Genomic DNA, 72,089 nt, shown 5'->3' with positions numbered 1-72,089 from the left:
TGGCCAAATTTGTGCTAAGAACTTCACTTATACTTCATGCTAATTGTAAGAGTTTATCAGAATTATTTTGACTATCAGTATTTTTAGTGCTTAGAGTGTGCACCTGCATTTTTCATTTAACTGTATGGTACTAGAAACCTCAGCATTGTAGCACATCTTATGTTTAAAATTTGGGTGTTCTGTCCAAGTCCCCTCCTTTTTTCCTTTATATTTAAGTAATTTATCTTACCATACAGTGCATATATTCATGGCCCTATAAGTGATACTTGTGATATATTATTATTCTGAGGTGCTGTTACTGAGTAAAGGGAATGGAGCAAGTAAGACTAATAATAATAACAACAATAATAACAATAATTTTATTTATAAATTACTTTTCTCCAGCATGTCTCAAGGTTGATTTACAGATATCAAAAACAAGGTACATTGTACAATGGATTTAGAATTACAGCAAATAGGAAACCCACAGAAATAATGAATACAGCAAAACCTAGAGAGCACAATAAGCATAATGCAGGGTTGGTGCAGAAATTATGGGTAATAAATTCCAGAGTTGTGTATTCTACACACAAAAGGTACCAGCTGAGGCAGCCCTGTGTGGAATAGGTTACACCTAGAAGAGATGACACAAAATGGTTGGTTACAGCATTGTAACGCTAGGAGTAGGGTCCCAACAAAACCACCAGGTTCATGTGTTTTTTCATCCCATCCATGAGCGTACCAGATGAGGCAGCCATGTTGGGAACTTTAAGCAATTCAGAGACTGAATATACTGCATATTATATAGTATATTAAAGCAAGAAATAAGAGTTATTTGTTGCTCAGAGAACAGAGGTGAATGATGTCTAATGGAGAGGCTGGATGGAGCACAAGCTAATTTGTTTACCACAGTACTTTGCCACAGAGTACATGCTAATCTGAAGGAGTTCTCTGTGGAGGAAGACAGAGGTTTCAATCAGAGCCGGATTAAAAGGGGGGACCTGGGGACCTGAGCACCGGCTCAGCTGTCCAATGGAGTGTAAACTAAAGGTGCAGCCTGCGGCTCAGTCATTGGCTGGGTGCGCAGGCTGCAGTGCAGGGAAGAAGTGTGGACTGTGTGGAGCCGCAAGCAGAGGGTGCGTGAGTGAAAGAAGGAGCTCTCACTTTCCTGTGTATATATAAATGTGTGTGTGTGTGTGTGTGTGTGTGTGTGTGTGTGTGTGTGTGTGTGTGTGTGTGTAGATGTAAACATAAACTGGATATGTATGCATAGGCGTGCGCAGCACATTTTATTAGGGGGTCAGTGACACTGACAGTCGCAGACTAGTACTGCTGCTGCTGGAAAAACGAGTGACGTGTCAATGCTGCTGCCGGACGTCTACCAGTATTGAATTTGTCTTCCTAAGAGGAACGCTGGCTGCATGCTGCTCCTCATCAGTGGCTGGTGTTAGCATAGCATAGAAGGAGAGAGTTGGGCATGTGGCGGGTGTGACGGGTGGGCGTGCGAGCATGTTTTTGTACATGGAGGTGGAGCTGGGAGTTTGAAAGCTGGTGGCAATGGCACCCTTGATTAACCCAGGCGTCCGGTCAGTAATGCTGTCCTGACAGGGTGCAGCACAGAAGGGACAGTAATCAGCCTGCTCGGCGATCATTGCATCAGGCATGTGAGATTGGGGTGCCAGACATTAGGGGGTGCCTGTGCGCACCAGGCACCCCCCCTGCGCACACCTATGTATGTATGTGTATAATATATATATATATATATATATATATACACATACTGGATTCGGGCAGCACATCCGTTAACTAGAAGTAAAGTCCCAGTGACCTCTGGAGGTACTCACACTGATGATCCCATATACAACACCCATGGATGGCAGCACTTGGGTAAAAAATCTACAAACTGCAGAATACTGCAACGTTTCGATGTCGTCAGGCAAATGTGCCTGACGATGATGTACTTAATACATCGAAATGTTGCAGTGTTCTGCAGTTTGTGGATTTATCATTAACGTGCCGCCGTCCATGGGTGTTTTATATATACGGCGCTTAGGTGCAACTTTGTGATATCTATACCATAAATATATAAATAAAACCCATGTGAAAATTAAAAACACTTCTCAGTATATTATATGAGCGGCAGCTTGTATTCACCAATTCTTATTTTATATATATATATATATATATATATATATATATACTGTAGTTAAAACATCAGACAAGCAGCAGCAGTCGGAAATGTAGTAAAAAAATCAACAGTGTGTTTAATACATCACTTCAATCTATCAATCAATCCAATGTTTTGTGACCCAGCGGACCCTTTGTCAAGGTGATGTATTAAACACACTGTTGATTTTTTGACTACATTTCGAAGTGCCGCTGCTTGTTTGATGTTTTGACTACAAATTCCACCTGATGGCACCGGAGCAGATATACCCGCAGTATGGGATATTAAAATGTAACTTGCAATGGTTGCAATATTTTTGATGTTCCTGTTGTTTCAATAGTGCTGTCCAATGTTCTGATGTTTGAAACATTTTTTTTAACCTATAGCCAAAATAAATATATATATATATATATATATATTTTTTTTTTTTAAATAAAATAATTTTGGATAAGATTAAATACATGTTCTTCACCAAATTTACTCATAAAAACAACCTTAAGTGGTATCCCAAAGCATACTGTGTTTCGTGCGCTGATTAGAATTTCCAACATATAATATAAACTGCTTTTCTCAGTGACCAAAGGTGTGCGGTGTTGAAAAACAGTAAGAGGTTGTTGTATTTGTTCATTGAGAAAGATCTTCCAAGTTTCTGTACCCTATAACAGAGAGGAGATTGCATAGCATGTATATTTCTGAATATCTCCATTCTATTGTAAACTAGCTGAGTACCCATGCTTCGCTACGGAATTTAAAGAATAATGCCAATCTTTGTCAGGCGCACCTCTGGGCTTCCCCAGATTGATGCTGTCAAAATGCTGGTGCTGAGGAGAAGAATCCACCTCCTTCTTTGCCCCATTCTACCTCTGATGCTGCCCTGCTCAGTGCTGTAAATGCTGGGACGACAGGCCAAGCTCTGCCCACTGTATGTTAAATATGTTTGGTTTACAGGCTGACTCTACGTCAAAGGGCCCTAGGTCTCCTTGCTTAGCTTCGATACTAAAGTATGCCTCTGCCCCCACCTGTGTGTGCCTCTGCTCCTACCTGCGTGTGCATCTGCCCTTACCCATAGGTGCCTCTGCTCCTACCTGTGTGTTGTTCTGTCTTTACCTTTGTGTCCCTCTGCCCCTACCCTCTGCCCCTCCCATGTGTTCCTCTGCCCCGATCCATGTGTGCTTCTGCTCCTACCCATGGGTGCCTCTCCTTACATGTTGGTGCCTCTCTCCTTACCTGTGGGTGCCTCTGCTCCTACCCGTGGGTGCATCTGCCCTTACACATGGGTGCCTCTGCCCCTACCCGTGGGTGCCTTGGCCCTTACACGTGGGTGCCTCTGCCCCTATCCATCTGTGCCTCTGAGTAAATTGCTCCAGGCATTCCAGAGTTATGCCGCAAACTATGGATTTTTACATGTCACCCCCTTCCCACCCCCACACCTAGGGGTGCTAGGGGTGTCTTACCACAATATTTTTTTCCACATTGTAAGTCATGTGTGTACCAAGTTTGGTGTATTTTGCTCCAGAGTTATGCTGGAACATACACACACACACACACACACACACACACACACCTATTTTTATATATATATATATATATATATATATATATAAAGAGAGAGAGAGAGAGAGAGAGAGAGAGAGGATGAAGTAACATGTCTTATAAATAATGTATATTAAATGATTAAAAATATTTTGTACACTAAGCATTGTGACTAGTTTCTCATACTAATCTTCTATCTTAGTTGTCTTACTGGATTCATGTGCTGCACAGCCTGGCTGTAATAAACACTTCATGCATAGTATGTGCTCGTTTTCAGTCCTGACTACATACTGTAGATCAGGCATGTCCAAACTGCGGCCCTCCAGCTGTTGTGAAACTACATATCTCAGCATGCCCTGACACAGTTTTGCTGTCAGGGAATGCTAAAGCTGTGTCAGGGCATGCTGGAATGTGTAGTTTCTCAACAGCTGGAGGGCCGCAGTTTGGACATGCCTGCTGTAGATGCTGGTTTGATGCCTCCTTCTGGCTGGTCCATCAAACTATTGGATATATAAACTGTACTAAAACTTGAATTTACTTTAAAACTTAAAAAAAAACTTCAGTGAAGCTTAGCTATGTTTGTCTGTACGTACAGTAATCTCTGAATCATGAGGTGACATTATTATATAAGCACCTATATTTATATTTTTATGTTTTCCTAATCTTAAGCAAATATCTATAAAACTGATCTACCTGGCATATTCAAATGAAAGCACAAACCTTGATGCTTTTTGTGTAGCTATTTTATTAAAATCTGTGACCACTAAAATTGCATACTGGGGATCCCCCAGCACAGGGCAAGGCCGTCCAGCATGCGTGGCACTGCTCTGTGATGCAATCACAATTTGATTGAGATTGCATTGCAAAAACCTCAAACAGAGCTTTACCCCTTCCTACGCAGCATGACTATGTGGGCAAGCACACCACTGCCATGTTTCCAATCTCAGGAACCACAGGTGATGTCATCAGCCAGCCCCGAAAATGACCATGACATGACTGTGCTTCCTGGTTCCGCCCCCAGACACCCTTCAGGGGATGCAATCACATAATGATTGATCGTGCACTGAGGTCTATGCGTGTGCGCTGAAGTCTGAAAAGTGTCGGTTTGTGCGATCACAGTCATAGCAATCAACTCTGAATAAGGCCCTTTGATCAAAAAAGTCAACATTTGGAAGTTTGGGAAGGGGGTAAGGAAAGCTACATGGATGAGGTACAGATGCTGGTTGTATTGTAATTAATGTCATTTTTTACTCATGTAAATTTGATGGTAACGTAGAGGGATGAAGCTGTAGGTATAAATAAAATACAAATGGTAAACATCTGTTATGCATATCATCTTTACTACTCTCTGGATGAGATATCATCTTTACTACTCTCAGGTAGGTCCTAAAATGTCCATCTTTGTGAGATACAGTATATTGTTATTTTTAATTAATAATGATATTAATTTATACAAAAATTAAGTTTTAAACACAGTATTGGAGAAGGATTTTCCACGCTTTTCACTTCTTGACTCCACCCCCATGTCCTCCAAGTTCTCCTTGACCACTGAGTCCACCTTGTCATTTGCCTTGTTGTTGACAGGGATCAACTTGAGCACACGGATCTAGAAAATATAACAATAAATGTAAATATGTTTTTTAGTAAATGGTTTAGAACAGTAGTTCCATGCGCAGTCTTCACCGCACCCAACAGACCATGTTTTAAGGCTATTCATGCTTAGGCAAAGGTGACTTAATTAGTAACTCAGCCAGTTTGATTATACCATCTGTGTAAACCTGGACTGTTGGGCTGCCTTGAGGACCATGGTGCTGATTCAGAGATGGACATAGCTGCGCCTCTGTATGCAGCGGCTGCGTCCATCCGGGCTGGCTATGGTGCATGTGCATGACCCTTCCCCTTGCAGCTGCATCCTGAAAGAATGCATCCGCAAGGTTATTGGCAGTCGCGGGCGTTTGGGGGGCAGCGTCCAGCACCTCAGCTCACTTTACTGATCAGATGATGAGGTCACAGCAGCAGTACAGGAACAGATGTCGGGAGAGCACCAATCCCCAGGGTACAGGTAAGTTATGCTTTTTTTTTACACAGTGATCAGTCTGTGTGTCCATCAGACACACATGGCTGGTCACATGGGCCAGATCTGATCACAGCCTTCACTGCTAGCAGGCAGATAAGGCAATGCATGAGTCAGAGAATGGGAAGCCCAAGAAATGCTATCCCAAAATAGTGTTATTATTGCAAGGCTAAAAAAAAATTGCAATATTAAGGGCTTGGAGGAGAATTTTGTGAATTCTCTTCCAGTTTTCCTTGAGTACATTTAGGTGATACTAGGAGACAACACCCTTTTTCACATTATTTCAGTAAAAATAATATTGATAAATATACCCAATAGTGTAATTCTGGATCTTATAAATCATTCTGATCCCAACCTAAATAAATATACATTGATTGCACTGAAACAATAGCTGAGTTATGAATACCAGAAAGATTTCCTCAGTGTATGCTAAAGAGATGAAGTAGAAAGACCGAATAGACATTCTCTTATATATCAAGAATCATGGTCCCAGCTTGAGTTTCATTTGGTAATGGAATTAGACAATGTCAGTCAGACTATTTAATCATTACAGATGTTTACTCTGTCATCCAAACAATAAATATATAGATTCATTAAAACCCTTGAGCCAATTGTTAAGTTATGGATATACTGTAGAGTAAGATAGATTTTTGCCTTTGCCACAAGCAGTGTATGTAAAAGAGAGTAGATAAAGTAATTCAACATTCACTTATATACTGAGAAACATGCTTGCTTGTATTACACTTTATATAGGAATTTTACAGTTTCATTCAAACAATTTAATCACTACAGATTTTTACTATGTCATCCTGATTTTAGGAGTAATAATGGCAGTTTTAGGAAGAGATAACTCACTCATAGACATAATCTAGCATATTTCAGTAGCTCAAATCCTGTTTCCACAAGGGTGTTCTCTATCATTAGTTTCTAGGATTCCATACACTACTCTAGCTACTTGCAAATCACTTCACTGCAATGTACTGTACAGTGGTGATTGTGTTTGTTCAAATAGATTTATGTGTAGACAAGAAATTTGGGGGACATTCACTATGCTTTATCGTCAACAGAATCTTCTACCAGGGGCAGATTGGGATCGAAAACCAGCACGGGAAATTTATAGAAGCAGCCCTAATGGGGGTGCGGTCTGATGAGTGGGTGGGGTCTGTTGAGGGGGGTAGGATCCCTCCTCACAGGGCCTGTTTGTACGCAATTGCGGCCTTCCTTGTGTCTTTTGCTGCAGACCAGGTGTGGATGCGAACTAAAAGTTGCCCTGTAAAATTTTCTAGAAGTGGCCCTACATGGGCAGCACAAGAGGTATAACATACCGTGTAGCCATAGCAGCATCACTGGATGGCAGAGTTGCTCTACTGCAGAGATTGAATAACAGAATGAATGGGGTCACTGCAGTGTACTTAGTGTGGTGAGCTGCCTGTCATGTGGGTGGTGGGGCCATATGACAACACACAAAACTGGCCCTGCAGACACATCGGCCTACTAGGAATCTTCCTGGTGAGCCCTATGGCCAAAGCACCCCTGTCTTCTACATACAAGCTCTAAATTATATATTTTCATTAAAGCTTATTTCCATACCTTGGCATACAGGTTGGGCACATGGGTCCTGGCATGCGGGAGCCTGATCCTGGCATACTGCCACTGGAGCACATGCTACAAGAAGTAGGTGTGATTATATCAGACAAGAGTGTCATTTTTCTGTAGTGTCCCATTAATCACATTGAACATAATATAAATTATATACATTTGTTGAAATAAAAATCAGTTGCATATTTATCTTTTATACAATCTTCAAATCTGTTCTTTAACTTAGCATAGTTTGTTGCCAATAGGAGATAAGACAAAACATAGTAATGTATAAAAGGCACTGTGCATTGTGCCAGCTAATTAGCTACAATATAAAGTATTACATTGATCACATACAGTAAATACCAAGCAATGCCTTATTCTCCCAGTGCTTGTAACAATGTTCCCCAGCAGTCTAGAACTTCTGTTACTCTGTAGCCTTTCTTATAAGAAGATACTTATGGTCTTTGACTTGTGCTGCACCCTTTGCTGACATGGTTGAGTCTATTGAAGGAGATTATGTAGTGAAATAAGGTTATAATAGATAGATAATCCAATGTAGTGATAAGAAGCTGTTTATATACAAAACATATTGCCATGCCCTAATAGTTGTGCAACACTTCACAAAAATAAACCAATGGGATAACTAATTGATTGCCTAAGTGTTTTTGTTTTAAATTTTTAGCGATTAATCCTCTTAAGAAAGGTGTAGTCAGAGGAATTTAATGTTAATTGTTTTGTATGATTTATGTCAATCATTTCCAAGAATTATTTTCTATGGGTATAAATATTTACAAATCATTAACAAAAAATGCATATTTTATATATTTATAATTCCTGTATAGTCATGTATAGACATACTGCAGTAACTTGAAATCATCTATGAAACTCAGAAAAAATATTATGGTGCATTAATTTTACTCTGGCATTTGCCTACTTACAAATACTGGTAGGGGGAAAAAAACCTAGCCATATAGTGCTCCAATTAAAAACAACCTAAACTCATCAATACACTAAAGCAAAACCATATTAATATATGGGGTGTCATGTACAGTGCCCACCCTCCCTCTGTGCAGCTCTTCCCTATACCTGCTGTTGGCCATCTGTTAGGGAAGTCCAGCACTATTGGGGTAATTCCAAGTTGATCGCAGCAGGATTTTTGTTAGCAATTGGGCAAAACCATATGCACTGCAGGGGAGGCAGATATAACATGTGCAGAGAGAGTTAGATTTGGGTGTGGTGTGTTCAATCTGCAATCTAAATTGCAGTGTAAAAATAAAGCAGCCAGTATTTACCCTGCACAGAAACAATATAACCCACCCAAATCTAACTCTCTCTGCACATGTTATATCTGCCTCCCCTGCAGTGCACATGGTTTTGCCCAATTGCTATCAAAAATCCTGCTGCAATCAACTTGGAATCACCCCCAATGTGTGTGAGACCCTTAGAGCAAGTGAGACGGTCTTCTGCCAAAATCAGCCCCCCGCTGTTCCCTTAGTGCACAACATGCACACCGGTACTTAAGTGGTCAACTGGGCTTACCTGGAGACTACAAGGTAATAAACCCAGAGTGCAGCAGCTGGCAAGGCAAGGGTTAGTTGCAGGCAGACTGGATACAAGATGACTTGGCAAGGCTGGGGTTAATAGAAAACAGACATTGTTAGTTTATACAGACTAAGCTGGTGTAACTGAAGACAACAGGACTTTATGAAAACTAGATATACAGCAAAGCAGGCCAGGTTAGCAGGATATGCTGGCTAAAGACTTCTGAACTAGGAGTGTGCACGATTCACAGAATGCCAATGGTAACTGAAGCAATGAGGTGTGAGTTGTAGGAAACTTAGCCAGTCAGTGGTTAACTGCTGGAACAATCAAGTGCTGAGTGTGCACTGATTAAAATCAGAGTGCTGATATTATGAACTAAGTTGCAGCGAGACTTGCTAAATGACATGTGTCCAAGATGCAGATTGCATTAACACACAGAGGCTAAGATTTAGCTTGAGTACTGGATATGCTGAAGGTTTGTGACTTACAGGCACAGCTGGAGTGAGTACACATTACTGCAGAAGGCATCCACAGACACACCTGCTGGATGTGCATGGAACTAGGATTGGAAGGATATATTCAGAAAGACTTGAGAGAAGCCTGGACATGAATCAGGAACCAACATGAGAGTAATTGGAGGGCCACAACAAGACAAGGACATGGAGCAGAAATGGACAAAGGATAGCAGGTACTGGATAGGATACAACAGGGTATGAGTGTAGAACTGACAGGGACAACATGCTGAGGGCTTGATGCAAGGTACAAAGCAAACAGACAAGGGCACAAGAACAGAGAACTGTACAACATACAGTGACTGTGTGACTGGCTTCACTAGGTAACAGGAACTAGGAAATATCACAGGCAACATGAACTGTCCAGAATCCCTAATGAAAGGGAGAGAGACCAATCACAAAAGTCAACAGGCTGGAGTCAGGTAAAAAGGCATTCCAAACAGGTGTGCTGCTCCATGTAGTAGCAAGCATGCTAGTTGCTAGGAAACAGCCAGAATACACTGGAATGAGCCACATCGGCAACTCATAACACCATCTTTCAAGTGATATTTAAATGTGAAAGATGGCAAATGAGTGGAAAATCACAAATGCTCTGGCACAGTATACTGGCATTATATTTTAGAATATATCACCTGAAAGATGACTCCAGCAACACAACAGGTATAGGAAGGTCCCACTGCTCAGCACACAATGGAATTTATGTTGGGTACAGGGTTCCATGTGTACTGCAAATCCTGCAGCAATTATAGATTTGCATCTGCCCCAGAAGGTCTTGAAGAACTATTAATAGACATGGTACTACACTATCGTATGTTTTCTCAATACTACAAGCAGGGCCAGTGCAACTCACTCAGCAAAGGTATGCAAAGCAGGGAGGCATCAGGCTGGAAAGGCACTCTCCCAACTCTGCTATCCTGCTGCTCTCTACTGTTTCTGCCGGCTGCTGCTTAGACTGTAAAACTGTATGACAGGCAGCAGTGCCAGCAGCATGAAACACGCCTCTTCCATCTCCAGTTCACCCGCTGGCCAGGGGCATTTAGGGCTGTGGCAATAATTTGCTTATAACCAGCATAGCCTTCTTCCTCCTCCATAGGCAGCTAGAGCACCCCCTCCTCCTTCACATGCTTGCCCTGCAGCTAGTCTGACAACCCCGTAATGCCGTAGGCAGAGGTGTGGCCGCACTGCCTCCAGCCCACCAAACTCAGCTGTCTGCCAATACCCAAATTGCTGGGTGTATGCTATGATATGTGACAGGTTGGCATGGAATCCAGCCACGGCTGCCCCCACTCCTTTTCATATGCCTGATCCTGGCTGGCTCTTCCTGCTGCCCTAGTTCTGCTTTTGTGCTGACTGGCTGGCATTCGAAAGGAGGTGGAAAGGGGCTTACATAACTACCAGTACTTTCAGGCTGCCAGCCAAAGTGTTTTGAGGTTGAAAGGAACTTGATTTGGGCTGTGTATGAGGTGACATTTTAAGGCTGACTGGAGAGCTGGATGCTGCTGGTACAGATGAAGAGCACAGCTTGGAGGTACTGAGAAATACCTGGGTCAGAATATCACTGAAATCCCAAGGAAAATTCCAAGTTTGTCATCAGTATACTGGGTGAATACTTCCACTTATACCCTTTCCACTGCACCCCATTCACTGTAGCCCCACACCTTCTACTGTACCACCACTGTACCCCTTCCCTCGTACTCCTTCTACTGTACCACCACTGTACCCATTCCCTTGTACACCTTCTACTGTACCACTACTGTACCCCTTCCCTTGTACACCTTCTACTGTTCCACTACTGTACCCCTTCCATTGTACCCCTTCTATTTTACCACCACTGTACCTCTTCTACTGCACCACCACTGAACCCCTTCCCTTGCACAACTACTACTGTACAACCACTGTACCCCTTATACTGTATCCTTTCTACTGCACCACCACTGTACCCCTTCTACTGTACCACCACTGTACCCTTACCCTTGTATCCCTTCTACTTTACTACCACTGTACCCATTCTACTGCACCACCATTATACCCCTTCCCTTGTACCCCTTATACAGTACCACCACTGTACCCATTTCCATTTTACCCCTTATGCTATACAATTGTACCTCTTCAACTGTGTCCTTTCCACTGTACCCCTTCCCCTGCACCCCTTCTACTGTACCCCTTCCACTGTATCCCTTCTACTGCACCACCACTGTACCCCTTCCCCTGCACCCCTTCTACTATACCCCTTCCACTGTATCCCTTCTACTGTACCACCACTGTACCCCTTCAACTGTGTTCCTTCTACTATACCACCACTTTACCTCTTCAACTATGTACCTTTCACTATACCCCTTCCACTGTGTCACCACTGTTCTCCTTCCACTTCACAGAGTGCACATTGATATGGGGTCAAAGGGGAGAGAGAGATGTTACAGTGGGGACAGAGCTTGGGTATATGTTGGAGTCTCTGGTGCTAGATTGTGTTATTGTTGTTGCCATGGTAGTCCTTATCATTGTGGAGGATATGAGGGTTGTTATCATTCGTGATGATCTGAATAATCAAACCAGGGAAAAGGGTAGCATTCAGCCTGGTTTTTGTTGTCTTGCACTTTGTTTTGGGTTATTATTTTATGGAATAGCTGCTTTCAATTTCAAACTTTTCCTATATGATTTAACAATAAATATAATATGATATATAGGTGCATATTATATATTATAATTTGCAGTCTGTCACCAATAATAAGGAATCGTTATTCACAAGATGTAATATTTATTAGTTGCAGAAGATGTAACATTTATGAGTTGCAGTGACATAGTAGTCCATCCCAGTGATCAGTGAAGAGTAATGTGATTGTTCTACCGGTAATTCCATGCTACTACTTTGGACATTATGCATCCAAGGGGCACTACTGCTGTGGTCATTAGTGTATGCATATAAGGGAAACTACTGTGTGCATTATGTGAAAGAGGCACTACTAATGTATATGGGGCACATGTACTGTGGGCATTATGTGTATTAACAGCACCACTACTGTGGGCTTTGTGTATAAGCGGCACTACTACTGTGGGAATTATGTGTATAAGCAGCACTATTACAGTAGCCATTATGTGTAAGGGGAACTACTATTGTGGGCATTATGTGTATAAGGTGCACTATTGTGGGCAATGTGTATATAGGGGACTACTATGGGCATTGTGTTTAAGGTTTACTACTGTGTATTGTAACATGAAAAAGGGGCTTTACTATGTGTCGTCATGTGAATAAGGGACACTATTATGTGGTGTAATATGAATTAGGGGCACTACGTGCAGTGTAATGTAAATAAGATTGTGCTTCTGTGTGGCATAATTTGATACTATTGTGTGGACATGCCCCTTCTTTGTCAGACCACACCCCTTTCCCTTCACTGCTGTTAACTATACATAGTAAGATCTTTTAGTCTTTCTGGGTATGTTTTGTGATGTAGGCCATGCACCATTTTAGTTGCCTCTCTTTATACAGTCTCTAATGTACTGAACACCATATTTTAGATGAGGCCATACGAATGACCTACACAGTGGCATTATTAGTTCTTTCTACCGATTAATCTCCCTATGCAGCCAAGCATCTGACTTGCCTTCCCCATTGCTTTGTTACGTTGCTTACCTGCCTTACTTAGAGCTAATAATGCTAAATACTATGGTTTAGTAAAATTTCCATTGTGCTTAAAACACTTGCCAAACATGGCTTACAAATATAATACCCCTTTCAGATCGCAATAGGCGGGTCACACCCGGAAGCCATACACGGGTGCTACCCACCTGAGCCCCTTTCACACCGCTGTCCACCGCCCGCCCTATTGCCGGGTTGGTGATGTCAGCGGTGATGTGTGTGGGGGCAATGCTTGGAGATCAGATGATCTCTATGCGCCGCTCGTCCATACAGTGTGATCGGGAAATGGGTTGCATCGACCGGGCTTTCCCGTTCACACCGCACAGCAACCCGGGATGAAGCCGTAGATATTTCCTCTGGGCCCTTTCAAACCACACAGCACTGTGCGCTCATGTGCAATAACCCGGGTTACAAGCTGGCAGTCTGAAAGGGGTATAAGTTAGACCAGTGATTCTCAACCTTTTTTAACTCACGGCACACCCAACAGTATTTTAAAATTGCCAAGGCACACCATCAGTTCCCCACAGAAAAAAAACAAAAAACACACATTGGCCATCAATGTAAAAAAAAATCCATCCATACATTGGCCTACACAGAAAAAAAAAATCACATTGCTCCCCACATGAATTATTCACATTGTTCCCCTCATAAATCCATAAATCCTTATTCTCCCCACATGAATCCTATTGTTCACCACAGGAGAAAAAAAATAACAACAAATATTAGCCCCTACCAGTCAGCTGTCCTCCTCCCTGTCCCTCAGTGGCGGGGGTTGTTCATAGTGGAGTGCTGCGAATACTGAGCAGCGGGTGGTCGGGCAGGTGTGGAAGTGGGTGGGCAAGGAAAGCTGTGTATGCAGGCAGGAACTGGAAGATGTGTATGCAGGTGGGTGAGCTGGCTGGGTGGTGAGACGCAGCGGCGTGACCTATGATATCACACCGCTGCGTCTTCAAGGCATACGTCACAGCCGGAGCACGACTGATCCTCTAAGAAGAGCCCGGGCCAACAGTTCACTCTGAAGCAGCAGGAAGCTGCTCTGACTCCGCGGCACACCTTGCAACTGATCGCGGCACACTGGTTGAAAAAGCCTGAGTTAGACTGTCCACACATGGTGTTGTGACAGGGAAGAAACACACAGATTCCACAATACTGTAGCTGTCTATACATACTCTGGGCTTGATTAATGTTTGTAAGTAAAGCAAATTATCAAGCAGCTGGGCAAAACCATGTGCACTGCAGGTGGGTCAGATGTAACACATGAAGAGAGATTTAGATTTGGGTGTGGTGTGTTCAATCTGAAATCTTAATTGCACTGTAAAAATAAAGCAGCCAGTATTTACCCTGCACAGAGTGATATAACCCCCCTAAATCTAAATCTCTCTGCACGTTACATCTGCCTCACCTGCAGTGCACCTTGAGTTTGCCCAGTTGCTTGATAATTTGCTTTGCTTACATACATGAATCAGGCCCTCAGTACAAACTGTCTAAATACACAAGCAAATCATCTTATTTTGGATTGCCTTATTTTGCTAATTAGAAGGATGTTTCTTAGGGTTTTAGGAAATCTAATTGCTTCCCTAGAAGGCAAAAGGTATCACAGAAAATAGTTATCACTTTATAATCACTTTTATAGTAGGGTATAATAGCGATGTCATAGTAAAGGTTTAAGGAAGAAAAAAAAATATTGAAGTATCTCAGTACTGACATAGACCAGAATTGGTTGTAATATTCCAGGTCCCTGCATGGAGTTGGTATCTATGTACCGGTGGTCAGAATCTCGACCACAGAATGCTGGGCGCTGGAATGCCAGCACTGGGGCAATGTGCTTGCCATGCTGCGGGCACGGTGTCGCGCTCAGTGCAAAACGCTATTTATTCTCCCTCCAGGGGTGTCGCGGACACCCCAAGAGGGGGAATAGGTGTCGGTATTCCGGTACAGGTATGCTGAGCGCTGGGATCCTGACAGCCGGGATATTAAATGCATCCCCCTGTATGTACTTAAGGAATAAATATTTGAATAGGCTCTCTAAGCTTTCCCAATCAAATCGGCCCTACCAGCTTCCACATCGGAAAGGGATGTAGTGTTAGCTGCAATTCAAACGCTGTGTACTGTATACAGCAAGTGATAATCAAGGTTCCCCTGCACCAGCAGGGAAGAGGTTACTATTCAACCCTATTTGTGGTCCCGAAACCGGACAGTACGGTCAGACCGATTTTGAATCCGAAATCCCTAAACCTGTACATTTGACGAGTAGCTGATCCTGGTTGGATTATTGCAATATTTCCTCTCCATGGTCAATAACCTTTCAGGTTACAGTATTTCCTTGTCTAAGTAACAAATACTGTATAACTTTAATGTCTTTGTATCTTTTCGGCAGAACCTTGTCAAGCTTCAGAATTTAGGGTGTCTGCTAATAGCTGTCAGCTGTGGGTTACATTGTTGGATTTAGGGCTATATCCCTTTGGTAAAGTTGTCTAACAACATTCAGTCTCTTTCTTAATGAATAGCTCTTTGACTGGAAATGACTGGAAATTAATGTTATTGAGGTTAGTAATACTGCAGATACAACAACAGGCCCAAATTGCATGATTTTTGCTGTTTTTACATGTAAAACACATGATGGTGGTTTTCCCAAATATAGAAAACAAAAAAGAGGGTTTAGTATGAAATACCTACAATCAAAATTCCAACAGTCAAAACACAGACAACAATTGACCGACGGTCAAAATACCGACAAAGTCAAAATACCAACATTTAACATGTTGACAGGTCAAAAAGCCGACACAAGTTTTTCTTTTTTCTTTTTTTTGGTGTGTATGTCGACCAGGGGCGGATCCAGAAGAAAATGATAGGGGGGGCACCATGGAAGGGGCAAGTACATTTGCGTGCAGCTTCGGTGCATGTGAGGTGGCGCTTCTTATACAATGCCCACAGTTGTAGCGCTCATTATGCAATGTCCACTGTACTGGTAGTGCCCCTTATATAGACCCCATAGTGGTGGTGTCCCTTATGCAATGCCCGTATTGCCCCCAGTAGTAATGTTGCCTGTAGTAATGCCCCCAGTCATTATGTCCCCAGTGGTAATGCCCCTGCAGTTATGACCCCAGTAGTTTAGCCACCAGTAGTAATGCCCCCCTATAGTTTGCCCCATTGTAGTTTAGCCCCTGTAGTTATGCCCCCCTTATAGTTTAGCCACCAGTAGTAATGCCCCCCTGTAGTTTGCCCCATTGCAGTTTAGCCCCTATAGTTATGCCCCCCTTATAGTTTAGCCTCCAGTAGTAATGCCCCCAATAGTTTGGCCCCTGTAGTTATGCCCCCAGTAGTTTGGCTCCCCCTGTAGTTTAGCCCCCAAGTAGTAATGCCCCTGTAGTTTAGCCCCCAAGTAGTAATGCCCCCAATAGTTTGGCCCCTGTAGTTATGCCCCCAGTAGTTTGGCTCCCCCTGTAGTTTAGCCCCCAAGTAGTAATGCCCCTGTAGTTTAGCCCCCAAGTAGTAATGCCCCCTGTAGGTGCCCCCCAGTAATAATGCCCCCAGTACCTGCCCCCCCCAGTTATAATGCCCCCAGTAGCTGCCCCCCCAGTAGTGATGCCCCCAGTTATAATGACCCCAGTAGTAATGCCCCCCCTCAGTAGTAATGCCCCTTGTTGATGCCCCCCCAGTAGTAATGCCCCTTGTTGGTGCCCCCCCCCCCAGTAGTAATGTCCCCCCGTAGTTTCCCCCAGGAGATGCCCCCGCTGCATTAAGGAAGAAAAAAACATAATACTTACCGAGCCCCGTTCCCGCGCCGCTGCAGTCCTCCTTCTGGCTGGCGTCCTCTCCTCAGTACTATGAGAGAGACGTCATGACTGACGTCTCTCCCATAGCGCACGGCGCAGTGACAGCGCCGGAAGCCGGAGCTCAGTACTGAGCTCCTGCCTCCGGCTACCGCTGTGCAGGGAGACGGGCGCCCGCTGGTAACACAATCTCAGCGGGCGCCCGTCATCTCCCTGTGCGGCGCCGACGCCGCGGGGGGGGGGGGGGGGGAAGCCTCAAATGACAGGGGGGCACGGGCCCGAGTGCCCCCCCCCTGGATCCGCCACTGATGTCGACATAGGACAACATGGACACCATATAAGTGTATTGCATCCTCTCGCCATGCTTCAGGCACGGTGCCTCACTGCGCTTGGCACACTATTATTTCTCTGACGTCCTAGTGGATGCTGGGAACTCCGTAAGGACCATGGGGAATAGCGGCTCCGCAGGAGACTGGGCACAACTAAAAGAAAGCTTTTAGACTACCTGGTGTGCACTGGCTCCTCCCACTATGACCCTCCTCCAAGCCTCAGTTAGATTTCTGTGCCCGGCCGAGCTGGATGCACACTAGGGGCTCTCCTGAGCTCCTAGAAAGAAAGTTTATTTTAGGTTTTTTATTTTACAGTGAGACCTGCTGGCAACAGGCTCACTGCATCGAGGGACTAAGGGGAGAAGAAGCGAACCTACCTGCTTGCAGCTAGCTTGGGCTTCTTAGGCTACTGGACACCATTAGCTCCAGAGGGATCGACCGCATGGCTCTGGCCTTGGTGTTCGTTCCCGGAGCCGCGCCGCCGTCCCCCTTACAGAGCCAGAAGCAAGAAGAGGTCCGGAAAATCGGCGGCAGAAGACATCAGTCTTCACCAAGGTAGCGCACAGCACTGCAGCTGTGCGCCATTGCTCCTCATACACACTTCACACTCCGGTCACTGAGGGTGCAGGGCGCTGGGGGGGGGGCGCCCTGAGCAGCAATAAAAACACCTTGGCTGGCAAATATATCACAATATATAGCCCCAGAGGCTATATATGTGATAAATACCCCTGCCAGAATCCATAAAAAAGCGGGAGAATAGTCCGCGAAAAAGGGGCGGAGCTATCTCCCTCAGCACACTGGCGCCATTTTCTATTCACAGTGCAGCTGGAAGACAGCTCCCCAGGCTCTCCCCTGTAGTTTGCAGGCTCAAAGGGTTAAAAAGAGAGGGGGGGCACTAAATTTAGGCGCAATATTGTATATACAAGCAGCTATTGGGAAAAATTCACTCAATATAGTGTTAATCCCTAAATTATATAGCGCTCTGGTGTGTGCTGGCATACTCTCTCTCTGTCTCCCCAAAGGGCTGTGTGGGGTCCTGTCCTCAGTCAGAGCATTCCCTGTGTGTGTGCGGTGTGTCGGTACGGCTGTGTCGACACGTTTGATGAGGAGGCTTATGTGGTGGCAGAGCAGATGCCGATAAATGTGATGTCGCCCCCTGTGGGGCCGACACCAGAGTGGATGGATAGGTGGAAGGTATAAACCGACAGTGTCAACTCCTTACATAAAAGGCTGGATGACGTAACAGCTGTGGGACAGCCGGCTTCTCAGCCGCGCCTGCCCAGGCGTCTCAAAGGCCATCAGGGGCTCAAAAACGCCCGCTCCCTCAGATGGCAGACACAGATGTCGACACGGAGTCTGACTCCAGTGTCGATGAGGTTGAGACATATACACAATCCACTAGGAACATCCGTTACATGATCCCGGCAATAAAAAATGTGTTACACATTTCTGACATTAACCCAAGTACCACTAAAAAAGCGTTTTATGTGTGGGGAGAAAAAGCAGGCAATGTTTTGTTCCCCCATCAAATGAGTGAATGAAGTGTGAAAAAGCGTGGGTTCCCCTGATAATAAACTGGTAATTTCTAAAAAGTTACTGATGGCGTACCCTTTCCCGCCAGAGGATAAGTTACACTGGGAGATATCCCCTAGGGTGGATAAGGCGCTCACACGTTTGTCAAAAAAGGTGGCACTGCCGTCTTAGGATACGGCCACTTTGAAGGTACCTGCTGATAAAAAGCAGGAGGCTATCCTGAAGTCTGTATTTACACACTCAGGTACTAGACTGAGACCTGCAGATAGTGCTGCTGCAGCGTGGTCTGTGACCCTGTCAAACAGGGATACTATTTTGCGAACATAAGAGCATATTAAAGACGTCGTCTTATATATGAGGGATGCACAGAGGGATATTTTGCCGGCTGGCATCCAGAATTAATGCAATGTCCATTCTGTTAGGAGGGTATTAGAGACCCGACACTGGACAGGTGATGCTGACTTTAAAAGGCACATAGAGCCCTATAAGGGTGAGGAATTGTTTGGGGATGGTCTCTGGGACCTCGTATCCACAGCAACAGCTGGGAAGAAAAAATTTTACCTCAGGTTTCCTCACAGCCTAAGAAAGCACTGTATTATCAGGTACGGTCCTTTCGGCTTCAGAAAAGCAAGCGGGTCAAAGGCGCTTCCTTTCTGCACAGAGACGAGGGAAGAGGGAAAAAGCTGCACCAGTCAGCCAGTTCCCAGAATCAAAATTCTTCCCCTGCTTCCTCTGAGTCCACCGCATGACGCGGGGGCTCCACAGGCGTAGCCAGTTACGGTGGGGGGCCGCCTCAAAAATTTCAGCGATCAGTGGGCTCGCTCACAGGTGGATCCCTGGATCCTTCAAGTAGTATCTCAGGGGTACAAGCTGGAATTCGAGGCGTCTCCCCCCTGCCGTTTCCTCAAATCTGCCTTGCCGACAACTCCATCAGGCAGGGAGGCTGTGCTAGAGGCAATTCACAAGCTGTATTCCCAGCAGGTGATAGTCAAGGTGCCCCTACTTCAACAAGGACGGGGTTACTATTCCACACTGTTTGTGGTACCGAAACCGGACGGTTCGGTGAGACCCATGTTAAATTTTAAATCCTTGAACACATACATAAAAAAATTCAAGTTCAAGATGGAATCGCTCAGGGCGGTTATTGCAAGCCTGGAGGAGGGGGATTACATGGTATCCCTGGACATCAAGGATGCTTACCTACATGTCCCCATTTACCATCCTCACCAGGAGTACCTCAGATTTGTGGTACAGGATTGCCATTACCAATTCCAAACACTGCCGTTTGGACTGTCCACGGCACCGAGGGTCTTTACCAAGGTAATGGCAGAAATGATGATACTCCTTCGAAAAAAGGGAGTTTTAATTATCCCGTACTTGGACGATCTCCTTATAAAGGCGAGGTCCAAGGAGCAGTTGTTGGTCGGAGTAGCACTATCTCGGGAAGTGCTACAACAGCACGGATGGATTCTATACATTCCAAAGTCACAGCTGGTTCCTACCACACGCCTACTGTTCCTGGGGATGGTTCTGGACACAGAACAGAAAAAAGTATTTCTCCCGCAGGAGAAAGCCAAGGAGCTGTCATCTCTAGTCAGAGACCTCCTGAAACCAAAACAGGTATCGGTGCATCGCTGCACACGAGTCCTGGGAAAAATGATAGCTTCTTACGAAGCAGAATTCCATTCGGCAGGTTCCATGCAAGAACCTTTCAGTGGGACCTCTTGGACAAGTGGTCGGGATCGCATCTTCAGATGCATCGGCTGATAACCCTGTCTCCAAGGACCAGGGTATCTCTACTGTGGTGGCTGCAGAGTGCTCATCTTCAAGAGGGCCGCAGAGTCGGCATACAGGACTGGGTCCTGGTAACCACGGATGCCAGCCTTCGAGGCTGGGGGGCAGTCACACAGGGAAGAAATTTCCAAGGACTTTGGTCAAGTCAGGAGTCGTCCCTACACATAAATATTCTGGAACTGAGGGCCATTTACAATGCCCTAAGTCTGGCAAGGCCTCTGCTTCAAAACCAGCCGGTACTGATCCAATCAGACAACATCACGGCAGTCGCCCATGTAAACCGACAGGGCGGCACAAGAAGCAGGTTGGCGATGGCAGAAGCCACAAGGATTCTCCGATGGGCGGAAAATCACGTCTTAGCACTGTCAGCAGTGTTCATTCCGGGAGTGGTCAACTGGGAAGCAGACTTCCTCAGCAGACACGACCTACACCCGGGAGAGTGGGGACTTCATCCAGAAGTCTTCCAACTGTTGGTAAACTGTTGGGAAAGACCACAGGTGGACATGATGGCGTCCCGCCTAAACAAAAAACTAGATATTGCGCCAGGTCAAGGGACCCTCAGGCGATAGCTGTGGACGCTCTAGTGACACCGTGGGTGTACCAGTATTTATTCTGTAAAACAGAGGCAGTGCGCGCCTTAGGCGTGGGCAAAAAATATAATGGTGCACAGTAGTCTCCATTATTCAAATTACGCCGCACAGTAGCACCACTACACCAGGTAGAGCCCCTTTTACACCTTACGGCGGACAGATTCCCATTTTTACACATTACGGCAGACAGCATCCACCTTTTACACATTACGGCAGACAGCGTCCCCTTTCTACACATTACGGCAGACAGCGTACCCTTTTTACACATTACAGCAGACAGCGTCCTCTTTTTACACATTACAGCAGACAGCGTCCCCTTTATACACATTACGGCAGACAGCGTCCCCTTTATACACATTACGGCAGACAGCGTCCCTTTTTACACATTACGGCAGACAGCATCCCCTTTTTACACATTACGGCAGACAGCATCCCCCTTTTTACACATAATGGCAGACAGCGTCCCCCTTTTTACACATAATCGATGACAGGGTCCCCTTTTTACACATAACAGCAGACAGCGTCCCCTTTTTACACATTACGGCAGACAGCGTTCCCCTTTTTACACAATGGCAGACAGCATCCCCCTTTTTGCACATAACGGCAGACAGCGCCCCTTTTTTACACATAATGGCAGACATTACCCCGTGACCGCTGCGCTCCTCTCCTCGGCAGGCGGCCCACAGCACACAGCGGCATGTAATGAGTCAGTTTGACTCATTACATGCCACTGGCTTTGGGCCGCTTGGCCATGGCGGGCCCCAGTGCTAGGCACAGCTTGCACTGGCGGTAGTTCCGTCACTTACTGGAACCCTGCCAATTCACATTAGGCTCAGATCCGTATATATATATATATATATATATATATAGTGACAGGAATCACATAGACCAGATAAACTTCACCAGTTTCTTTATTTCTTTGTTAGGCAGAACAGCACAGCAATCAGATCTTTCCGCATAGCAGTGCAGGTTTTGCTGTTTTGCTGGACTATGCTGCACCTCAAATTTGAACAGCTCTAATGCAAGAAACCAGTGAGTCACACGAGCCTACTTGTTTGTGTGCATCCACTGTAAGGGTGCATGGTCAGTGATTAGCTGGAATTCTTACCCCAACAAATACTGTAGTATCTCAATGACTCTACTGCCCATTAAATCAGCAAGCACTCCCTCTCCGGAGTTGAGTACTTGCGTTCTCTGGGCAGCAATTTCCGGCAAAGGTAAAGGATGGGATTCTCTTCCCCTTCTACCTGTTGGGAAATGACCGCCCATAACCCTCTCCCAGAGGCATCTGTCTGTAACACAAACTGCTTTCTGAAATCAGGAGCTAGAAATACAGGTTCTGTGCACAAAGTTTGCCTTAAATCCTGCCAAGCAGTCTCTGCAGGACAAGACCAGGCTTTCTTCTCCGGGGACTGTTTCCTCAGTCATTTAGTTAAGGGTGCCGCCCTAGTGGCAAAATCGCATATGACCCTACGATAATAGTCCACCAGACCAAGGAATGCCCTGAGTTGCAACTTACATTTTGGTATAGGCCATGTGATGACTGTTTTTACCTTGCTGGGTTGGGGTTTAACTTGCTCTCAACCTACAATATACCCCAGATACTTTCCCTCCATCATTTCGATGGCAAACTTCTCTAGGATAGCTGTGGGCCTGTGGAGACTGTAACACTGACTCCACCTTTTGAAGGTGTGAATCCCAGTCAGAACTAAAAATGCTGCTGCGTATTCTTTGTGTGGCCGGAGCAATTTATTCATAGCTCTGGAAAATTGCAGAGGTGCCATGCAAACCAAAGGTCAACACGTTATACTGGAATAAACCCTCTGGGGTAAAGAAGGCTGTCTTTGCTTTGGCAGTTTCCTCAGAGTATTTTGCTAGTTCCCCTTTGTTAAATATAGCGTGGTGAGATACTGACTTGTTGCCAAATTATCTACCAGTTTGTCAACCCAGGGCATAGGATAGGAATCAAACTAAGAAACTTTATTTAACTTTCTGAAGTCTTTACAGAATCTCAAAGCTCCCAATGACTTGGGTACTATAAAATAATTGGATTATTCCATTCACTGTTTGACTCCTCTATGACCCCCATGTGCAGCATTTCTTTCACATCCAGTGTTACTGCTGATCATATGGCCTCAGGTTTACAATATGGCCTTTGTTTTATCACCACTCCGGGTGGAATAACAATGGAATGCTGTATGATTTGGGCTTTCTCAGGGAGGGCACATAGAACATCCAGGAACCATGCTAATAAGTTTACGACTTCTTGTTTCTTGCTAGGACTCAAGGTGACTTCAGTGGGCACCCGATATTCTCTGGTTTTCACAGCCACTAAAGATGGATGACTGGCACTTTCTTTCCAAGGTTTCAACAAATTCACATGGTAGACTAGGAAATTTTTCCTTCTACCCTCCTGCCGTACCTTATAGTTCACAGGTCCCACTGCCTCTAGGATCTCATCAAAGCCTTGCTATTGGACATACAGTTTACTTTCAGTAGTGGGCACGAGTACCTCTACCTTATTGACTGGATTAAAGCTCCGGTAGACAGTGGTAATGTCAATACAGTGTTTTTGACGCTGTTGAGCCCTTTCCATATATGTTTGTTCAGAAGTGGCACAATTTGCCTTCGATGACCATACAATTTGGACACAAACTGAATGATATTAGGCTCTTGGGATGATTGCTGCTCCCACCCTTCTAGTATCCCTCTGGGTTGTCTACCATAGAGGAGTCCGACGAAGCTAAACCACGTAGAGGCTTGGGGTACTTCTTGAACCACAAATAATAGATAAGGTAAGGGTAGGTCCCAATCTCGCTTCTCTTACGACACCGCCATTTTTATCATCTGCTTAATGGTCCTGATAAAGCGTTCAATTAAACCGCCTGTCTGCGGGTGGTAAACTTAAGTGGTATTTCTATCCACCTTTAACAGATGACACAGGTCTTTCATTAATTTAGACACAGAACGGGTACCTTGGTACATCAGGACCTCTTTTGGTGTTCCCAGATGGGTAGACAACATCAACAACTCCCAGGCAATGGTGCTAGATTTCATGTTATGTAATGGTATGGTCTTTGGGTGCCTGGTGGCATAGTCCACCACCACCAATATATACTTATGCCCACAAGCAGATTTTTCCATGGGCCCTATGAGATCTATACCAATTTGCTCAAAAGGCATGGAAATGATAGGCAGAGGAACCAAGGGCACCCTACATTTTGCCCAGGGTGCGATATTTTAGCAGACTGGGCATTCCTGACAATATTTTTTACTGCGTCATGAATGCCTTGCCAGGAAAACCATAGCTGGATATTCTGTAGAGTTTTCTTCTACTCTTAATGGCCACCCATAAATTCATGTGAGCCACCCTCAGTACCAGCGGCTCGTGTTTCCAGGGAACCAGCAACTGGTCTACTCTTTTATCTTGGAAATAAGTTACACAGCACAACAAATCTTTTTTCACTACAAAGTAAGGTTTACCTTACCATTTACTACTACCACATTTTCAAAAGCACTGGACAAGTTGCTATTGTTCTGTTGATTTCACCCAAAGTCCTGCAATGATACACTTTCAACAAAGGGGGACCAATGTGTCTCAATCTGACTTTCCCCCTGCTGCTCACTGGCAAGAGAGGGCTTTACAGTTATACAACCTTGGCCTCCTATAGATCTTGGCCCCTGGGACTGCTCAGACTCTGTCTGCCAATGTTGTGCCATTGGTCACAACTGAGGGCTGGTGCTGACTATGGGAAGCCTCAGTTGTAGGGGCTGAGGAGTACTTAAACCTGGGAGGTAAGATAAGACTCCTGGACATGCGTGTGGACCAGTAGTACCAGTGCCCGAAGGCATGACCACGACAACTGAAGATACGTTCAACGGGTTTTATTAAGAACACAGCACAACAGGTGTATTGGCAGTTTGCAGTATGGTATTCAAAGAAACAAGTCAAAGTTCCTAGAAGTGCGTTAGAAAGTCTCTAGGTGTGGTACAAACAGGAAACAGTCTTACAGGACCTGGAGATGGTATGTCCTTTACCAACACCTATGCGCTTAGAAGCGGATTGGAAACAGGGACTGGCCAGCTGAGCTAATGCAGAAGCTGGTGACTGTGTTGTAAACTGCCAAGTTTTACCAGATGGGACTGGTCCAACTGAATAGCTGTAGTGGAAGTGCTGGAGTGCACTAATGTAGCTAGGGAGTGAAGAAATATCACAGGTGAATGTAGCTAGGGAGCGAAGACATGTCATTGGTGATGCTTGGGATCGCAGATTACTGGAGAACGATGGCAGGGCAGGAGACGCCACACCTGTTTACCCACGCAGCAAGGCCACAGGGACAGTGACAGAGACCGCAGTGAGCATGAGACATCACACCCAGCTCTCTGCACACTGAAGGCACAGGCACGGCTGCGGCAGTCACGGCAGGATGAGAACGCCATTCTGGGACCTGACAAGTATACTGAAAAAGGCACTGTAACAGCGCTGAGGGCCAAATGCTAATTATATACATCAGCAACACCACTGGGACCCGACCCTGGAACGCAGAAACAGCTTCAGAAGACACTTGACTGGTAAGAAATGACGAGCAGTTACCCAAATCGTGACACCATTTCAACACCTCCTATAAAAGCGTGATGTCCCAGCCCAGGGTTAGCAGGTAAGGAGGCTTGGATGCTAATGCAGCTAAAAAAACAAATACCCAAAAAAGAGAATGGACAATAGAAGACTCTTATTTGAGAGCACTCTAATTCAGATGGACTGATATGTTTCAAATACCTTATACTGATAAAATCATATCTTTAATGGATTCCTATTAAAATATGGTTATAGGAGTTCAATTTATATCAACATGTGAATCAAAAGCTCGGCGAAAATATTATAACAATTAAAGTGTATGTATAGTAGCGTAAATGCTACAATATAAGATGAGCCGGAAAATCTTTTCTATGGCCAATAGAATGTCACATTGTGGTTATAACAATATTCATTGTGAAAAATATGACCATCATTAATTCTGTAAGAATCCCTTAAGGAAATTTTATCGCAGATAATTAAATCATGGGTCATACAAATCTGAGTGCCAATTGATATTCTTTATCAGTGATACATAGATAGGCAGCAATATTTATTGCAGTACCAGGGTATTCCAGGGTGGTCTCCCATCCAAGTACTAACCCGGCCCTCCATGGCTTAGCTTCCAAGATCGGAAGAGATTGGGCATCTCCAGTGGGATATGTCCACAAATATTATGCTTGCCTATCTTGTCACTCTAATTGTGAGTGCTAAAGATAGGGATTATTATATATTCACAAAGACAAAAATTAACACATATGTGACAGTTAGACCCATAGACAAAAAATGGATATAATGGTTATGTGGAAAAACAAAATGAGTACCACACTTTTCCAATACAATCCTTTCTTATATACCCAATTATTAATTGGATTGGGTCACCAGTCTGACCACCGTACAGCACAGAGTGCCACTATATGTTTGCAAAATAGTGATTGCTAGGCACATTAGTAGTTTGTGCAGTGATATACACAAAAAACAGCAATTTTTGCAGTACCAGGGTGTTCCAAGGTGGTCTCCCATCCAAGTACCGACCCAGCCCTCCACTATTTTGCATTCATGCTCAGATGCAATTAAGCACCTCTAGTGGGGTATATCCGCAAATATAATGCTTGTCTCTGCATCGCTAACTCAGATAATATAATCACTCACAGCAGTTATATTCTCAATATTTAAATATATGAGCTGAGCATAGTTTTAGCAGCATAGACCAAAACCTCAAATGCTGTATAAACTTGTTATCCTCTATGCAAAGAATTCCAGCAATAAATATCCTCAAATAAGAATAAATGCATAGGACAGATGGATTATACCAATACTACCAAATCTCCAACATTTCTGTATATATATACAACCACTAACAAGTATGGATGAGGCATATATATTAGCCTAAGCAGCAGCGTGTGGTATCTTGCATTCAGAAAAAAGCAGTTTACTGTGACACACACAAAGATTATAAACCCATGAGTTACTATTAATGTGCCAAATACCTTGCAGCAATATGAAAAATCATATGCATCTATAATAGGCTGGCAAATATTGTGACATGCAAAAGTAGTATAATCATTAAATAATGCCACCAAACTGTCAAATACAAAGATGCCGCAGAACTTCTTTTCTTTAGCATTAAGTCTAATTGATAGATAACTTGCAGTTGTCCTCCTTTAAATTAGAGGGGAGAAGCTTAAAACTGCATAATGTCTGCTGTGTATACGATACCAGTGACCGAATGATCTCATGCCGGTAATGTGGTGGCGCCTGTGTCCTCGTTTTCCGGAAGTAGAGGCCAGGTATTTTAGGTGGTATTGGTATAAGTGCCAAGTGTGGAGAAGTGCCGCTTGGTCCCGCTGCTCCTGCCCATGATCGGGCTCCAAATGTGCGGTAGCGTGTAGCCGTCTGGGGTTGCCTGGTGATGGACTACGATGATCCGGCTGTTCCGGTCAGGTGTGCGCACCACGTGACCAGGCAGAGTCCTGACGTACTTTTTGCTGGTAGGCTTGATCACAGGACTTGATGCCATCTATGTAAGTTTCAGTTTTTAAAGGGAAATGCTGGTCACTGATTTGAAGCTCGGTTTTGACAGACACTTCCTAAACCTATCGGGTTATCTTGATTTGTATTCCCTGTGATTGGTGAAACTGAGTTACAGTAATTGACAGCTCTTAGACAAATAGTATTATATCATGGCTCCATAATTGTTTAAATGGCTATTATTAAGCCATATTGCATGCTGTATAGTTGCATGATTGATTGTTTAAGGGGAAAACAAATACAGGATAAAAATTACAAGATAAAAAAACAGGACAAAATGGTTTGAATAATAGGTTATATAAATAAACTGTACCTAGGAGATCGCATTGGCCATTTGTATACAGACTAATAAAAATAATATTAATAATAATAGGTATTAAAGGTGAAGATATCAGGAATTACAAGAATAATTGTTGGGATATATGGAGAAATGTTAAACATGACTAATAAGGGAACATTATGTACCCTATATGAGTGAATTAACTACTCAAAGGTTAATATGATCGTGACTATATTATGTATAGTGAGTATGGTTAAATAAACAGAAAATAAGAGGGCAAGGTGCAGACTTAAAAATGTGTATACTAAAATATGAGCCCATGGTGAAAAACTATAAAGGTCATTAATATGTGAAGTGTGGTATAACTATAGTATAACTAATGTAGTTCTGTATTTGTGTATTAGGATTTCTAATTAAAGAGAGGTGAGTATGATGCAATTATTAAAGTGATTAAGATGTGTGACAATTAAAAGTGTATCCTTTCTAAATGCTGTGTTTGATAATGCAATAAAAGCTAAAAGGAGCTAAAGATTATTCTAAAACGAATATATGTACTACTGAATAATCGGTGGCCATTTATAATTTTGTATATTAGACAGTACTAGAACTGATCCTACTGTAGGTATTGAAAAATCATTCAATTCAAGAAGGCTTCATACTGTAGTTTACGTCTTCATTCATGCCAGCAGGGATAATGGTTCCTAATTTAAATATCCATTCACTCTCTTTTCTAAATAGATTGTCAGATAGGTTGCCTCCCCGTCACACGAGTCTGATCTTCTCCAGACCAAAGACTTTGAGTTCTTCCCACCTGCTGTTATGGTGAGTATAAAAGTGATGGGCAACTGATGTTAATTGTTTCATTTTTCTTTGTCTGAAACAGCGTTGCGTATGGACCCTATATGTTCCAGGATCTGCTGCTTGAATGGGCGAGTTGTCATGCCAATATATTTTTGATTGCAGCCAACTCCACCCCTTTTTTAGGGGATTCTCGGGGAGGAAGAGGCAGGCAACGAGGAGGAAGATGAGGCGGGGGTGCAAGAGGAAGAAGAGGATCACAGCAATGGGATTCTTCACCCCCAATGGCCCGCAACACATACAAAAGGCAACCCCAACAGGATCGATGGTAAATCCAACCAGCCTCAGTGATGACCCTAAATTGAAGATCATCAATTTGTCTGTACACGAACTCACAGAAGCACAAGAATCCATACATAGCAAGGGCTTGACTTTTTCCCCCACGGAACACTTCGATAGATTCAAATGGGAGAAAGATCTTAAGCTTTTTGGAAGAAAGTTACTTCTAACAAAACTATATGCTAATAAAGAAATCATTCCTTCTATTGCACAAAGGGATACGGAAATTATGGACACAACAACATCATCCACTTTAGAAACATCAACAAGAACACAAGAAACCGTATTCACAACTTCGGACACTCAAACCTAACACATCAAGAAAGATCGTCCATAAGAGAGATACAAACATGGCAAGATGTGGTTATACAGCCCTCAGACAAAGGAGGCAATGTTGTAATCTGGCCCAAAATAGATTACATTAAAGAAGCACAATGACAACTGCATACAACTGAATGTTACAAGAGACTGTTACTGAATCCATTGCAAAACTATAGAACATCTATTGCAATATCATAAATCAAGCATTAGCACAAGGGACAATCCCGAAACAGGAACATGATTATTTACAAATTCAGAATCCCAGAGTTCCCACCTATTATTTACTGCCAAAGGTTCATAAAAATATCCAGACTCTGCCTGGAAGACCTATAGTGTCCGGCATAGGGGGACTGACAGAAAAAGCAAGTATTTTTTCTTGACTTACATCTAAGACACTTCGTTCTGGGTCTCCCTTCCTATGTCCAGGATACAACTGACATATTGAGGAAATTGCATGAGATAAGATTAGAGGATAATCAATACCTAGTATCATTAGATGTTGAGGCATTGTACACCTCTATAGGTCACAAAGACAGGATAGCAGCAGTAGAATATTTTTTACACACTGAAGGAATGGAAGAATTCCATCTCTTTCTCATTAAATGACTTAATTTTGTATTACACTACAATTTCTTTACATTTAACGATAAGTTTTATCTCCAAACAAGAGATATCGCTATGGGGGCAGCCTGTGCACCCATCTACGCCGATATATTTCTTGGATGGGTTATGTTAATGACATGTATACATCACATGTCATCATGTGGATTAGATATATAGACAACATTTTCTTGATTTGGGAAGGTGACTTACAACTATTATTTCAGTTTATAGAACATCTAAATGACAATAATCTTAATATTCACCTTACCCACAGTATAAGTCAATTAGAACTACCATTCCTAGACCTAATGATTTACAAAGACTCAGAAGGGATGGTAGCAACAAGCTTGTATTGTAAGACTACAGCCACAAATACATTGTTACATCAAACCAGCTCCCATTCCCCCCCCCCACGATAGAGAACATACCCAAAGAGGAATTTCTCCATCTCTGCAGAAATTGCTCGCATAACAAGAAATTTGAGATATGAAGTGTGGAATTGGCTCAGAGACTATGGAACAGAGGATACAGTAACACTTCAGTGAAGAAAGCCATGATATTTGCTAAAACTACACATAGGGAGGACATAATCTTTAAAAAAGATCAAAACAAAACACGACCAAACAATACCACTCGATTTGTTGGTAACTTTTGTCAGGAGTAGAGAAAGATCAATGATGCGATACAAAAACACAGACATATTTTACATATAGACCCCACCCTATCTGAGAAACTCGGTCCTAGAGTCTAAAAGAGCTGGTGCAGGTCTAGAAATCTTAAAGACCAACTCATACAGAGATTGCCAACCAAAAAAAACAATAACAACTGGAACATACCCTTGTGGCAAGTGCAAAGCTTGTAGATATATTGACTCAACTAAAGAAATAGAAGATAAGTTTGGGGAAAAAATAAAATTTTTAGATAACATGAATTGCCAGTCTGAAGGCGTCAATTTTTGCATTAAATGTATCGGCAATCAAAAATATATTGGCATGACAACTCGCCCATTCAAGCAGCAGATCCTGGAACATATAGGGTCCATATGCAATGCTGTTTCAGACAAAGCAAAAATGAAACAATTAACATCAGTTGCCCATCACTTTTATACTCATCATAGCAGCAGGTGGGAAGAACTCAAAGTCTTTGGTCTGGAGAAGATCAGACTCGGGATACGGGGAGGCAACCTAACTGACAATCTATTGAGAAAAGAGAGTGAATGGATATTTAAATTAGGAACCATTATCCCTGCTGGCATGAATGAAAATAAACTATGGAGCCTTCTTGAATTGAATGATGTTTCAATACCTAGGATAAATTCTAGTACTGGCTTATATACAAACTTATAAATGGCCACCGATTATTCAGTAGTACATATATTCATTTTAGAATAATCTTTAGCTCCTTTTAGCTTTTATTGCTATAAAAAGTCTTTTTTTCTCAACTATTAATTTTTTTTAGTACAACCCTATTTTTAGCTTAATATAGTCACCAATAGACACAAATTGTTAATTTACTATCAAACACAGCATTTAGATAGAATACACTTTTAATTGTCACACATCTTAGTCACTTTAAAAATTGCATCATACTCACCTCTCTTTAATTAGAAATCCTTATACACAAATACAGAAGTACATTAGTTATTCTATAGTTATACCACAATTCACGTATAAATGACCTTTACAGTTTTTCACCATGGGCTTATATTTTAGTATACACATCTTAAGTCTGCACTTTGCCCTCTTATTTTCTGTTTATTTCACCATACTCACTATACATAATATAGGGGGTAATTCCATGTTGATCGCAGCAGGAATATAGTTAGCAATTGGGCAAAACCATGTGCACTGCAGGGGAGGCAGATGTAACATGTGCAGAGAGAGTTAGATTTGGGTGGGTTATTTTATTTATGTGCAGGGTAAATACTGTCTGCTTTATTTTTACACTGCAAATTAGATTGCAGATTGAACACACCCCACCCAAATCTAACTCTCTCTGCACATGTTAAATCTGCCTCCCCTGCAGTGTCTTTACTGCTGGATCCTGTATAGGGAAAAGTGACAGACGCGTTTCCCCGCCTTTAATTACGTCGGCGGCTTCATCAGTGTCTAATACTCCCACCTTCATTCATCTGTATTTAAACCAGATGAATGAAGGTGGGAGTATTCGACACTGAGGAAGCCACCGACGTGATTAAAGGCGGGGAAATGCATCTGTCACTATTCCCTATACAGGATCCAGCAGTAAAGACATCTGCGGGCCAGACAGCCACAGGTGTGAGAAACCCCATTGACATTTGGGGAGGAGAGTGCGCTTTGAAAGTACCCGGAGGCTCCAGATAAGGCTAAAACCATGCCGGGAGGGGTTTGCCCCAGGACACTGCACAGGCATAGTATTATACCTTTGATCATTTGAACGCTATGAACTGCTATATAAAAGGTTATAATCACGCATGATCTGCTTAGCTAAACGGCAGGAGCCTTTTGTGGAAAAAGCGATTCTAAGTGATTAATAGGTGTGGTTGCCTTTAACCTGAGGAGAGAGGAAAGTTTCATCTGGTACTAAGGATTTGCATTAATGCATGCTCTGATGAAATACTAACATCTGGAATGTAAAACCTTTGCATGTTTGCATACCACTAACCAAAAGTGCTGGACATTTCATTCTTGCCTAAATTGATTATAGCGCTATTACTAATATTGCATGTTATATTCACATGAGAGAAATATGAATGGTTCATTTAAAATACAGGAGCTAAGGGTATGAATTATATTAGCTACCCGAATTGAAGTTGAAGGATATCTAATATTATTAAGTTTCATTAAATATTAATTGGTTTTATGTAAGAACATTTTATGTGATGCTGGCCGGTATCAAGTATTTTGTGCATATGTGTAGAAAGTAATTTTTATGTGAAAATAAATATCCACATCAGATTGGTTTGCGCAGTCCCTGCTTTATGTTTTCTGTAGTTACTATATTAAGGGTTAAAACCAAAAACCCTTGGGGATTGCAGCATCCATCTGTAATCAATCACAGCGCCGGTAGATTGTGGCTGTGTACTGTATAAGGTATTTGAAACATTTCAGTCCATCTGAATTAGAGTGCTCTCAAATAAGAGTCTTCTATTGTCCATTCTCATTATTTGGTATTCATTTTGATACTTCTTGACTCAAGAGACCACCACTGAATGGTAACCTATATATACAGTTTAAAAAGATACAAAATCTTTCATGTGTATGGTTACCTCAAACAGAAGCAATTTCTGAAATACAAATGCAGTTTTTTTCGAGGACGTTATCCACATTTATTCATGTATAAAATTTCTTTGACTGGTGCAGTTCCCACAAACTCTCTCTTTTCAATGCTAATGCAGCTACCATTTTTACGGGTTGACCTTTAATCACCACTGGCAGGTGCACTTGTGAGTATTCTTTTTTGTCCCCATGTATACACAGCACCTTTACCAGGGTCAGACCCGGGAAGAACCAGGTTAGCAGAGATGATGGCCAATTCACTGCCAGTATCAACCAAGTCCCAGATATCCCGGCCTTCACTTTTTTTAACCTCAGATGAAACAGGGTGGTTGCAGCTGGGGAAAAACATTCAGCCACTTTGCTGACTATAGGTCATGCTGTTTTCCCTGCACTGAAATTCATCTGCTCACCCTGCTTTGAGCAGCCCCGCCATACATGACCAGACTCTCCGCACTAAAAACATATGGCTGGAGGTGGGTTGTTTTGTTTAACAACGGGAACTGGATTCTGAAATTAGGTACTGACTGTAACCCTTACTTTGTTTTATTCAATTTTCCCACAGTCAGGTACCCCTCAATCAACCCTGCTAACTCCTCAAATGTCTGGGGGTCAGCCTGCAGGGCCCAGTGTTGTACACCATAATCTAATATTCATAAAGCCTGGTTTAGAGCCCTCACTACCACTACCCGCTGAGCACAATTTTTATCTGGCTGTAGATAGGATTTGCTCAGTCTGGCCAACTTCACCAGTTAGGCCCTTGGAGGTTCAGATGGGTTCAGCCACCACTCATGAAATTCTTGGGCTTTGCTGGGACCCATCACCCCAATCCTGCAGAGTATAACATCCTTCGAGTGAATGTAGGAGCTGGCCTTAGACACCTTTAAATCAACATAGGCTCTCTGTGACTCTCCTGTGAGATAGGGAGCTAATCTGAAAGCCCATTCCTCCTCAGGCCACTTTAACCATGCAGAAGTGCATTCAAAGATGGTCCAATATGCTTCTATGTCATCTGACAGGGTAAGCTTTTGTAGCACCTCTCGCTCAGCCCAACAATCTCAGTCTGTTGCCCAGATTTTAAATCAGCCATTACTTTAAATAAATCGTCAATTTTCCTCTGCTTCTCCACATTGTGGATAAATGTAGCAGGCTTAATTAACACTTTTTGGTGTACCAGTTCCACTGACCACTTCACCACAAATAAACAAACTTTTAATAAACAAATTTCTTGGCTTTCCAACCACATATGCAAAAAACTAAACAAAACCTTGTTTAACCTGCAAAATAATGCTGTTTTACTCACTGATCCAACTGCCAGACTCTAATTTCTCTTGGGTCCTTTGCTGTATAGTTGCATCCAACATGGGGTCCCTGTTCTGGCGGTTAATGTGACAGAAATCACATAGACCGCATAAACGTCACCAGTTTCTTTATTTCTTTGTTAGGCAGGACAGTACAGCGATCTTTCAGCATAGCAGTGCAGGTTTACATCAGTACAGGTTCATAGCAGTACAGGATCACATCAGCACATACATACAGTATATATAGGTTACATATAAGCGGCGGCACTCAGAGACTTGTAGAAAGCAGATGTAATGCAAAGAAACCCCGCAGGGTGTGCTTTATTGTAGTGACATTTCGAGGACTTCTCCCCTTCTTAGTCTGAAGAAGAGGAGTAGTCCCCAAAATGTCACTACAATAAAGCACACCCTGAGGGGTTTCTTTGCTTTATATCTGCTTTCTACAAGTCTCTGAGTGCCGCCCCTTATATGGAACCTATATAAATCGACAGACTGGAGTACCGGCACAAATTGGCTTATAAATAAATATATATATATATATATATATATATATATACTAGGTGATTCATCGCGCCCTATGGGCACTCTTCACACCGTCGTAAGGGGCTACGCCCCCATAACCCCTACAGAAAGGTAAAGGTGTAGAATAGTAGTTGTATATTTTATTGTGGTGGAATGGGACGTTTGCTGTTGGTTACATATAGCATGGCAAAAGGAAATGTGATGGTGAATGGTGTGTAGGGCATTGTGAGTGGGTAAACAGTGTATGCAGGGTATGATGTGAGGGTGTGTGGGAGATATGGGGTTAATGGGGGTGTGGGATGGCCTTGTGGTGTGCAGGGGGTGTTGGACAGGTGGTTGTGTGGGTTTGTGTGTTAAAAGTTCAGGTGATTGTGTAAGGAGTATATGTTTTTTGCTGTTGGAATTGGCGAATAAGTGCCTTTAGGATATGGCAGTAGTGTTGTGGGGTCACTGGTGTTGTGATGGGTTGACCGAATTAGTTGGTTGCAGAGGGAGGGAGGTGGGTGTACGATAGGGTTAGGGTGGTGTTGGCCAGGATTTTGGAGGGTGTTGAAGGGAAGCTGCGTCGTGGAGTGTTACTTGTAAGGGGTATGTAGTTTGGCATGTGGTGTTCTGAAATGCTGGGGTGAATGATTTATTGTCCTTGGGCAAGTGCGTGGAGTGGGTTCGCTGCCTGTATATGTTGTGGCGTAGTGGTGAAAGATGCTGGTGGTGACCGGAGGTGCAGTGTGAGATGCCGATGTGGGTGGGAGGGGTATTGGGGAAGGGGTTTGAAGTTTGCATGGGTGGAGGAGGTGCACATAGATTGGGTGGGTGGATGGTGGAGTGTTTTGTGGGGTTTGTGGTGTGTGCAGGGGAAGGGGAGGGAAAGGAAGGGAAGGGGGGTGTCTGGATGTTTGAGATGGTTAAGGTTGTGCTGTGGTGCAGGGGGTGTTGGACAGGTGTTGTATTTGTGGAGGGTGGGTGGCAGGTATGGGGTTATTGGGGGTGGGTGATGGACTCGTGGTGTGTGCGGGGGTGTTGGACATGTGGTTGTGGGTTTGTATGTTAAAGGTAGTGTTGGGTGTGTTGTGTTTTTTGTTTACCCTAGTGGTGTGAGGGTGATGGGGGCTGGAGTGGTTGTTGTTGGGTGGTGGTGCAGCCAAGATGGGTAAGGTGTTTTGTGTGAGGAGGTGGGGGGGGGAGAGGGGGGAAGGGGGAAGAGTGTGGAGGGTGAGTTTGTGGGTGTGTGTGTGTGTGTGTGTGTGTGTGTGTGTGTGTGTGTGTGTGTAAGGTAGAAGTGGTAGCAGTGTTTGTGTGCTAATAGTGAGTGTTAGGCTAAGGTGGGAGTACACATTGTGGGATGTTTGCAGTCCATTGTCCGGCGGGGGTGTTGGGCAAGCCACATGCATTTGTGGGGTGTGGGGGCAGCAGCCAGCGCACGCTGGTAGAGAGGCAGGTGCAGCGTGCTGTGGGGTTGAAGGAGCGCGGCATGTGCCGCAATGCGTTGGTCCGTTCCACATCAGCTTGTGCCGGCGACTCCTGGGCAGTGTCTACATGTGTGAGCTGGTGAGGGGGTGGTGCGGAGGGAGGCTTCTGTGGTGCGGGTGTCATTAGGCTCCCGTCCAGCAGTTCCCGTGAGTGGCTGGAGGTGGACGCTGGAGACGGAGTATTGCAGAGGCAGGGTTGCGGGGTGCGAGTGTCAGTCGGCTCCCGTCCAGCGGTTCCTGTGAGTGGCTTGAGGTGGGAGCTGGGGACGGGGTGTTGTGGAGGCAGGTTTCCGTGGGGCGGGGTGCGGATGTCAGTGAGCTCCCGGGCAGTGTGTTCCGACAGTGGCTGGATGTGGGAGCTAGTGACTGTGTTGGGGAAGGAGGGTTCCGTGCTGTGAGGTGCGGGTGTCATTAGGGGTGTGGGTTGCGGGGAAAGCAAGGGAGGGGTGTATGGGGTTGGGTGTGGGTGTGGGTGTGTATTGTGGTACCGTACACGGTGGGGCATCCGTCCAGTGGCTTTTTCCTCTAATGATGGTGGACGGATTCTGTGGCTGCTACTGCTGCCGCTGTCCAACTCCCTACGTGTAGGTAGTGTTGTGCTGGCAGAGGTCAGAAGCGGGTGACTCCGGCCAGCCCTGTGACTCCACCCAGCGTTACAGGGCCAGGCACAGAGTCACAGATTTGGCCTAATATATAGGAGATACTATCACACTAAACTTCCATATACTGACCCACTGTAGCTCTTGTAACACTTTAAATTGTTATTTATAGCAAAACAAACAAACTCACAGATAAGTTAATCAGAGGAATGCTTTAATAAGTAAAATAGAACATGATCAAGATATTTTAAACTGTTCTTATCCATACAGATTAAGGTTACAGCATATTTAATTTATATATGTTACAGTAGTGTGGAAGGATTTTTCCAATGATCTTCACTTCTTGACACCACCATATCCTCCCCCAAATCCTCCCTGACTACCGAATGCACCTTGTCCTTTGCCTTGTTGCTGGCAGGGGTCAGCACATGGATCTAGATAATAAACAAACACAAAATCCATTATTTAGCAAATGGGATGTGCAGCGTTAGCACAAGCATTAGTTTTCCATCAACTCCAGGGACAATTCAGATTTGTATGATATTTTGTCAATGACAAAGTTGGTTGTGGACAGCACAGAGGTAACACGCAGTAAACAAGGGTTAGGTAGCTTTCTTACTATATTAACAGTGATTTAGCAAAAGCAAGACAATACTGTATACCCACATATGTCCCTGCACACATGTCATCTGTATCTGTTGCTATGGTTGTGCTTATGTCACTAATATATATATATATATATATACTGCATATATAATTATCTGTAATGTACTTTATAGCTCATTGAATAAAAAAAATATTATGCTAAACAAAAGAAAGTCACATATAGATATATTTTTTATGGGCATAAAGTATTTTATGGAAAAACAGTAGATCATGTGCTGTAACCTATCAGGTATGAAGGAATCTGGTGTGATCTTTAGGTAATCTCACTAGATAGCAAAATAATAACACCTGTTTGCTTGCTATGGAATATACAGTAATGTATTATTGTACTATGGGCCATGTTATTAGAAATCATTGTATTTTCCTGCTAAATTAAAAAAAAGTGACATCATTCAATCACTTTGTTTCAGGAGAAAATGAGTCTCTCTGAAAAAATCTGCATATAGCATGGTAGAATTTTTTTTATATTCATATTTTTATTTATACTTTCTTTTCATTTTCTATAGTTATGGCTGTTTCAGGAGGCACTCTTAAAACCTGTTTTATGAAGTCTGAGTTGTGATATTCCTTAGCCAAAGGCAAACACTGTTTCTCTGTGAAGTGACATTAATTCAGCTCCAACAATGCCATACACACGCTTTCATATGATTATGTGCCACTTATGCAGTATCATAGTATAGTGTTATTCTGGAAGCAATAATGCATCTTGACACCACCCTAAATAAAAATACTTTAATACTATTGAGTTAGTTGTTAAGTTATACAAACACAATATATTTTCGCCTTTGCTACAGGCAGTGTATGCAATAGAGAGGGAGTAGAAAGACTGGATAGACATTCTCCTATTTACTAAGAAACATGGTCCCTGTTGTGTTACATTGGGTAAAGCAATTATACTGTACAATATAATTAAATCTTTATAACCAGTGTAGATTTCACTCTGTCATCTGGAAATGTGTAGATTTCATATCATTGAGGTAATAATGACAGTTTTATGAGGAAATAATTGGCACACCCTTGACGTAATCTAATACTGCCTGATTTTCTAGATAATTTTCCATCCTGAGCTTGAGGTTCAGTGTTTACTGACATTGATTTATGTGTAGACTGGAATTTGGGGGAATATTCTAAAGAATCATCTACACATGAGCTCTAAGTGATGGGTATTCATGAAAGCATATTTCCTTACCTTGGCACACAGGCTGGGGGCATTGTTGTGGGGGGCATTTTTGTGGGGCGCATGGATCCTGGCATACTGGTGCTGGAGCACAGGCTAAAAGAGGTAAATATAACAATATCAGACAGAAATTCTTTTAGTGTTTCATTTATCATATCAAACTTTTTTTTATACATTTATTAAAATATTGATCAGTTGCATATTTATCTTTAATACAATGTTCAAATCAGTATTTTAAAATATGATCGTGTATGACCAAAATACCATAGTGTGTGTCCAAAAGAAAACAATACAAGACATGGTTGCATAATAAAATATAACATGACACTGTGCATCAAGGCAGATAAATACAGTAGCAATTTAATTTTAATTACAGAAATACAAAACAGTGCCTGATTCTCTAGTACTCAAATCCCAGCAGTGTATAGCATCTATAAATCTTTAGCCTTTATACTAAAATTATACTTACGATCTTTGCATTGAGCTGCACCCTTTGCTGACATGGTTGTCTCTGTTGGATGAGTTTGTCTGGTGAAATAAGGTTATAACAGAGAGATAATCCAGAGCTGTAACAAGATGATGTTTATATACTAAAAATATTGCCATGCCCTTATAGTTGAGCAACACTTCCCAAACACAAGTAAGCCAATGGGATCATAGTGGATGCCTAAGCGTTATTTTATGTCTATAATTTTCATACCATTTATGCGAGGTGTAGTCTATTTAAAGAATGTCATATAAATAATTTGCTTTTATTTGGATATACAGTATGTGAATCATTTTCAAAAATAGTTCTCTTTGTTATTTTCTTTAAATTGTATTTATTGAGCAAACAATGACAGTACAATCATAGGTCAATAATAGTGTAACAGCCAGAGACTTTTGGGATAATAATGGATAATTACACTTATACAACGTAGTATATGTTAAAAAGTACAAAGAAGACCGTATTCTATATAAAACTTCACTGAACATGACACAATCCATAAAAAGAGATCTACAAAGATTTACAAAGAAATAAGGATCAAATGAGGTTGAGATAAAAAGTTTGTTAAAAAATGGGACAGACTAGATGGGCCACGGGGTTCTTATTGCTATCAAATTCTATGTTCCTACATTTCTAATCTCAAGGTCTTCCAGTAACAAAAAGTAAGGAGTAGCCATCCTCTGTTCTTACTTTTCCATTTTTCATTATGGACCAGAACTGAGACAATGTAGTGTATGCAAAAAGAAGAAAATATAAGGAGAAGAGAGAAAGAGAAAATAACAAAAGAGAAAGAAAAAACCTGGGGAGAAGATGAGGGAAGGAAGGTAAAAACAGGGAAAAGGTAACAAGGGAAGGGTGGAGGAGGAAAAGAAGCAGTGAGCATAGGAGAAGGGATATAGAACAAATATCACTTGCTACACAGAAAGCAGTAGGTAAAGTAGAAAAGTCAGGCATATACTTAAGGGAACATTCAATTAGCCATGGTAATTTACCGTGGTCATTTTAACACCCCGGGGGAATTTTTTCTCTACTCCTGAGGCAGACAGATTTTTTATCCCCTATAACCAGCCCTATTATCCCAGTTTTTCATGAAAACACATAGGTCTGTGAACTTATACCAGATCCTAAGTGTTTTCATGAGAAAATGGGAACATTTTTGTGCAAAAAAGGGGTAGAATTGAATAGCGAAACATCAGGCAAAAATCACAGTAGTAACCCATTTTTTGCACGTGAAACTTTAGATGAGACAATTGAATATCTCCCTGAAGGAAACCCACTCAAGAGGACATGCTGAAAATAAATAGCAATCCTACTTGCACCAGAGGATTCCTCAATAATTGTTTTTCATACCATTGTGTGTTATGGATTCTGGTTTGAATTTGAGACTTAATGGTATCAGGTAAAGAGTCAATATAGCCATAGCCTGATTCAGTAAGGGTATCCAGGGGGTCAGAACTCCTGGGACCCAATCTCACAGGGGGGGCCCTTGGCTGGAGTTTCTCTACATCCAGAAGCAGACTAGCAGCTCTCTAAGTACCAGCAGCACCACAGAGCCATGTGTCAGAAGCTGAGGAAGACATTGTCCCCCTCTGCAAAGCTGCTACAAATCTCCCTTTGACACCGCATCCTTGGCCCCCACATCTCAGGTATCATCCTCCTCATCACGGCTCACACAGTAACACATCATGACTGGGACAGAGGAGGACATGAAAGCAGAAGGAAGGGAGGAGACAGGAGAACAGTAGACCCCCAGTGCTACTGCCGAGAGGGGAGTGACTCTGATTGAAGACAGATTTAGCCTTCACAAGTGACATCTAGCATGCTGCCTGGACGAGGATCAAAGAGGTGAGTGGGGGGAGTGAGGTTGAGGCTGAGAAACACAGTAGTGGTTAGGATGAGAGACACAGAGGGAGAGGCTTTGAGACACGAGAGCCGTGAGCATGAGGCTTAGAGACACGGATGCCATGAGGATGATGCTCAGAGACACATGGGGAGTTGGATGAAAGACACAGGAGGGGATGAAGCTGAGACATGGGGGATGAGGCTGAGGTACACAGTGTGATATAGGATGAGAGACACAGGAGGGGATGTGGCTGAGAGATACAGGGGATGTGTCTGAGAGACACAGTAAGAGTTAGGGCAAAAGACACAGGGGATATGAGGCTATGACACATGGGAGATGAGCTGCTGGCTCCATCTAGTACCTGGGCCCTTATTGTCTCTTTATGGCCCTGCAGGAGTGCTGGTAGGCTCTCTGCTGCTGCTGAATCATGGAGGTATGGGGAGAATGTGCACATAGCAGGCACAGTCAGGTGAGCATTGCTGACAAGATTAGAGGGCCCCCTCTCTTAAGAGCCCTGGACCCCACTAATGACTTAATCTGGCCCTGAATTTAGCTTTTTCAAATGGTAATTTTTATTTATTAAAATGTGCCTTTTTGTGGAGAAAGGCCTCAATCCAACCCATTTAAAAAAAAAGAAAATAGTTTTTTCTTGAAATTCAGGAAGGGTGGGTTGGAGAGCTATTGCTGTAAGATACATTTACAAACACTAAAATAATAGAGTTTCTTACTACTGTGAGTCATGCGAGTCAAAGGGAGAAAGCAAAACTGACATAGCATATTTACAAACAATTGGAGAACCGTCCTCAAGCGCTGCTAGATTCCCCAGATATATCCTGTTGACCTGTGTATTGTTGATATAGGTGGAAGAGTACAATTAATCAGTAGTGCACACTGTACTGTCACCACTATAAAAGGAACCTCCAGACTCACCATAACTCAGTTAGATGCATTCACATAAAGGTTTCTTTTAACTGATTGTTGACCTTCCTCCACCAATAGTAATGTAAAGACTCATATAGAATGACACTCACCTAGGCCATAAGCCCTATGTGCATCAAAACGTTTCTTTAATCCAAACGTGTCAAAGTATTTTCCTCCAGACAAATGTGACCAGAAGTTAACACAGTGTCCTCAGGTACATTAAAAATGATTTTATTTTCTCATAAAAATCCAACTGTGAATCCATGTAGATACACATAAAATAAAAAAGTGTCTATATTGCTTCCTAATCTGGCTGAAAGGTTGGTTTGTTCCACTCTAAACCCCAAGGCTTCTATGGAAAGCTTCTAAGAAAAACTGCTCCTGGGAAAAAAAAGTTTAGGATAGGGTGCTTCTCCAAGATGTCACCAGAAGAAAACAGTCCTTAAAAAAGCCAATTAGGTTAACAGTGAGTGGACATCAGCTAACAGGAATCCTCCAAACACCAACGTGTTTCGGAATCACTTCCTTCCTCAGGGTGTAAAGTCAAACAAACCAACTGGGGTTTATGTACCCTATAATTTTGGTCACATGATTACATCCACCAATCCCATCATTTTTCTTCCTAAATGCTCTCTATTTACATTAAATACACTCCCTAAAGCTAAAATTCATCCATATATAATACAAACAATATTAGTTTATACAATTTTTTCATAAAAGGAGTAGTATAAACATAATTTTATATATATAATGACCCAAATTGGTTCTAACTAAAAAATGGTCTGCACCAAAATGGATATGTATAATTATATCCTCTTCTTTGTAAATACATCCATTCCATGATGGTCTATACTCCATAACTTAGTTTTCCTTCCATACCCACAATGCACATAGTTATTCTACCATCCTATTGGTTATCGGTTGCCATGGAGATGACACGTCCACCGTTATATATACACAGTTCTGAAGACTACCGCTGCTCAGAGCCTATACATCATTTCCTCTCTATGAATAGCATTGCAGGAGGGCGGCATCAAGCTCCCATGGGTACCATTTCTCAAAGTCACGATACGTCACTTCCTGGTTGTCAACCGCAAACAGGAAAAGGTTGTCAAGTGTATGGAACGCAAACCCTCTTAACCACGATGTCAGGTCCGCAGACAAACTTTAATGCTTCTTATAACAATTAGTAGCATATGTGTCGTTGATTCGAATGCACATTCAACATAAGCGGGCATAAATAAAAACTATATTAGTAACCACATATATATAAAATAATTATAACTAAAATTCTAAACATACGATATGTATAGACATATTGGAGCCCCATTACTATGATGGGACCCTTATGTTCCAATATTCTAAATATAGTTCCCATATTATTTATCAATGCATAATAGAGGTTAACCAAAAAATACAGAAATTACAGAAACCATTTGGTTTCAAATTCAACATTAAGTCCCTTGGGAGCAAGGGCTCTTACTTCATAAATACTTCTCATCTCTTCTTTAGCTAGGATCTCTTCTCTATTATTAGTTCTCCAATTAGATTTCACCACCTTTATACCACAAAAACCAATCATATGCTTAATGTCGCACTTATGTTTTTCTTTAAAATGCAGTGATACATTGTGGGTTTGTAGACCCTTTTTGAAGTTACGTACATGCTGTGCCAAGCGAGTTTTAAGCATTCGAGATGTTTTAGCAATATACTGCAATTTAGAATCACATTCTAACAAGTCCTTTGTGTTACACGTGATAAAATCACTTATGACATGGGTTTTCCCTGTCTGGAAGGATGTATATTCCGTGATTTTGCTCGCTTTACTAGTGCATATACGGCACATATGACACATCCCGCATCTATAAAAGCCTTTAGACTTGTTCCTAGTCAACATCTTAGTTTCTAATCATATTATATTTTAGGTTACGTGTCTTTCTATATACGAACCTAGGATAATCTAAAATAAAAGGTTTCAACAGTGGGCCATTCCTTAATATCCCCCAATGTTAATTGATGATGCCTTCTATCTGCTTATGTTGACTATTAAAACCAGTAATAAATGAAATAATTTAATGATTTACTGTTTTCTCCGTTTCTCTCCCTTTAGCACACTCATCCTATCCAATTTGTAAGCATCTTCTCTTGCCTTATTGATGACTTCTTTATTATACCCTTTTGCTATAAACTGATTACGAAGGATGTCAGCCTGTTCCTGATAATTATTATGGTCCATACAGTTTCTCCTAATCTGTTGAAACTGACTCATAGGGATGCTACATAGCCAGTTATCATGATGATTACTATTGTGTTCAATAAATGAATTGCAGTCGGTGGGTTTAATGAAATTATTTGTCTTAATAACCCCATCCTCCATATATATGCTCAAGTCCAAAAAATCCACCTGACTGGAACTAATATTAAAGGTGAGTATAATGTTATCTTTATTAGAGTTCAAGTATTTGCAATACAAGTCTAAAGATGATATGTCCCCTCTCCATACAAACAAAATATCATCTATATAGTTGCTCCAGGACCCCAGACTAGCACCAAACTCATGTCCGCTCCACACATATTTCTCCTTCCAGTGCACCATGAATAAGTTTGCATAGCTTGGGGCCAGTCTGGTGCCCATAGCTGTACCCCTAAGTTGAAGATAAAAGTTATCATCAAACAAAAAAAAAATATTCTGGAGGATGAGAGAGATACCCTCCAAAACAAATTGAATCTTGTTCTCCACCATCTCACTACATCTCAAAAAGGCTTCTGTGTCCCTCAGACCCGTGTCGTGGTCGATAATTGTGTACAATGATGACACATCTGCTGTGACCAAGAGATAGTCCTCTCCCCATTGGATGTCATTAACTTTATTAATAGTGGCTATAATATCCTATAAGTAGGATAGTGTAGACTTAACATATGGCTGTAGGAGGTGGTCAATATATAAAGACAAATTAGATAGACAGGAATTAGTACCTGCTACAATGGGCCGACCAGGAGGTTTTTCTTTACATTTATGAATTTTAGGTAAAACATAAATAACAGGAATAGATGGATTATCAATAATAATAAATAAACGTTCTTCATCAGTTATAATTCTCTTTAAAAAGTTTCAAATTTCTTTGTAATGTTAACACTGGGATTACCTCTTAACTTCTTATATGTAATTTTGTCCAATAGATGTCTCATAATTTCTTCATTATAGTCCTCTACATTCATCACCACTACCCCTCCCCCCTTATCAGTGGGTTTTATTACCATATTTTTATTTTTACTCAGAGATCTTATAGCATCCTGTATCATATAGTGTGTATCCACCATTAGGAGAATCCTTAATTACAATCACAAAGCTCTAGAGGGAGAAAAATATCCCCTATAGAATATTTTGAATAGCATCTCTCTGTAAGTTGTTGGTGGCAGTGTATTGAGTGATCAGGAGAGGGGTACTGTAGTTAAAATCTGAGAGAGCTTAATGTGAGAAATTGGTCCTTCTGATATTCACAAGGGAAAATGTGTGCATATGAGGGAATAATAGAGGGAGATGGCTTTCTGATGTGTTGTGTCAGACAATAAATGCATTATCTACTGTAGCATGATGTAGAATGCATGAGAGAGTAGTAACTGTGGACTCAGTCAACACCTTTAAGAATGGGTTAGATAAATTCCTATTGGATAAAGATATTCAGGGTTATGGTGCGTAGGTACACATTATAGTTAAGTTAACTAGTCCTAACATAAAAATAACTAGTCCTATAATAAGACTGCATAGGAGACCACAATAGGTTGAACTCAATGGACAATTGTCTTTTTTTTAACCTTAGTTACTATGTTACTATGTTACTATGATAACCCAATCAGAGAGGGAGAGAGTTAATCAAATGGTCAAAATGCTGGGCCTGGGGGAAGGAAAGAGGTACTTGCCAGAGACCCAAGCAAAGCTCAGAGGTTTATGAGTCACATGTTCTATTAACTATCTAATAGAAGATAAACCTGCAGTCGACCACATCAAAAATGGAAGGCAGCATGACCTCTCTGAAAATTAGGATTGTCCAGAAGAGAGAGAAACAACAAGGAGGAAGTATTCAACCACCACATTTTTTTCAGTTTGAAACACACTGCCCTCATGGTCATTATTAGGGAATTATTTATAATCAGTGGCAGGATCACTTTTTGTGCAATCTTCAGAAACACACAGGTTGAGGTCAGATAGCAACTGTTGTTCTAAACTAAAATGAGCATACAGATTTTAAGAAAATAGCCAATCTTTAATATAACAACAAACACATAGCCGGCTTTAGGAATAGGCAACTAGGCAAATGCCTAGGGGGCATACATTACAAGCTTATTGCCGGGTCAGCTAAACTGCGGGCAGTGGTGGGACCTGAACGGTAAAGCTTGTTAATGTTCCTCTCCCCAACAGGCTCCCCTCTTCTTTCTTCACCTCTCATTTCCCTCTCTCCTCCAAATTCCACCCCATTCGTGGCACTGCCGACCACCCCCATCATCTGCACAGGCTTCCCTCTCTTCTCCATCACTGCTCCAAACTCACCCCCCATGTAAAGCACCCCTGACCCTCCCTGCCCTACACAGGCTCCCCTCTCCTCTCTTCCCTCACTGCTCCAAACTTTTCCCCTCCATTTGTTGCACCCCTGACCCGTCATCTCCCACAGAGGCTCCACACTACTCTCTGTTCCTTTACAACTCCAACCCTCTACCAATGTGCGGTTCCCCCTCCCCCTTACCCGCACAGGTTCCCCTCTTCTCTCTCCCATTACAGCCTGTGGCGTAACTACCATAGGTGCAAGTGATGCAATTGCTACATGGCCAGTGATATAGCTGCTATGCAGCCCGGGAAGCGTGCAGAGCCTGCCGCTACCCTGCACCAAGTTACACCACAGCACACAGGCTTTCCTACTATCACTGCCACATCTGGTGACATTTATTTTAATTATTTGCTGATAGGCCTAATCTCCACTCCTTGCATAACAGGCAGCCCTGCTCTGAGTCCCTGCCAGTACTCCGCCATGATCAGGGCCAGTCTGACCAACCGCTCAGTGGGGGATTTTCAAAATGTGCAGCATGATGTCATGTATTCTTTGAAATACGAGCATGCATAGAGATATACTGAAGTAGCTGGTGATGAGGAGTCAGGAGCCTGGATGGATGGATGGATGGATGGATGGACATACAGATGCCAACTTCAGACACTCTGGATATGGACATGTTGGGGTTGTCTGGGCATTACTGTGTGAGGCATAATGTGGCACAATGGGCATTACTGTGTGGGGTGTAATGTGGTGAATTGGGCATTACTGTGTGGAGTACAATTTGGCACAATTGGCATTACTAGACAGACAGTTGAGCTGGAGTTGGACCATCTGGAAAGTGAAAAAATCATATCCAAGGTGGATTGGAGCCCTTGGGCAACTCCAGTAGTTCCAATTGTAAAATAAAAATGGCACAGTAAAGCTGTCCTGGAATTTCAAGGTCACCATAAATCCAGTATTGCCAACAGATAACCTGTTACTAAAAATTGAAGATCGTGTATCTTTGCAAATCTGGCTGGAGGACAGAAGTTTAGCAAGATTGACCTAGCTGATGCGTGTCTACAAATGGAGATAGAGGACGATTCAAAGGTGTTGCTCACCATTAACACACACAAAGGACTTTACAGGTACAATCAGTTATTTGGCATTGCTTCTGCCTCTGCACTTTGGCAATGAGCCATGGACCAAGTGTTACAAGGGGTTCCTGATACCCAGTGCTATCTGGATGACATTATTGTGACAGATTCGTCTGATGCAGAACACCTCCAAAATCTTAAACTGGTGTTGCAGCAGCTTGAACAATATGGGCTCAGAGTCAAAAGAGACAAGTGTGAGTTCTTCATGGCCTCTGTCACACACTGTGGGCACACGATTGATGCAAATGGACTGCACAAATGTCAAGAAAAAGTGGAAGTTGTGTTAAAGGCTCCCCTGTCAATAGACGTGTCCCATCTTGGCTCTATTCTTAGGGTTCATTAACTATTACCACAGATTCTTGCCTAACTTAGCCACAGTTATGCATCCATTACATCAGTTGCTCCAGCAGGGTCAGAAATGTCTATGGTCTACAGAATGTGAGCATGCTTTCACAAAGGCAAAGGACATGATAACATCAGCCACGTGTTAACCCACTACGACCCCTCACTTCCTGTTAGAGTGGCCTATGATGCCTCATCTAATGGCTTTGAAGCTGTCATGTCACATACTATGCCAAATGGACCGGAGTGTCAAATAGCTTTTGCATCTCAGGCATTATCCAGTGCTGAATGTAACTATGCACAGATTGACAGATAAGCCTTAAGCCTGGTTTGGGGAGTTAAATGAATCAATCAGTATTTATATGGCAAGAAATTCACACTTGTGACTGACCATCAACCTCTTTTGTCCATCTTTAACCCTCACAAGGGTATTCCTGTCACGGCAGCTGCAAGGATGCAGCGCTGGGCCCTGTTCTTAGGTGGACATTGCTATACTATAGAATTCAAGCGGACTGCACAATATGCCAACACAGACGGGTTGTCTCGACTGCCTTTTTACAGACTGCCCCATTGCCACAGACAACCGAGGAATCGTGGAATGTTTTCACAAAGACACAAGTGGAATGTCTTCCCATAACTGCCATTATGATCAGATGTGAGACTGCTTGGGACCCTATCCTGGCTCAAGTTCTCACAGCCACACAAAAAGGGTTTGTTGTGCCTGTGCATCGGCAGCTGGCCCCTTACTTTCATCGGAGGCGTGAGAAGACAGTTGAAACAGGCTGCCTCCATAGGGGTTGTGGACCATCGTGCCTGTCAAGCTGCATGCAAGAGTTTTAGAGAAGCTCCATGTGGGCCATTTCAACGTGGTCAAAATGAAACCACTTGCCAAGCGTTTTGCATGGTTGCCAGGCTTGGATCAACAGTTGGAGGATCTGGCCAGAGAATGTTCCGGGTGCCAATCTATTCAAAATATGCCTGCTTCAGCACCATTGCATCCATTGGAGTGGCCATCCACTCCATGGCAGCGTATACATGTGGACTTTGCGGGACCATTTCTAGGGTCCATGTTCCTGGTGGTGGTGGATGCCTGTTCCAAATGGCCTGAAATTTTTACAGTTACTTCTACTACAGCTGCACACATGGTGGAAGTGTTGAGGAATATTTTTTCCAGAACAAGGGTACCAGAGCAGTTGGTCAGTGACAACGGCCCTCAGTTTACCACTGAAGAGTTCCAGACTTTCCTGAAGAACAACGGAATTCGTCATATTACCTCCACCCCATATCACCCGGCTACAAATGGACTGGTTGAATGCTTCATACAAACTTGAAAGCAAGCTTGCCAAGCCATGCGCACAGACAGGGGCACTTTACAACACAAGCTCTCCAATTTCTTATTTGCCAACAGGAAATCGGTTCATGCCACAACGAATCAAACCCCAGCTATGCTGTTCCTGGGCAGGAACCTCAGGTCTCGACTGGATTTGATCAAACTGAATATTTGTGGACAGATTTGTGATCAGCAACTAAAGCAATCTCTAAGTTCAGGTGCGAGTTTTGTCTGTAGGCCAGACTGTGTGGGCTTGTAACTATCGTGGGGAACAGAAGTGGGCACTTGCAACAGTTAAACCATATAAATGCCCACTGTCATATATAGTGAAAATTGACTCGGGGGTACTGTGACACAGGCCCCTGGATCATCTACGTGACCATAATAGATCACCTACACTTGATGGAGAAAAACCTTCTGCATAAACTCCAGTGTCATTACCTGCACCGGTAGACACAGCAGATTGTTCAGATGGCCTGTCCAGAGTTGCACAATTGTTCCATCCCCATGATATTGTTGAAGTGAACACTGACACAGTAAAGTCCACAAACATCTTAAGTGCTCCTGCTCCAAGTTTACAGGTCATTCATGAGGACCGCCGCTATCCTTCTCGTGTAAGACATGCGCCACAAAGACTGGACTTGTAAGGTGGGTTTAGAGGCATTTATCTACATGGGGAGGGAACTGTTAGATATTGGAATCTGGCTATGTCAGATTCACATTTCTGTGCATTCTGTGTTATACTTGCAGTACCATGGTTCACCACTGTTTTGTTGTTCAGTGCTATTGTGCAGCTTGCTGCAAAAGTGTGTTGCTTTATGTTTGTTTTCAGTTAAGTAAAGTTGGAAGCAGCATGCTGATATCAGCTCCTGGTCTCCATGTCTGTTTGTGTTAATGAGCACTTACACAGACACAACAGGTATTTTACCGGGTGTCAGGATTCTAGCATCGGTCTGTTGACTGCATCCCCAAGTTATAGCTCTGTGGATGAGTATTGCTATGGGTGTGTGATTAAGGCTATTTCTTGCTGCTGTTGTGTACTGCACTGCTGGGTGATAGATGCTGTGCTGGGAGAGGGGTAATGGGTCCTAATCGGAAGTAGAGCATCAAATTTGTTAGAGTCAGCTTTGGACAAATATCTGGTTGATTATAAATGGATAAATGAGGAAAGTTGATGCCCCCTTCTGATTTTATATTTTGTAGAATGTTAAGGCTTTTTGGTTTGTTGCCATTCCAAATGAAATGATGTATGGTGGAGCTAATGGAATGTTTGTCCCTAGATGTCAACAAAAGGGGCAGTACTTATAAGGGGTATAAAAGCTTCAGAAAGGACATCATCTTAATCAGTTGGGCTAGTCCCAAAAAACATAGTTGCAGGTTCTGCCATTGTCTAAGTTCTGATGTAACTGTGTTAATCATCTTGGTCACATTTAATGAATATTGCAAGTTGAGATTTTCAGGGAGTCTGATACCCAGGTAAGGGAAATTTTATTCATAACCTTAGTAAGACACTTTTGAGGGTTGGAGAAGAAAAGTAGGAAGTCATGTACAACTATTTCAGGGAGCAAAGGCCAATAGGGATGACTTGGAGTCCAAGCGTACCGCCACACTTGCAGGCCTGGTCTCTCTTATCCAGATTTGTCACTCTATGACTCAGAGCTACTAGCTACGCCCAGCATTAGCAAATGAGTCATAGAGTCACAGCTCTGGACAAATATATAGGAGATTAATTTAAATCTAATATACCTCATTGATTTAAATTTAATATACACAATCCATACCTCCCAACATGGCCTATTCCAGGAGGGATAAAATGCTCTCTACATGGACTTCCCTCTTATTTAATGATTGCAATCACCACTGTTGAAATACCTTTCTTATCAGTTAAATAGTTCAACACAGGTGATGCCCAGCAGTGCAAGTGGTACGGGTGGGTATGGCGTACCCTTAAGAATTTAGCCGTTGGTACGCTGTTCCCACTGCTACCCCGCAACCGCTCCCTACCTCCACTGCTGCTCACCCGCGCCGCTGCTGCTTGAGGGGAGGAGAGTGCAGCATGCGCCTCTCCTACCCCTCAGTGTCTACTTTCAATCCGGCACCGGCGTGAGCCAATCAGAGCTCGTGGACTGGCAGCCAAGGCTCCTAATTGGCTGCCGCAATGCGAGCTTTGATTGGCTCATGGATTGGCGCCTAATTGGAGGTAGACACCTGCACTGCCGCTGGTGACTGAGGGGTAGGAGAGGCGCATGCTGTGCTCTCCTCCCCTAACACACAGGACAGTAGCAGTGCGGTAAGCATAAGGGGAAGGGGGGCACTGTGAGGACATGTGTACCTGGCACTGGGGGCATATCTGGCACTGCAGGGACATGTGTATCTGGCACTGGGGGCATCTCTGTATCTGGCAATGGGGGCATATCTGGCACTGGGGGCATCTCTTTATCTGGCACTGGGGGCATATCTGGCACTGTGGGGGCATATCTGGCACTATGGGGGCATTTCTGTACCTGACACTGGGGGGACATGTGTATCTGGCACTGGGGGCATTTCTGTATCTGGCACTGGGGGCATATCTGGCACTGTGGGGGCATTTCTGTATCTGGCACTGGGGGGACATGTGTATCTGGCACTGGGGGCATATCTGGCACTGTGGGGACATGTGTATCTGGCACTGGGGGAATTTCTGTATCTGGCACTGGGGGCATATATGTATCTGGCACTGGGTGCATATCTGGCACTGTGTGGGCATTTCTGTATCTGGCAGTGGGGGGAAATGTGTATCTGACACAGTGAGGGCATTTGTATATTATATCTGGCACTATGAGGCAATGTATATCTGGCATTCTGGGGGCATTTGTGTATCTTTCACTGTGGAGCAATGTGTATCTGGCGCTGTGGGACAATGTATATCTGGCACCCTGGGGGCATTTGTGTATCTGGCACTGTGGGGCAATGTATATCTGGCACTCTGGATGCATTTGTGTATCTGGCACTGTGGGGCAATGTGCATATGGCACTGTGGGGCAACGTATATCTGGCACTGTGGGGCAATGTATATCTGCCATTGTGGGGCAACATGTATCTGGCACTATTGGGGTCATATGTGTATCTGCTCCCCATATGCGTATCATGCCCCCATTTTCATTGGGCACGCCCCATGTGACATTTGGCCACACCCATTTTTTGGCGCGCGCACATAGTTCCTGTTTGACATTTTTTCTACTTGAGTTGCACCACTGGTGACGCCAATCATATTTTAGAGGCAAGACCAGGTAGAGAGCATTTTGTCCCTCCTGGAATAGGTCATGTTTGGAGGGATGCACAATCAAATATACACACCCCTTCCCGTGGGCCCCCCTGTTTTACGTATCCCGGCCTCCCCAAGGCTTAATCCAGCCCTGGGTCTGTAATACTCCCCACTTATACAATCAAGGCAAGAGATTTTGTTGAGTTTCAGGAACTGAGTAATCAGTCGAACCTCCTCCTCGCTGATTTCAGCATTAAGAAGATCCCTCAGCTGGGCAGTCAAGTTTGGGAGCACAGCCTCAGAGAGAAAGGAACAAGATAGTTGAAGGTTAACAGGTGTTGTCTTGTCTTGTATTGGTATAAAAAAAGAGTTATGGGAGTGAAATTGGGCAGCGATATCAGAGGGGGATACTATATTATTACTAGATTGTTTAATTCTTGGTACAGGTCGAGTAACCGTTAATCAAAATATTCAGTTTTTCAGAAGCAGCCGGCATCATGATGTCACTGGAGTCCGCGGCCAATCACAGACAGGTGGGGTAGTGACTTTGCAGCCATTCCCTCACCGTCACTACTTCCAGGACTCGCCGCCGACATGCAGACCCACCGCGGACCCCTGGGACCTGTCCAGATTTTAAGTATTCTGCTATCTGGAAAAATCCAATATTCACAATGCTCCTGGTCGTGAGCATTCCGGATATGGGATACTCGACCTGTATACAGTATAATGTTTCCTATATTGTTGATACACTATATAAAACAACAATTTGCTAGCCCTGCCCAAAGAATGTATTTTTGGTATAATCAACTTTCCTCTGAGCTACTTTCGAAAGGAAGGCCTCAAGAAGTTGTTTATGATACATCTATGTGGACTTATTAGATGGAATTGGGTCTTCTAAGTAGGTATAATAGGATTCCAACAACCTACTGTGAAAGTTGTGCAGATTCTCCTTATAGGCCTTATTCAGCACGGGTTGGAGATGCGTTGCGTTCACATTCTCCCAACCCATGCTGTAGTGCGCATGCGAATCGGTGGCACTATACATGCATGGGCTGTCATACTGCGTCGCATCCTGGAAGGCTTGGCATGTCATAGATTCAAAGATTTAGCCATTCTTTGTGATTTTTGTGATTGTAAGTATAGTGGGCAGGCTAGGGTTAGGGCTGGAGGGTTTTTAGGTTTAGGCACCACCCTGGGGGAATAGTTTTAGGCACCACTGGGGGGAGATTAAGGTTAAGCAAACTGTGTTTATGTTCCGCAAAGTGTCTGGCAATGGGCTGTTCAGAACTCTTACCATTAATTGCTGCCCTAATCGATGTTCTATGTAAGGCCATCCATTCTCTAAAGTAACGGATGGTCTTACCCATATAACAGAGTCCGTACGCCCATTTCACCAGATAAACAACAAAGGAACTGATACAAGTCAACGCAAAACGTATGTCATAACAACCAGTATGGATGAAAAAGTACTTTCCAACCAACACATGTCGGCACGTTGTACAGTTCATGATCTATAACATCCACCAGGTTTCCTTTGGATTGTAGTATACTCAGTAATATCCGAAAGTACTGCCAAGTACCTGAGATTTTTGCCTCGCTTCAAGCATGATTGAATTTTAGCATGTTTTAGGGTTTTCAAATCCTTTTCTTCCTGTATAATTGGCCATAGGGAGTTTATTGTTCCTACAATAATGTCATCCGATGTACAGGTATTAAATCTCTTTGTCCAATGTAATTTATTGTCAGATTTTTTTCTCTGTTGATTTCATCAATAATTCAGATCTAGATATTTTATCCACTTTCTTTCTTTCTAGCTAGCTGTAACATTTTATTGGAATAACCTCATTGTGTAAACTTCTTACTAGGGATGGCCATCGACCATCAATGGTTCTAAATCATTAATGGTCAATGACCGATGTCAAATACTTTTACCATTGATGGCAGAGAACCAGATGGTTTCCCACCATCGATGGTTTAGTGCTACTGAATGTTTAATTTTTTTTCCTCATAGTGTCAGGGCATGGAGCTAAGCCCCGCCCCCTGACACCCATGAAGCCACACCCCCGGGCTCTGACTGGCCACATTACAGTTAACAGTAATGCAGGGGGACCATTGATGGGTAAAACCATGGATGGTTCCTTTACAGATGGTTTTACACCATCGAGGTTATCCATCAATGGTACCATTGATGGTGACTATCGATGGATAACCTACCGATGGCCATCCCTACTTCTTACTCATGCTAAACAGATCACGAGATAATCTTTCCTCATCTCTTGTAACACGTTTAACTCTTAGTAACTGGGAAAAAGGGATTCCCATTTTTGTAACAGGTTGATAATGGTTTGAAGCCAAAAGTAAGGTATTCCTGTCTGTGGGCCTAAAATGGATGGCTGTTTTGAATTTGTGGTGCTCCCTTGAAATAGTCGCATCCAAGAATAAAACATTTTTTTTAAATTCATAGTGAATGTACACTTAAACGGACAATCTTTTCCATTTATCACTTCCATCAAATTAATAAAGTGATCATATTCACCACCCCAGAAAAATAGCACATCATCTATATAGCGAGTATAGAACATTATATTATCTCTAACTTCCCTGCTAAAAAAAGAAGTTCTGTTCAATTTGGAACATTAAACAATTAGCATAGGCTGGTGCCATGGGCAATCCCATCGCACATTTATGGGGATATCCAATTAGCCCCGGTAATTTACTTTAATTGGATATCCCCCCTAGTGCATTGTAAGAAATAATGTCCATCAAAATAAAAATTATTTCTGTACAATACATGTTCCAATAAACTCAAGAAGAAAAATAGATCCGGACATTTATATAAGATGTTATTCTCCAGTAGTTTGTGTACCGCTATAATACCACACTAGTGGAGAATGTTTGTGTACATGCTAGTAATGTCCAATGTGCACATCAACAATCGTGTAAGAAGATCATCCATGTGCTGTAATTTATTTAAAAGGGTGGTAGAGCCTTTAAAGAAGTCACTTGAGCTGTACACATGGTTGTATATAATAATCTAGATATTCAATAACATTACTAGACAAGGAGCCTCTCGCCGATATAATCGGACGTCCTCTGGTAGATTATTTCAATCTTTGTGTAGTTTGGGAAGGCTATACACTAACAGCACTTTCAGATACTCAATCTTTAAGAAGGTGCTCACAACAGCAGCGATGACATAATTGAGCACTGCCGTATCTGGAATCTGGTCAAGTTCCTTCTTGAATCTATCAGTAGAAATTCTGTCTAATTTAGGATATACTATCAAATCCAAAAGTTGTCTATCCAATTCATCTTTGTACTGGGTCATATCCTGAATAACAATTCCTCCACCTTTATCTGCAGGGCAGATTACCACATCACGGTAGGTGGAAGGTTTTTTGAGCTTTCCATTCATTGGGGGTCATTCCGAGTTGATCACTAGCTGCCGTTGTTCGCAGCGCAGCGCTCAAGCTAAAAATCAACATTTCTGTGCATGCGTATGCACCGCAATGCGCAAGCACGTCGTATGGGTACAATAAGCATCGTGGGTTTGCACAGAGTCTAACAAACATTCCAGTCGCACGGCCAAACGCAGGAAGATTGACATGAAGTGGGCGTTTCCGGGTGTGAACTGACCGTTTTCAGGGAGTGCTTAGAAAAACACAGGTGTGGCAGAAAAAATGCAGACGTGGCTGGGCGTTCCCTGGGCGGGTGTGTGACCTCAAAAGCCGTCCCTCCATTGTTAGAAACAACGCACACGGAGAGTAACTACAAGGCTGGTCTAGTTTTGCACAAAATGATTTTGCAGGCGCTCTGCTGCACAAGCATTTGCACTTCTGCAAAGCAAAAATACACTCCCTGGTGGGCGGTGACAATGCGTTTTCACGGCTGCTAAAAGTAGCCAGCGTGCGATCAACTCAGAATGACCCCCATTGTGAGTAAAAAAAAAATTCTGAGGTGCTTGTGTTTTAGATTTATACATAACTTGAGCATCTAGAGCTTCATACAACTTTGAACAGCACTATTATGTGAGGCTAAAACCCTTATTCAAAACTGCCATCTCTGTTGTTGTGAGGATGCATGTAGATAGGTTGAACACTAAATTCACGTCTTCTGACCTCGTCCTTTTGTAATGGCCCCACTTGCATTGGCCTCTTCTCCTTGTTCTCTTCCTCTTCGCCTGCGACCTGCATGGGTATTCACCTGCATGGGTATTCACTTGCATTGGCCTCTTCTCCTTGTTCTCTTCCTCTTCGCCTGCGACCTGCATGGGTATTCACTGCATGGGTATTCACTGCATGGGTATTCACTGCATGGGTATTCATGGGTATTCACCCTAAAGGGGGCTTAACACTCATGCTGGAGGTTCCAGCTCTCTACCTGGTATTGAACTATGTGGTACCCATACCTAGCCACAGTTTCTATTATCATTGTACTGGAGCTGGGGCTTTGGCACATGCAGGAGATCCTCTACTTGGCCTCATCTGATCTTGCCATCTCACCACCTCCCATGGCTTCCAGATATGCACAGCCCCCAAGATCTTCATGGGAATTGGCTCTACAGGGCTCTGCCCAGTTGTTTGCTTTTTTGCTTTACTTAAATAAATCTGGCCTTATCTGCATCAGTCAAATTCATGTAAAGGGCCCTACACATTTGACGATGCGCCGCCGAGGTGCCCGACGGCCGAAACGGCCGACGAGCGACCCGGCGGCGGGGGGGCAGTGACGGGGGGAGTGAAGTTTCTTCACTCCCCCCGTCACGCGGCTGCATTGAAGTGTAGGCAAATATGGACGAGATCGTCCATATTGGCCTGCATGCACAGCCGACGGGAGACCAGCGATGAACGAGCGCGGGGCCGCGCATCGTTCATCGCTGGAGTCTCCACACTGAAAGATATGAACGAGTTCTCGTTCATTTATGAACGAGATCGTTCATATCTTTCAGAAAATCGGCCAGTGTGTAGGGCCTATAAGAGTAATGCACCAATTGTCAATTCTCTGGACCAGAGTGAATATTGCCTTACTGTATTGCCACATATTACAGGATGTACTGCACTGTAACAAATGTTAACCTTGGCCTTTGTAGCAGCATTTGTATAAAGTTGCAGATGAAACACCGGCAAAAGAAGCAGGACATTTCACATTATTATGTTCATTATTCCTTATTATTTATGACTACTTTTCACAACAAAAGTCATTCGCTGAGTAGGTTGGAAAGTATGTATGGACAGGGTTGGACTGGCCCACATGGGTACAGGGGATCTCCCTGGTAGGCCTCAATGCCTGAGGCCACACCTTCTCTAGGAATCAGATTCCAGACTGTGCACTTGAATTATACATTATGCATATGTTACATTATACTGTACTGCACAGGACTTTGGTGTATTTTCTACACAGCATTGCTGTAACTAATCTGGTATATTACCATACATGCACTAGCAGTATTTTCTATTTATATTTATCAAGGTCCCCAGACCATGCTCTCTATAATGATTAGCAAACCTCTGTGGCGACTCGCCACACCCCCTCTGGAGAATGGCCACACCCCTAAACATGATTCCCTAACAATGCATTCCCCCAGTAGGCCCTTTATGCCAGAGTCCGGTGCTGTGTATGGATGAGGTATACATTCTGCTTGCATTGTACTGAGTGTCAGGTAAATTTGGTGGTGATATAGAGGGATGAAGCTGTAGGTATTATTTGAAGTAATAAACAGCTGCGGCACATATTATCTTTACTTCTCTGTGGATGAGGTAGGCCCTAAAATGGACATCATTGTGAAATATTTTAGCTTTGGTTAATAATGATGTTGAATGTGGCAGATATGAGGATACAACTTTAAAGTACAATATAATGGAATTAGTTTATTTAATTTAAATGATCCTGCTTACATAATGGCTGTCTTTTAAAGACAAGGGAACAATGGGCCTAATTCAGGTTTGTTAGCAAACCACAAAAGTAAGCAATTGGGCAAACCATGTGCACTGCAGGTGGGGGAGATGTACCATGGGCAGAGAGAGTTAGATTTGGGTGGGGTGTGTTCAAACTGAAATCTGAATTGCAGTGTAGAAATAAAGCAGCCAGTATTTACCCTGCACAGAAACAATATAACCCACCCAAATCTAAATCTCTCTGCACATGTTACATCTGCCCCACATGCAGTGCCCATTAGTGTGCTTTTTTTTGGGTTTGTATATACAGTATCAAAGTAAGTCTAAAATAAAAAGTTGTTTCCCTTAGGCTAGTTTTTCTGTACCGCTTTCTCCCACCTCCATCATTACTCACTATGGGGGAGATATCTCAAAGCTTAAAGAAATATAAAGTGAAGACAGATAATGTACCAATCAGTTTCTGTCATAGACTCAGTCTGTAACATGAGAGTTAGGAGCTGATTGGTTGGCACTTTCTCTCAGCTTTATCTCTCTACAAGCTTTGATACATCTCCCCTTATGACTCTAACCCCACTGCGTGCCATCTGTATAAATTCAATGCATTGATACAATTCATACAGTACATAATTGAACCAATAGTAAATGTTTATAATGTGTAAGTTAATTATTAATATACTAAATTAGGAGGATTTAAACAACAACGTGGAGCCCCCATATGGTCTGTCTATAACTACAGAAATGTATAAGATTATAAACTTGCAATTCTACTCCTGTTATACCCTGTAATATCTTCTTATGTAATGAACTTTCTTGAAAATACTAGTGCAGTAGAATACAGTAAACATAGGTACGCTGTCACAATGTGATTTACAGAAACACAAACACTTTATAAGTTAATCAGGGGAATGCATTTAATAAGTGAAATAGAACATGATCAGGATATATTAAGCTGTTCTCATCAATACAGACAAAAATAACAGCAAATTTTCTCCATTTATACATATTTGAGGTACAATATTGTGGAAGAACTTTGCCATGATCTTCACTTCTTGACACCCCCAAATCCTCCCCCAATTCCTCCCTGACTACCGAATGCGCCTTGTCCTTTGCCTTGTTGCTGGCAGGGGTCAGCACATGGATCTAGATAAGAAACAAACACAAAATCCATTATTTAGCAAATGGGATGTGCAGCATTAGCACAAGCATCAGTTTTCCATCAACTCCAGGGACAATTCAGATTTGTATGATATTTTGGACAAGAGAAGACGTATAGTCTATAAGGCTATGCACAGGCTTAATTAATGTAGACAATAATAAGAAAAAAGTATATTCATTCAGAAACCAGCCTTAGGATTCACATTGGAGAGGCAAAATGCCATTACCCGTCTATATCTGAGCCGGAGGTGCACCTGTAAGCATTATACAGTATCTAGAGAAAAGGGAGAGGAGAATGACCACAAGACGGTCATCTACCAAAGAAGGCTTACTTTGTGGCGCACTCTTTTGTTTAAGTCGAATATGTAATGGTTATAAGATTAAAACTTAACATTTATTGAATATTTTTATAATATTGTGACCAAAGTCAGACATAAACAACATATATCGGTCAATATTGACCTACAATAATCCCAGAAAAGGGGATTTGTATCACTGTGTAATGAAAATATGTATAAGCGGTTAGGGTTCACTGATATAAATATTGATATCAGGTTAGAATTCCTTTTGTATATAGCCACACTTATACTACAACAGTGAGAAATGTAGAACAAAAAGTGAAAATGTAATATAGAACAATTTTTATCGGGTTGTTATACACTTTAAGAGATCCTTCCAAGTGAATCACTGGGTCTCTATTTAATTACCCGATAAGCGGTCCTCGTTATCTCAGCTGATGCACTCCTCCTTTAATTAGGTGAAATGGAGAGTAATGTCCTCTAAGAAGGCAGGAGTAGTGGGTATTAATTAAATCACAATAAGTGATAATTACCAACACACCGTAAAGCCTTAGAGTATTGATCAAGTCACTAGATTATGATGCAGCATCCCAGATATAAGTCGTAGATGTGAATGCACCATGATCATCATTCCCAAATGATATAAACGTTTATCAGTATGGACACTGTGTTCTTTTTGCCTGTATGTACTTTAAAACAATATTATGCAAACAAGTGTCACAGTGGTAGATGACTGATAGTGGAGACAGAGGGCTAGTAAAAGTCAGTGCCAATCAGATCACTGGCAACAATGTAATACCCTCTAAAGATATTTAGACATTTATCAGCATAAACACTGTAACCTTTTGTTTAAATGTATCAGCCTATATAAAATCAGTCCCTGATTGAGTCAGGCTGCAAAAGTACAATACAAAAAAAACACACAAGTCAGTGATCCACACGGCATACATATAGGTGACATGAACTAAAGTCTGGGCACTCATTAGTAATACATAAATGTATGCATATTATAATAACCATAGATATAAAAGGCAAACGTATATCTAAATTTCTTTGAGAAGATAAAGGTATCCCAGCAACTACCGGTCAGTTCCCCTTTCTGCTGTCGTCCCATATGCATTAAATCAGTGAATGGGAACGATGAGAGTTCGGGTAACACCAGTTGCTGGGACAGAAGGAAGAAGTGCGAGTTGCTTCTGCTGTCCACAAGCCGGACTCCACTCCCCTGTTGTGTCGCCACAGTGCAGAGGCAGCGGGAGACCTTTCGTGGATGAGAGAGCCGCTCTGAGTCGCATAGAGAGCGGGTGTGTATCACCATTAGTGTATGCACGCTGAGTGCGGAGAACCGCTCACGTGACCAGACGCCGGGTCGGGTTTGAGGATTCCACGCTCCCGGAAACTGTATGCGTCTGGTTTGCCGATCGATGACGTACGTTTCACTACAGGCTTGTTCACATCGGTGACACCGATGTGAACAAGCCTGTAGTGAAACGTACGTCATCGATCGGCAAACCAGACGCATACAGTTTCCGGGAGCGTGGAATCCTCAAACCCGACCCGGCGTCTGGTCACGTGAGCGGTTCTCCGCACTCAGCGTGCATACACTAATGGTGATACACACCCACTCTCTATGCGACACAGAGCGGCTCTCTCATCCACGAACCGGTAGTTGCTGGGATACCTTTATCTTCTCAAAGAAATTTAGATATACGTTTGCCTTTTATATCTATGGTTATTATAATATGCATACATTTATGGATTACTAATGAGTGCCCAGACTTTAGTTCATGTCACCTATATGTATGCCGTGTGGATCACTGACTTGTGTGTTTTTTTTGTATTGTACTTTTGCAGCCTGACTCAATCAGGGACTGATTTTATATAGGCTGATACATTTAAACAAAAGGTTACAGTGTTTATGCTGATAAATGTCTAAATATCTTTAGAGGGTATTACATTGTTGCCAGTGATCTGATTGGCACTGACTTTTACTAGCCCTCTGTCTCCACTATCAGTCATCTACCACTGTGACACATGTTTGCATAATATTGTTTTAAAGTACATACAGGCAAAAAGAACACAGTGTCCATACTGATAAACATTTATATCATTTGGGAATGATGATCATGGTGCATTCACATCTACGACTTATATCTGGGATGCTGCATCATAATCTAGTGACTTGATCAATACTCTAAGGCTTTACGGTGTGTTGGTAATTATCACTTATTGTGATTTAATTAATACCCACTACTCCTGCCTTCTTAGAGGACATTACTCTCCATTTCACCTAATTAAAGGAGGAGTGCATCAGCTGAGATAATGAGGACCGCTAATCGGGTAATTAAATAGAGACCCAGTGATTCACTTGGAAGGATCTCTTAAAGTGTATAACAACCCGATAAAAATTGTTCTATATTACATTTTCACTTTTTGTTCTACATTTCTCACTGTTGTAGTATAAGTGTGGCTATATACAAAAGGAATTCTAACCTGATATCAATATTTATATCAGTGAACCCTAACCGCTTATACATATTTTCATTACACAGTGATACGAATCCCCTTTTCTGGGATTATTGTAGGTCAATATTGACCGATATATGTTGTTTATGTCTGACTTTGGTCACAATATTATAAAAATATTCAATAAATGTTAAGTTTTAATCTTATAACCATTACATATTCGACTTAAACAAAAGAGTGCGCCACAAAGTAAGCCTTCTTTGGTAGATGACCGTCTTGTGGTCATTCTCCTCTCCCTTTTTTCTAGATATTGTATGATATTTTGTCAATGACAATTTCTCTGTTGTGAACAGCACAGAGGTAACACGCAGTAAACAAGAATTAGATAGCTTTCTTACTGTATTAACCTGAAGTGATTTAAAAACAGCAAGACAATAGCGTTTACCCTCATATGTCTCTGTGTACAATGCCAGCTGTAACTGCTGCTCTGACTGTGCTGTGTCACTGGCTTGTCCAAAAATAGGTAAATGTTACCCTTATTTTATATATGTATGTATATATATTTTTTTTTATTTTTTATTTTTTTATTTATCTGTAATGTGATATATAACCAATTGAATAAAAAAATATTATGTTAAATAAAATAAGGTCACTTCAGTTAGGCTATACAGTATATCTTTTATGGGCAAATGGACTTCATTTTCTATAGTAATGGCTGTTGCAGGGTGCACGTTTAAATGCTATGTTTTATAAGGAGTGACCATTTTATCCCTTTCACCTGGGACGCTCACCTGGGATGCTCATGGCTTTCACAGGTTCTGTGGCTGATTTAAACCAGCTGAAATGTAGGCTTGAAGTCAGCCAGCCACAGAACCTGTGTTATCCATGAGCATCCCAGGTAAAAGGGATAATATGGTCACTCTATTTTATAAAGTCTGAGTAGTTAGTCAATGTTAGTCAATGGCAAACACTTTTTCTCTGCAAAGTGAGATTAATTCAACTCTAAAAATTCTAAATTTCTCTTATGTGATAATAGTATGCCACTTATGCAGTATCATAGTATAGTGTAATTCTGGATGCAATAATGCATCTTGACACCACAATAAATAAAAATACTTTAATACTATTGATCCAGTTGTTAAGTTAATATAAATACAAGATAGATTTTCGCCATTGCTACAGGCAGTGTATGCAATAGAGAGGGAGTAGAAAGACTGGATAGACATTCTCCTATTTACTAAGAAACATTGCCCCTGTTGTGTTACATTGGGTAAAGCAAATATACTGTATAATGGGGCTTATTCAGGTTTGTTAGCAAACCAAAAAAGCATAGTAATGGGCAAAACCACGTGCACTGCAGGTGAGGCAGATCTAATCTCTCTGCACGTTATCTCTGCCCCACCTGCAGTGCAACATGGTTTTGCCCATTAGTGTGCTTTTTTGGTTTGCTAACAAACCTGAATAAGGCCCAATGTAATTCAATAATTTTAACCAGTGTAGATTTCGCTCTGTCATCTTGAAATGTGCATATTTCATATCATAGAGGTAATAATGACAGTTTTATGAGGAAATAATTGGCACACCTTGACGTAATCTAATACTGCCTGATTTTCTACATAATTTTCCATCCTGAGCTTGGGGTTCTATGTTTACTGACATAGATTTATGTGTAGACTGGAATTTGGGGGAATATTCTAAAGAATCATCTACACATGAGCTCTAAGTGATGGATATTCATGAAAGCATATGTCCTTACCTTGGCACACAGGCTGGGGGCATTGTGGTGGGGGGCATGGATCCTGGCATACTGGTGCTGGAGCACAGGCTAAAAGAGGTAAATATAACAATATCAGACAGGAATTTTTCTACAGTGTTTCATTGATCACAGTTAAACAACATTTGTTATACATTTGTTAAAATAATGATCAGTTGCATAGTTCTGTTTAATACAATCATTAAATCAGTATTTAAACAGCATACTGTAGTTGTGGCTAATAGGAGACAAGACAAGACATGGCTGCATAATAAAATATAACATGGCACTACGCAACGAGGCAGATAGTTATTTCACTTTGATTACAGAGATAAAAAACAATGCCTAATTCTCTAGGACTCTTATCAAAGTTCCCTGCAGTGTATAGCATCTATAAATCTCTGTAGCCTTTATACTAAGCTGATACTTACGATCTTTGCATTGTGCTGCACCCTTTGCTGACATGGTTGTCTCTGTTGGATGAGTTTGTCTGGTGAAATAAGGTTATAATAGAGAGATAATACAGAGCAGTAACATGATGCTGTTTATATACAAAAAAATATTGCCATGCCCTAATTGAGCAACACTTCCCAAACATAAGTAAACCAATAGGATGCCTAATTGATTACCTAAGTATTATTTAATGTCTATAATTTTCATATCATTTGTGGGAGGTGCAGTCTGTCTGAAGAATGTAATGTAAATCATTTTTTATTATTTACATATATAGTACACGATTTGGGATGTAGTTATGTAACTGGCATACCCAACCCCATGAATCATTTTCACATTTTTTCTAAACATCTAAATATTTACAATTCTTTAATACAATAAATACATATATTTACATATTGGGTGGCATAACTATAGGGGGTGCAGGTAATGCAACTGCTATGGGGCCCAGCTGCTTGGGGGGCCCCGAGGCTCAGCAAGCAATCCCACTGCACTTGGATTTTTTTTTTTCAATTAGTAGCGCAGAACGCCGGGTTTGGAGTTTGGAAATTTACTACCTAGTGGGTGTGTGGGGGGGAAGAGGAGAGGTAAGGCCATGATCAGTGTGTGCCAGGAGACAGAGTCACTTGATCATAAGCACAGCTGCAGTAGCGGAGCCGCGCTGCTGACTAACGGCTCATGCTCCGAAAGTGCCACACAGTCCCATTGACGATGAGCCTTCCTGCCTGCCTAACTGCCTGTCTGTCCATCCATCCATCCGCCTGTCCATACATCTGTCCGTCTACACCCCCATATGTTGATCTGTCCATTTGTTCTATCTATGCCATCCCCATCCATATGTCCGTATACGCCCCAAATAGTGCTCTGTCCATTCATCCATGCATATGTGCCCTCATATGGTGTTCTGTCCGTCTGTCCATTTATACTCCCATATGGTGCTCTGTCTGTCTTTTCCTCCCTCCCTGATACTCTTTCTCTCACTCCCGCTTGCTCCCGTCCTTCTCTCTCTCTCTCTCTCTCTCTCTCTCTCTCTCTCTCTCTCTCTCTCTCTTGCTCCTCTCTCTCACTGATGCCCTTTCTCTTTCTCCCTGACTTCCTGATACACTCTCTTTCTCATTCTTCTCTCGCTCTCATTCATTCCCTTTTTTTCATGAAACCCTCTCTCTCTCTTTCCCTTACTCCCTTCTCTCTCTGTATGTTTTGCTCCTCTCTCTTTTTCTCTCTCCCCCTTACACCCTCTTTGTCTCACTCCCCTCACTCTCTTTCTCCTGCTCCCCTAAGGGGCACTGTAGTGACAACGGTGGTGGAGGGCGGCTTTCAAGATTTTGCTATGGGGCCCACAAAGTTCTAGTTACTCCCCTGTATGTATTGTTACATACTGTATAGTCATGTATGGACACACTGCAGTCATTGGAGGTCACATATGAAGCTCATAATATATAGTAGAATATTATCCTTTCACTCTGTTATTTGCCTTGATACTACAGATAATGTTGAGGACAGAATTTGACCATACACTCTTCTAAAAAGCACGTCTCTAGATTAATGCTATGGGAGGGGGACAATATACTGCATTTACAGAATTTCCCTGGACCACTATTATTCTCTTGACTTGGCTCAATACTACAGGTGTGTTGTTGATAGTATAGGCCTTCAGCATAGTGGAAATGAAAATTGTGTCACTCCCTAAGACATCATAGAGGTAGCTAGAACCAAGAAATGTAGCTTTAACTGTTAGTATTCCTAACACTCAACTTTCCAGCTTTGTAACTGTATAGCACCGCCCCGCGTCCCCCCTCATGTCGTTCCATCCTGAGTCCCCAGCCCCCATATCACTCCATCCTGACCCTGTCACTCCATTTCCCCAACCCTCCTCTTTTAAACCCCTGCAGCCAGTCCTCCTCTCCTAAGTCTATCCCATCTCTCCACAGTAGGAACCATTTGGCTGCACATCCAGACTTCTTCTGAACGTGCATTGTGGAGATGGTCACACCTATCAAAGTTATTACATATTTTATTACTAATATATTTTATTTTTAAGGTGCTTCAATATTTTGGTAGTGAGATATTGCCACCAATCTGGCTTTTAATTACATCCTGACATATCACTGCCACCTCCTAGTCCCACCAGAGGGAAAAAGCAAGGACACAAAGTGTATCCTAATCTGCTTGGCACAAACCTGGAGTTGCTGCTTTAGAATGAGAGTTCAGGTGATACTGGAGTCAACAAAGCTGGAACTTGTACAGTATACCTCCACTAGCTGCTGAGCTGCGTGGCATTTGCACCTACTGTATACACAGATGACACATTTGTCTGCCTCACTGATGTTGGTTTCCAGAGCCACACTACCTTAGTGGGTATTGGTCCTTTCTGAGCCTGCTCATTACCGGCACGAATATTCTACTTTGGCAGAACCTTTATTCCATCCAGGATAATGCTCCAATGGGGACTCCCCAGAATGCATGGCTCTTACATATTGACCTCTAAGTAATCTTATACCTCGGCTGAGACTATGCACCACTAAGCCCATCTAAATTCCCTAAGCACCATTTGCAACCCTATGGAGACCATGCCTCAGATAACAGCATAGCCTCCTTATCCTCAGTTTCCACATGAACTGCTAGTCCAATATACCATCTCTCCCTAATGTATCTTATTCCTTCTAGATTTTAAGATTTCACAGGCAGGATCATCTACCTCATTGTCTTGTGTCTGTCCACGTTCCACCCTCCTGTAGCTTTCTGGCTTGTGATTTGTTTGAATTTGTTTCCATTAATTTTTATTTTGCTTAATCATAACTTTCCTATACTGTATGTCATTATATGTATTTTTTTTTAAATGTATTTGTATTCGGTCATATATTACATCCATACACTTTATACTCTGCTGAAAATGTTTCCCTATATATCATTACTGTCTTACTAGCACCTAGCTAGTGTAGATAGCCTTGATGACACATAAACTGTCATTTTGCCATAGTCAGCCACCCTATTGTTGCTTATATACTGTAGTAGGGGGTTATAGCTAGTAAACTCAGTGTCTCCTCAGCTCAGTTACCATACCACATGTCATATAACAGTTTATAATTTATCATTTATTAATGCTTAATTCAGATTATATGGTCAGATCTATATTTAAATAAGAAATATCCATATCAAAGTAATTTATTTTAACATTCCTATTTGAGAAACTCTAAAATGTACTACACCTAAACTGGAGTTTCTACCTAAAAGAAACAAAATATGTAATGTAATGTTGAAAAATATTTTATAATGATGTTCTCGACTACATGTAAATAAATGTATTCTCTGTTGATTGCATGTTTTATTAAAATTTTATGAGAAAACTTGCTGTCTGTATTACTGACTATTCATCAATATACTGTTTCATGCCCTTGTGAAATTTCCCATATTATAACAAATCTGTTTGTGAATTTCATACATGTTTCTGTATTCTCACACGGCAGATAGAAAATTACACATTTCCTATTTTTGTCTTCCTATCTATTTCTGTCTTAACCCTATTTATTAAAAAAAATAATTTGCATGTTTAACACAGTAAGTCAAATTATTATTCTTTTTGTACACTAAGCAATGTAACTATTTTCTTATATCAAACTTCCATTTATTAACATTCTGTCTTTGTGGTGTTAACAGATTAGCATGCTAAACAGCTTGGCTATTAGTAATGCTGCATAAATAATGTGTACTTCTTCAATCCTGACTACAGAGATGCTGTTCTGATGTCTCTCTTTAGATGATACATTAACTGTTGAAAAGGCAAACTTGAATTGAAATACAATCAAAATAAAATTGTCAACATTCTATTTCTCATGAGACATACTAAGGTAGAGTATTACATGCAATGCAGTGAGCATTAGGTCATCAAACAAGTTGGTTGTGGATGTGGAATGAACTAAACACATATTTGCATTCTACTGTACAGTCATCTTATATTATCTAAAATAACTGTGACTCTCTGTGCAATCTACAAATCATCAGGATGTATCATCATTAATTAAGCTAGTATCTATGTAGCTTATGTTTTCCTGCACAGTATCTGTATAATTGTCCTTCCTAGCATAATGTGTAATCCAATGAAATTTGCAAGTCTTATTACACACAAAATCCCAGCATTTCTTATATCTTTGAATTTCACATTATTGAGTGCGTTATTCTTTATAATTTATTAGTGAAGCTGAGTAAGGTGAGCAGTGGTGTAGGTAGGGCCATCTTAAAGTATATACACAAAAAGGGAGTCAAACTTCCAGACCCGTTATATATTGCCAACTCCGTCTTTCACTACCAATTTATTCTTCCCTCAATTAGATTATTCCACTAGTCAAGCACTTAACTCTGCAAAGACAAAGGATGAGGCCATAGCATTCCTTTCTAAAGGTAACATCTATGGCCTCGATGGTGATATAAACAAATTTTACTTTATAATTCTAGAAGGACTTCATCCCTGTTTTGACGTGTATTCAAAGAAGCCTCATATAGTTATGCAGTTACATAGTTGTTGAGGTTGAAAAAAGACAGATGTCCATCGGGTTCAACCTCTATAATGAATCGATTTTTTTGTTTTGTTTTTAATCTTAATTAAATGCTGTATCCTTGGATATTTTTTTCCGCTAGGAATTTATCTAATCCATTTTTAATCTTCTTGATTGAGTCCACCATTACTACCTTCTCTGGCAAAGAATTCCAAATCTTTACTGTTCTTACCGTGAAGTTCCCTTTTCTCCGTTGTATATGGAATTTTTTCTCTTCTAACCTCAGGGGGTGTCCTCGTGTCCTATGTAGTGTTTTTTTGATAAACTAATCATTTGATAAATCCTTGTATTGTCCCTTAATGTATTTAAAAATATTAATAATGACCCCCCTCAGTCGCCTCTTTTCCAGTGTAAACAAATCTAAGCTTTTAAGTCTCTCCTCATAATCCAGTGCCTCTAACCCCTTAACCAATTTGGTGGCTCGCCTCTGAACCTTTTCGAGTTCCAAGATATCTTTTTTTTATAGTGAGGTGCCCAGAACTGTACACAATATTCTAGGTGTGGCCGCACCAATGATTTATACAATTGCAGGATTACACTCTCATCCCTTGTCTCCATTCCCCGTTTAATGCAAGCTAACACCTTATTTGCTTTTGTTGCTGCATTTTGACATTGCATACTGCTACCAAGTTTATTGTCGATGAGCACTCCCAAATCTTTTTCAACTACTGTTATCCCTACATTTTTCCCATTTATTTTGTAGGCTGCCTGATTGTTCTTAGTCCCAAAGTGCATAACTTTACATTTGTATGTATTGAACCTCATTCTCCATTTATCCGCCCAGACCTCAAGTCTAGATAAGTCATTCTGAAGAGACTCAACATCCTTGTCAGAATTAATTACTCTACATAGCTTAGTATCATCTGCAAAAATTGATACTGTGCTTTCCAGTCCCTCTTCTAGGTCATTAATGAATATATTAAACAACAATGGTCTGAGTACTTTACTCGTCATTCTTAAAGAAGATAGTTAAGAAAAATTTTCTCATTTTACAGTAAAGCCTGTCTCATGGGAACTTTATGATATGATTTTTTAGAAGCTTATTAAGTTTGACAGGATCTGTCCTTCACAAAACCATGCTGATTCCTAGTAATAACCTTGGAGGTATCCAAGTACTCAAGTATGCTGCCCCATAATATACAGTACTTTCTAGTAATTTCCCCACTATAGATGTCAAACTTACCGGTCTATAATTACCTGGGTGAGTTTTAATACCCTTTTTAAATATTGGGACTACCTCTGCTATACATCAGTCCATTGGTATCATTCCTGATCTAATTGACTCTCTGAAAATCAAATATAGGGGTCTCGATATCTCTACATTAAGTTCCATAAGAACCCTGGGGTGCAGTCCATCCGACCCAGGAGATTTATTTATCTTAATTTTACTTAGTCTCTCCCGGACTACATCCTCATTTAACCAAGTACCTAGCATCGGGTCGTTTTCATAGCTTATGTTATGCTCTACTCTCGTCAACCTGTCCTCATTCGTGAATACTGATGAAAATAATTTATTAAATGAATCTGCTTTATCCCTATCATCATTAATCAAGACATCCAACTCGCCCTTTAAAGGCCCAATATTCTCCTTTTTAAGCTTTTTCCGTTTATGTACTTAAAGAACTTTTTGGGGTTTGTTATACTCTCCTTTGCAATTTGTTTTTCGTTTTCTATTTTTGCTGCTCTGATTTCTTTTTTGCATTTTTGGTACATTCCTTGTAGAACTGGAATGATTCCACCATTCCGTCAGACTTAAATGCTTCGAAAGTACGCCTTTTTTTATCCATTTGTTCCTTGACCCTCTTATTAAGCCACATCGGTTTGAATTTCCTACTCCTGTGTTTGTTGACTTTGGGAATATACAAATGAGAGTACTTATTGAGTGCAGTTGAAAAAAGATCTCACATTTCAGCAGTATTCTTACCTTGCAATAAATTTCCCAATTGATGTCCCTCATTGCTTGTTTCAGCAAAATGAAATTGGCTTTCTTAAAGTTAAAAGTTTTAGTTAGACACTTATATTATTGTTTTTGAAAGCTGATATCGAATCTAATCATATTGTGATTGCCATTTCCTAGGGTCTCCCCTACTTTAGTATTTGATATTATTTCCTCATTATTAGTTAGTACTAGGTCCAGTATAGCCCTATGCCTAGTTGGTTCCCCGATTACCTGGCACAAGTAGTGATCTTTAAGCATGTTTAAGAACCTATTACCCCTAGTTGTATTTACTGTTTCGGTGTTCCAGATGTCCCCCATACCTGCAGCTTTTTCGATTTGCTGCCAGAGTAGTAATTTGTCAGACACACTAATATCTGGCAGTTTATATCATGTCCCTATTAGAAGTTTTTTTGTATCCTTACCCCCACTCGAAATCTCAACCCACAATGACTCCACATTATCTCCAGTCCCCTCATAAATGACTTCCTTTAAATACGGTTTTAAAAAAGGATTAACATATAGACAAACACCCCTCCCTTTTTATTAGTCCTATCTCTTCTAAAGAGGGTGAACCTCTCCATGTTTGCCACCCAGTCATGTGAATCATCCCACCATGTCTCTGTAATGCCTATTATATCATATTGGTCATTAAGTGCAATTGTTTCTAATTTCCCCATTTTACTTGTTAGTCTTCTTGCATTTGTATAAAGGTACATTTCCAAGAGAAATGCTTGGAGCTCAAATCACAGCCAT

At 42.1% G+C, this 72,089-nt stretch overlaps 2 long non-coding RNA genes and 1 pseudogene across 2 annotated transcripts; all 3 read right to left on the bottom strand.

Moving 5' to 3' along the window:
• Nucleotides 1–26,170: 26,170 nt before the first annotated feature.
• LOC134898300 (5S ribosomal RNA) lies at nt 26,171–26,290 on the bottom strand (annotated as a pseudogene).
• Nucleotides 26,291–37,331: 11,041 nt separating this feature from the next.
• On the bottom strand, nt 37,332–39,521 carry LOC135057616 (uncharacterized). Its single transcript, XR_010244245.1, has 3 exons — nt 39,447–39,521; nt 38,990–39,073; nt 37,332–37,568 (listed from the first exon to the last, which is right to left on the bottom strand). It is a non-coding gene; the product is annotated as an uncharacterized LOC135057616 (long non-coding RNA).
• A 20,100-nt stretch (nt 39,522–59,621) lies between these two features.
• Nucleotides 59,622–64,900, bottom strand: LOC135057615 (uncharacterized). Its single transcript, XR_010244244.1, has 3 exons — nt 64,823–64,900; nt 64,395–64,463; nt 59,622–59,858 (listed from the first exon to the last, which is right to left on the bottom strand). It is a non-coding gene; the product is annotated as an uncharacterized LOC135057615 (long non-coding RNA).
• Between the last annotated feature and the right edge of the window lie 7,189 nt (nt 64,901–72,089).

Source organism: Pseudophryne corroboree, chromosome 3 (assembly GCF_028390025.1).
Source record: "Pseudophryne corroboree isolate aPseCor3 chromosome 3, aPseCor3.hap2, whole genome shotgun sequence".
NCBI lineage: Eukaryota > Metazoa > Chordata > Amphibia > Anura > Myobatrachidae > Pseudophryne > Pseudophryne corroboree.
This window is presented reverse-complemented; position numbering and strand designations above follow the sequence as displayed.